This window comes from Hyla sarda, chromosome 5 (assembly GCF_029499605.1).
Source record: "Hyla sarda isolate aHylSar1 chromosome 5, aHylSar1.hap1, whole genome shotgun sequence".
NCBI lineage: Eukaryota > Metazoa > Chordata > Amphibia > Anura > Hylidae > Hyla > Hyla sarda.
The window spans coordinates 818222-890310 of record NC_079193.1 but is presented as its reverse complement, the minus strand read 5'-3'; positions in this window follow the sequence as shown (position 1 = coordinate 890310).

The following is a 72089-nucleotide window of genomic DNA, read 5'->3' as shown; positions in this document are numbered from 1 at the left end:
CATTCTTGCTCAAATGGTGAAAAGGTTCCTGGTGCGAAAAATCCTAAAGGGCCAATGCTGGCTTGTACTTCTCCTTCTTTAACCACAATGGGTTTACTGGTTTTATTGGTGGCTGATTATAGTAGTTATATTCTTGTATATAGGAGCAGTATTATAGTAGTTATATTCTTGTATATAGGAGCAGTATTATAGTAGTTATATTCTTGTATATAGGAGCAGTATTATAGTAGTTATATTCTTGTATATAGGAGCAGTATTATAGTAGTTATATTCTTGTATATAGGAGCAGTATTATAGTAGTTATATTCTTGTATATAGGAGCAGTATTATAGTAGTTATATTCTTGCATATAGGAGCAGTATTATAGTAGTTATATTCTTGTATATAGGGGGCAGTATTATAGTAGATATATTCTTGTATATAGGAGGCAGTATTATAGTAGTTATATTCTTGTATATAGGAGAAGTATTATAGTAGTTATATTCTTGTATATAGGAGCAGTATTATAATAGTTATATTCCTGTATATAGGAGGCAGTATTATAGTAGTTATATTCTTGTATATAGGGGGCAGTATTATAGTAGATATATTCTTGTATATAGGAGGCAGTATTATAGTAGTTATATTCTTGTATATAGGAGAAGTATTATAGTAGTTATAGTCTTGTATATAGGGCAGTATTATAGTAGTTATATTCTTGTATATAGGAGCAGTATTATAGTAGTTATATTCTTGTATATAGGAGCAGTATTATAGTAGTTATATTCTTGTATATAGGAACAGTATTATAGTAGTTATATTCTTGTATATAGGAGCAGTATTATAGTAGTTATATTCTTGTATATCGGAGCAGTATTATAGTAGTTATATTCTTGTATATAGAAGCAGTATTATATTAGTTATATTCTTGTATATAGGAGCAGTATTATAGTAGTTATATTCCTGTATATAGGAGGCAGTATTATAGTAGTTATATTCTTGTATATAGGAGGCAATTTTTATTGTGAAAACAAACAAAATTACAATTAACATAAATTCTTACAATGCAAAACAAAAATAACAAGCATTGTACACACAATGACTACTCAACTAGAGTATGTACAGAGTAATATTAAACTTAGAAAGTCCACATTTGCTGGAAAAGGAAAAACACAAAAAATTTAATAAAATAACATGACACCATCCGTGTTAAACCAAAGAGACATTCCTCCATAATTTCCCATTATTTTGGTTCCTCCGTATCTCTAATGATTTTACCCACTGGAGCTCAGACATTATCTGTCTTACTGCTGTGTTGTGATGGAATGGCTCGTTGTGTATGGACACTCTAGTTCTCATGTGCCAATGGTAATATTTAATGATTGTTATAATTATGTACATTGTCCCCCTGTCTACAGTCCTGTTACTGGATGGTACAGCATATATGATGTCAGGATACGTCAGGTTCTGCAGTAATGGGATGTTCAGCTTACCGGACACTTCTTCCCATGAAATGCTCCATGGTCTCCTCCTGCTGACAACCCAGAGGACAGTTCCTATCTGAGACACTTAGATATTTCAGGTTACCCCTGACAAAGAGCCTCCCATGGAGCGACAGCCAAGCTATGTCAAAGAATTTTGCGGGGAGTCGTTTCCCATTGAGGAACTTAAGACTTTCTTGTAAAGTGCTGGTCACACAGTCCCTCAAGGCAAGTGGAGAGCAGAAGAAAGCCCTACAAACCCTTACGTATAGATCCTTCCTTGGCTTACTCTCTATATAGGACTTCTCAATGCGCCATCTCTTCAGACATCTGAGCCCGTATTCCAGGTACGGGGGGAGGTAGTCACGCGTCCATCTCCCCCTCTTGAGACTGCCGCCTCGCACCCAAGACTCTGCAAAAGGCAATATCCAGTCCCTGATACTATTCGCCCACAGGGAGCTGTTGTTTGAGTCCATGCAACCAAAATTTACTTTTAGAAACATGGAGTCAAAGAACACCCTTGGATTCAGCATATCCAACCCACCCTCTCTCCTCTGTAGGTAGGTGACCCCTCTTTTTATCAGGTTCAACCTGTTCCCCCAGAACATTTGGAAGAACAGGCTAAAGAGCAGAGCAGAGAAAGATTCTGGCAAAGGAAAAACAGCAGAGACATACAAAAAGACGGGGACCAGGTAAGTCTTCAACATTTTAACCCTTTCTCTATAGGTCAGCCTCCAGTTCTTCCATCGCTGAACCTTTGCATTTCCGGCTTCCAACTTCTCTTCCCAATTTAGTTTGGCGTTATCGTCCCTCCCGAATTTGACCCCTAGGATTTTAATATAGGTGGAGGCTCTCACAAATTGGGGCAGATCAAAGTCTGGATCAGAATCAGATATCCAGAGAGCTTGACTCTTCTCAAGGTTGACCAGAGACCCTGAGGCCTCCGAGTAACTTCTGATGGCTGCAGACAACATCTCCACCTCACGAGGCTCAGATATCACTACAGTCACATCATCCGCGTAGGCAACAACACTCAGGGGTAGGCAGTGGGGGACCGGCACCCCCTGAAAACCACACTCCTGCAGTGACCTCAGAAACGGGTCTAAGGCAAATACATACAGCAGCGGGCTCAGTGGGCAACCTTGTCTCACCCCCGCCTCAACCCTGAACGTGTCACCCTGCCAACCATTGATCAGAGGAAAGCTCTCGGCCTCACAATACAAAGTCTTCAGCCAATCGATGAATTGTCCCGGAATACCGTACTTTGACAAAGTGGCCCATAGATACTCATGATCTACTCTGTCAAAGGCTTTAGCCTGGTCAAGACTCACAACATATCCCCCACACCTTAGGGCTTTACATCTCTCAAACATCTCCCTTATGGAGATCACTGCCCCAGAGATGTTCCGCCCTTTTACTGTGCCATACTGACAGCCTGCCAACAGTGCCGGGGACAGACAAACTAACCTAGAAAACAGGATTTTTGCCAGAATCTTCCTGTCGACATTCAAGAGGGCAATCGGCCTCCAGTTCTTGATGTCACTCGGCTCTTTACCTTTAGACAGCAGAATCAGCGAGGACACTCTCATGGATGGAGGCATCAGGTGACTTTCTAGACAATTTGTGTAAACATCCACGAGGATTGGGGCCAAGAGGTCTCTGAATGTCTTATAGAATTCTGCTGTTATCCCATCTGGACCTGGTGCCTTCTTCACATGTAACTTATCAATGGCCTCTTTGACCTCTGCCACCGTCAATTCTGCTGTCAAAGGAGAAAAGTCCAAATCATTAGTATCAGGGAGCGGAGTTGTCTCCAAGAATTGGGTCATCTTGTCTCTATCCAAAACCTTCCTCTGAAACAAGTCAGCATAGTACGATCTCACCACCCCCAGGATACCCTCCCGAGATTCCTGCAAAACACCCTGGGAGTCAGTGAGACCGGTGACAGATTTATTTGCCACCCGCTCCCGGCAATTCTCAAAGGGATCAGGAGACCCTAAGGACCCATAATCCCATTCAAGAACCAGGGAGGTATACCTGCTGTACTGATACTGCCTTATCTCAGATTTCAGCCGGTCTATCCTTTGTTGGTCCCCACCCGCCAAATATAGTGACTCCAATTCTTTGCGCAGCTTGAGATACTGGCCATACTTACTCTTCCCCTTTATAACTGACAGTCTCTTTAAGAGGGTTCTGATCTCATCCTTGACATCCTCCCACCAGGCGGCCATATCATCATAGAAGTCCACCCGCTCTAGCTGATTCTGTATAAGAGAGTGAACCTGTCTCTGCACAGAAGGATCTTCTAATAGGCTGGAATTCAGTCTCCACAACCCTCTACCTGTCTCAGGGCACCGTGTGACACCCAAACAAAAATATAAGGCCAGATGGTCAGAATAAGGGACGATCTTCTCATCTTTCTCACCAATCGTCTCTGTGGAACTAACCAGAGCTAAATCTATCCTACTGCTTCTTCCACCACAAAAACAGGTAAACTTTGCCTTCCGACCACCCTGCACAAACACATCTGACAACCCGGCCTGTAGAATGATGTTGTTTAAGACCTTGGAGTCTCGTGTCAGAGGTCTATTAGATGTTCTGTCACTAGATGTCCTGGAGGCATTAAAATCTCCAGCCAAGATGACGGGGACAGACGTGAAGAGATATGGCTTCACTTCATTATAAAGGTTAACCCTTTCAGTCACTGTCTGTGAACCATAGATATTAATAAGTCGGAGCCTTCTACCCCGAATAGTAACTTCCAGCATTAGGCACCTTCCCATCAATACCTCTGTCAGCCTATGTACAGTTACAACATTGGTGGTAAACAGGATAGAGACCCCGGCACTTGGTTCCACAGCCAGTGACCAAAAGGATGGACCAGACCGCCATTCACGCTCTGCTTCACGTAACAGTCCTTGAGTATTTAAACGTGTCTCCTGTAAGAAGAAGATGTCAGCATCAATAGACTTTAGATGGTCATATACGACGTGTCTGGTCCTCCTCACTCTGACACTGTTCACATTACTGGAGAACACTTTAAGGGTAAAGTCGGCCATCATAACAAAAGAAAGCAGAAGAAGCAGAGATGTCACCCCCATCATCACAGATCTGAGTCCGAGCCCTCCTGCTGACCACCTGTTTCCATGTCCGATTCGGACAGACGTTTATCCCGTGGGGGTCTCCTTTTTGTGGGGGGATCACCCTCTTGGACCTCATTAAATTCATCTACCACTCGCTTCAACTCCCTCTCCATCTCTTCCTCAGCGTCTGACTCTGACAACACACTGTACCTATTTGTGATGGTCATTACACCTGACCCGGGGTCTACTTTCTTTTTGGAGGGCTTTTGGACAGTGGTCCATCCCTCCTCAGGCTTACGGCTGGTTTTGTCTTTTTTCCGTCTCTTCTGCGGATTTATTGATGTTGGGGCAGAAGAAGACATGGCCACAACCTGCTCAGTGACCTCCCTGTTCCCCTCAGTGGCTCCTGGCTGGGACTGGTCGGGCACTGTGTCACCAATATTGTCACCCATATTGTCACCCCTAGTGTCACCTACAGTGTCACCCCTATTGTCACCCCTAGTGTTATGCTGAGGCTCGGGCTGTGTCACTGCTGACCCTGACACCGACGTCTCCTCCTCCAGGTCCTCTGCCCCCTCCAGCAGGTCCTCATCAGGGAAGTCCTTACAGATATTATGCCAGGCATCAGGACAGTCCCTGTGGGAGTGACCGGTCTTACCACAGAGGTTGCAGCGGATGTTCTGGCAGGTGGAGCTGACATGGCCGATCTCCCCACATAAATTACACTTCACCAGGGTGCAGACACTCGCGATATGACCGGTCTTCCCACACTTGAAGCATTTTCTGGGCTGACCTGCATAGAAACAAACCCCCTTTCTCCCGACCAATGAAGAAAGAATTGGGCAAATGTTGGGTTATGTTATTAATCTGCCGTAACTTTACCAGGACCTTCCACCCGCCCGTCCATATGCCGTCCTCATCCCTGGTCTTAGTCAGGTCTGACATTAGGTCACAGTGTCTCTTTAACCATACGACAATATCCTGGGGGGGGGGACAGACTCGTTCCAGAATATAATGGTGACGTTTGCTGTGTCTGGTCTGGAGATGGGGACAAAGCTGAACTTATTCCAGCCATCAGCATCTCTCACCCGGGTGACATGGGCCCAGAAGCGGTCCAGGTCAGACATGAGTTTGAAGCTGACGTCATAGCCCTGCCTGTCAGGAAGGTTTATCACTGCCAGGATGTTAGATGGCAGGAAGCCCATTTGGTGGCACAGAAGTTCACGGACCACAAACCTCCTGTCAGGCAGCTCCTCCTTGGCCCCTCTATGTCTGAACCTGACCACGTTCCTCCTCTTGAAAGCCTGACCTGTATAGTTTACATTGGACATAAATGGTGACCCACGACTCCAGGCATTACCAGAGGAGGCGCCACTACTTCTACCCTCCTGCTGTACTTGGGGGCGCTGTGGTGGCTGCTGACCAGCCGTACTAGGGGGGTCTGACACTTGTGTGACTAAAGGGGGGAAGTGTTGTGCATCAGACTGTACAGCCCCCTCCCCACCATCAACCTCTATACTCTGGGGGTCACAAGCCTCTGAAGGCTGAACTAATGGTGGACCTGACCCCAGAGATGACCCCAGATCCCACACAGACTGTGAAGCGCTCCCCTCTGCAGACACATTATCAGTAATATCACATACATTCATATCATTGCAGTCACTGGCAGTATGATCCTGCACTACAGAGCCCAGCAAGCCCTGCAGAGCCATGTCCTGTGAACTCTCTGCTGCACTGCTGCCTTCAGGTAAGAGTCCACAGTCCTGCTGCTCTCTACTGCCCCCAGGGGCTTGTGGTGACTGCACTACTGTTACAGAGTTACCTTCAGGTATGTGTCCATAGTCCTGCTTCACCGTGCTGACTGCTGGGACTTGTGGTACCTCTGGAGGAGTCTCTGCAGGTCTCTGATGTTGCTGGACGCTTGTTCCCCCTTGCTTGTACAAATCCCCTTTTTCAAAAGGGAAGCTGGCTGGTCTGAGGAGTGGTCTTGCACAGGACTGCTGGATGTCCTCTTGTCTTGCACAGGACTGCTGGATGTCCTCTTGTCTTGTACAGGACTGCTGGGTGTCCCCTGGTGAGGCTGAAGACTTGGGTGCAGCAGTAGATGTAGATGACTTTGGCGCTGGTCTTTCCTTATATCCCTCAAATCGCTGCTGATTCCTGAAGGTCTCAGCGACTGGTCCCATCTGGTCCAATACGTCCTCCATGTCCTGCACAGTGTCAGCGAGCTGCACAGCGAGGGAGCTCAGCTTCTTGTCATGTACAGCCTGGTTATTGGGGTTTGCTGCCTTTAGCTTGTATATACAGTCTATCTGTTTCTGCAGCTGTAACTTTGTCTTTTTTAAGGTCTCAAGTCTCTTTACCAGAGCTGGGATCTGCTCGGCCAAACACAGTTCAGGCGCCCGCTGAGTATTGGGGGGCCGCGCTGGTGGGGTACTCACAGGACTCTGCTTCTGAGGTGGGATCTGTCTCGGTGTTGCTGTGGTCACTGCTGCAGGGTCACAATCTCCAGACTGGGGACTGGGCCCCTGGTTCTTCTCAGTGACCGCACTTGTGGCCCCCTGAAGCCTTCCTGCTGTACTCCCTCTGGTCCCCTCTGGCGTGCTTGTAACTTTTGCGCTGCTCCCGCTCCCGTATCGTGTGCGGTCAGAACGTATCAGGACAGGCTGCTGCAGATTCTCCTGCATGGTCTGCTTCTCCAGGGATGTTCTCCTCTGTCTGACTGCAGGAGGGGTGGATTGTACCTGCAGCCATTACCTGACTTGATGATTCCTTCTTTAGTTCCACAGCTTTCTTCTCATCTGTGCTTCTTACTGCACCAGAACTGACAACATTCTGAACATTTCTCACATCCAGAGAAACTTTAGGATTTTCATCCATGGATTGTGGTGTCTGGGGATTAATTCCCAGAATAGGCCGAGAAGTCTGGGCCTTGCTTGGGGAGCTTCCCCACCCAGGGTGGCCCCTCCCTGGGCTTTCTCCAGACATCAGGAGAGCTACACAGACACAACCTCTCAGCTAGGAGGCAGTATTATAGTAGTTATATTCTTGTATATAGGAGCAGTATTATAGTAGTTATATTCTTGTATATAGGAGGCAGTATTATAGTAGTTATAGTCTTGTATATAGGAGCAGTATTATAGTAGTTATATTCTTGTATATAGGAGGCAGTATTATAGTAGTTATATATTCTTGTATACAGGAGCAGTATTATAGTAGTTATATTCTTGTATATAGGAGCAGTATTATAGTAGTTATATTCTTGTATATAGGAGCAGTATTATAGTAGATATATTCTTGTATATAGGAGCAGTATTATAGTAGTTATATTCTTGTATATAGGAGCAGTATTATAGTAGTTATATTCTTGTATATAGGAGCAGTATTATAGTAGTTATATTCTTGTATATAGGGAACAGTAGTATAGTAGTTATATTCTTGTATATAGGAGCAGTATTATAGTAGTTATATTCTTGTATATAGGAGCAGTATTATAGTAGTTATATTCTTGTATATAGGAGCAGTATTATAGTAGTTATATTCTTGTATATAGGAGCAGTATTATAGTGGTTATATTCTTGTATATAGGAGCAGTATTATAGTAGTTATATTCCTGTATATAGGGGGCAGTATTATAGTAGTTATATTCTTGTATATAGGGGCAGTATTACAGTAGTTATATTCTTGTATATAGGAGCAGTATTATAGTAGTTATATTCTTGTATATAGGAGGAAGTATTATAGTAGTTATATTCTTGTATACAGGAGCAGTATTATAGTAGTTATATTCTTGTATATAGGAGCAGTATTATAGTAGATATATTCTTGTCTATAGGAGCAGTATTATAGTAGTTATATTCTTGTATATAGGAGCAGTATTATAGTAGTTATATTCTTGTATATAGGAGCAGTATTAAAGTAGTTATATTCTTGTATATAGGAGCAGTATTATAGTAGTTATATTCTTGTATATAGGGAACAGTATTATAGTAGTTATATTCTTGTATATACGGGCAGTATTATAGTAGTTATATTCTTGTATATAGGAGCAGTATTATAGTAGTTATATTCTTGTATATAGGAGCAGTATTATGGTAGTTATATTCTTGTATCTAGGAGGCAGTATTATAGTAGTTATATTCTTGTATATAGGGGCAGTATTATAGTAGTTATATTCTTGTATATAGGAGGCAGTATTATAGTAGTTATATTCTTGTATATAGGAGCAGTATTATAGTAGTTATATTCTTGTATATAGGAGCAGTATTATAGTAGTTATATTCTTGTATATAGGAGGCAGTATTATAGTAGTTATATTCTTGTATATAGGAGCAGTATTATAGTAGTTATATTCTTGTATATAGGAGCAGTATTATAGTAGTTATATTCTTGTATATAAGAGCAGTATTATAGTAGTTATATTCTTGTATATAGGAGCAGTATTATAGTAGTTATATTCTTGTATATAGGAGCAGTATTATAGTAGTTATATTCTTGTATATAGGAGCAGTATTATGGTAGTTATATTCTTGTATCTAGGAGGCAGTATTATAGTAGTTATATTCTTGTATATAGGGGCAGTATTATAGTAGTTATATTCTTGTATATAGGAGGCAGTATTATAGTAGTTATATTCTTGTATATAGGAGCAGTATTATAGTAGTTATATTCTTGTATATAGGAGCAGTATTATAGTAGTTATATTCTTGTATATAGGAGCAGTATTATAGTAGTTATATTCTTGTATATAGGAGCAGTATTATAGTAGTTATATTCTTGTATATAGGAGCAGTATTATAGTAGTTATATTCTTGTATATAGGAGCTGTATTATAGTAGTTATATTCTTGTATATAGGAGCAGTATTATAGTAGTTATATTCTTGTATATAGGAGGCAGTATTATAGTAGTTATATTCTTGTATATAGGAGCAGTATTATAGTAGTTATATTCTTGTATATAGGGGGCAGTATTATAGTAGTTATATTCTTGTATATAGGAGCAGTATTATAGTAGTTATATTCTTGTATATAGGAGGAAGTATTATAGTAGTTATATTCTTGTATACAGGAGCAGTATTATAGTAGTTATATTCTTGTATATAGGGGGCAGTATTATAGTAGATATATTCTTGTATATAGGAGCAGTATTATAGTAGTTATATTCTTGTATATAGGAGCAGTATTATAGTAGTTATATTCTTGTATAAAGGAGCAGTATTATAGTAGTTATATTCTTGTATATAAGAGCAGTATTATAGTAGTTATATTCTTGTATATAGGAGCAGTATTATAGTAGTTATATTCTTGTATATAGGAGCAGTATTATAGTAGTTATATTCTTGTATATAGGAGCAGTATTAAAGTAGTTATATTCTTGTATATAGGAGCAGTATTATAGTAGTTATATTCTTGTATATAGGAGCAGTATTATAGTAGTTATATTCTTGTATATAGGAGCAGTATTATAGTAGTTATATTCTTGTATATAGGGAACAGTATTATAGTAGTTATATTCTTGTATATAGGGAACAGTATTATAGTAGTTATATTCTTGTATATAGGAGCAGTATTATAGTAGTTTTATTCTTGTATATAGGGAACAGTATTATAGTAGTTATATTCTTGTATATAGGAGCAGTATTATAGTAGTTATATTCTTGTATATAGGAGCAGTATTATAGTAGTTATATTCTTGTATATAGGAGCAGTATTATAGTAGTTATATTCTTGTATATAGGAGCACTATTATAGTAGTTATATTCTTGTATATAGGAGCAGTATTATAGTAGTTACATTCTTGTATATAGGAGGAAGTATTATAGTAGTTATATTCTTGTATACAGGAGCAGTATTATAGTAGTTATATTCTTGTATATAGGAGCAGTATTATAGTAGATATATTCTTGTATATAGGAGCGGTATTATAGTAGTTATATTCTTGTATATAGGAGCAGTATTATAGTAGTTATATTCTTGTATATAGGAGCAGTATTAAAGTAGTTATATTCTTGTATATAGGAGCAGTATTATAGTAGTTATATTCTTGTATATAGGGAACAGTATTATAGTAGTTATATTCTTGTATATAGGAGCAGTATTATAGTAGTTATATTCTTGTATATAGGAGCAGTATTATGGTAGTTATATTCTTGTATCTAGGAGGCAGTATTATAGTAGTTATATTCTTGTATATAGGGGCAGTATTATAGTAGTTATATTCTTGTATATAGGAGGCAGTATTATAGTAGTTATATTCTTGTATATAGGAGCAGTATTATAGTAGTTATATTCTTGTATATAGGAGCAGTATTATAGTAGTTATATTCTTGTATATAGGAGCAGTATTATAGTAGTTATATTCTTGTATATAGGAGCAGTATTATAGTAGTTATATTCTTGTATATAGGAGCAGTATTATAGTAGTTATATTCTTGTATATAGGAGCAGTATTATGGTAGTTATATTCTTGTATCTAGGAGGCAGTATTATAGTAGTTATATTCTTGTATATAGGGGCAGTATTATAGTAGTTATATTCTTGTATATAGGAGGCAGTATTATAGTAGTTATATTCTTGTATATAGGAGCAGTATTATAGTAGTTATATTCTTGTATATAGGAGCAGTATTATAGTAGTTATATTCTTGTATATAGGAGCAGTATTATAGTAGTTATATTCTTGTATATAGGAGCTGTATTATAGTAGTTATATTCTTGTATATAGGAGCAGTATTATAGTAGTTATATTCTTGTATATAGGAGGCAGTATTATAGTAGTTATATTCTTGTATATAGGAGCAGTATTATAGTAGTTATATTCTTGTATATAGGGGGCAGTATTATAGTAGTTATATTCTTGTATATAGGAGCAGTATTATAGTAGTTATATTGTTGTATATAGGAGCTGTATTATAGTAGTTGTCACGATTCGGCTGGCAGGAGGTGGATCCTCTGTGCCAGAGAGGGATTGGCGTGGACCGTGCTGGTGGACCGGTTCTAAGTCACTACTGGTTTTCACCAGAGCCCGCCGCAAAGCGGGATGGTCTTGCTGCGGCGGTAGTGACCAGGTCGTATCCACTAGCAACGGCTCAACCTCTCTGACTGCTGAAGATAGGCGCGGTACAAGGGAGTAGACAGAAGCAAGGTCGGACGTAGCAGAAGGTCGGGGCAGGCAGCAAGGATCGTAGTCAGGGGCAACGGCAGGAGGTCTGGAACACAGGCTAGGAACACACAAGGGAACGCTTTCACTAGGCACAAGGGCAACAAGATCCGGCGAGGGAGTGCAGGGGAAGGGAGGTATATATATGGAGTGCACAGGTGAACACACTAATTAGAACCACTGCGCCAATCAGCGGCGCAGTGGCCCTTTAAATCGCAGAGACCCGGCGCGCGCGCGCCCTAGGGAGCGGGGCCGCGCGCGCCGGGACAGGACCGACGGAGAGCGAGTCAGGTACGGGAGCCGGGGTGCGCATCGCGAGCGGGCGCCACCCGCATCGCGAATCGCATCCCGGCTGGAGGCGGTATCGCAGCGCACCCGGTCAGTGGATCTGACCGGGGCGCTGCAGTAACGAGAGTGTAGCGAGCGCTCCGGGGAGGAGCGGGGACCCGGAGCGCTCGGCGTAACAGTAGTTATATTCTTGTATATAGGAGCAGTATTATAGTAGTTATATTTTTGTATATAGGAGGCAGTATTATAGTAGTTATATTCTTGTATATAGGAGCAGTATTATAGTAGTTATATTCTTGTATATAGGGGGCAGTATTATAGTAGTTATATTCTTGTATATAGGAGCAGTATTATAGTAGTTATATTCTTGTATATAGGAGGAAGTATTATAGTAGTTATATTCTTGTATACAGGAGCAGTATTATAGTAGTTATATTCTTGTATATAGGAGGTAGTATTATAGTAGTTACATTCTTGTATATAGGAGCGGTATTATAGTAGTTATATTCTTGTATATAGGAGCAGTATTATAGTAGTTATATTCTTGTATATAGGGGGCAGTATTATAGTAGATATATTCTTGTATATAGGAGCAGTATTATAGTAGTTATATTCTTGTATATAGGAGCAGTATTATAGTAGTTATATTCTTGTATAAAGGAGCAGTATTATAGTAGTTATATTCTTGTATATAAGAGCAGTATTATAGTAGTTATATTCTTGTATATAGGAGCAGTATTATAGTAGTTATATTCTTGTATATAGGAGCAGTATTATAGTAGTTATATTCTTGTATATAGGAGCAGTATTAAAGTAGGTTTATTCTTGTATATAGGAGCAGTATTATAGTAGTTATATTCTTGTATATAGGAGCAGTATTATAGTAGTTATATTCTTGTATATAGGAGCAGTATTATAGTAGTTATATTCTTGTATATAGGGAACAGTATTATAGTAGTTATATTCTTGTATATAGGGAACAGTATTATAGTAGTTATATTCTTGTATATAGGAGCAGTATTATAGTAGTTTTATTCTTGTATATAGGGAACAGTATTATAGTAGTTATATTCTTGTATATAGGAGCAGTATTATAGTAGTTATATTCTTGTATATAGGAGCAGTATTATAGTAGTTATATTCTTGTATATAGGGGGCAGTATTATAGTAGTTATATTCTTGTATATAGCAGCAGTATTATAGTAGTTATATTCTTGTATATAGGAGCAGTATTATAGTAGTTATATTCTTGTATATAGGAGCAGTATTATAGTAGTTATATTCTTGTATATAGGAGCAGTATTATAGTAGTTATATTCTTGTATATAGGGGGCAGTATTATAGTAGTTATATTCTTGTATATAGGAGCAGTATTATAGTAGTTATATTCTTGTATATAGGAGCAGTATCATAGTAGTTATATTCTTGTATATAGGAGCTGTATTATAGTAGTTATATTCTTGTATATAGGAGCTGTATTATAGTAGTTATATTCTTGTATATAGGAGCAGTATTATAGTAGTTATATTCTTGTATATAGGAGCAGTATTATAGTAGTTATATTCTTGTATATAGGAGCAGTATTATAGTAGTTATATTCTTGTATATAGGGGGCAGTATTATAGTAGTTATATTCTTGTATATAGGAGCAGTATTATAGTAGTTATATTCTTGTATATAGGAGCAGTATTATAGTAGTTATATTCTTGTATATAGGAGCAGTATTATAGTAGTTATATTCTTGTATATAGGGGGCAGTATTATAGTAGTTATATTCTTGTATATAGGAGCAGTATTATAGTAGTTATATTCTTGTATATAGGAGCAGTATTATAGTAGTTATATTCTTGTATATAGGAGCAGTATTATAGTAGTTATATTCTTGTATATAGGAGCAGTATTATAGTAGTTATATTCTTGTATATAGGGGCAGTATTATAGTAGTTATATTCTTGTATATAAGTGCAGTATTATAGTAGTTATATTCTTGTATATAGGAACAGTATTATAGTAGTTATATTCTTGTATATAGGAGCAGTATTATAGTAGTTATATTCTTGTATATAGGAGCAGTATTATAGTAGTTATATTCTTGTATATAGGAGGCAATTTTTATTAGTAAAAAACAAACAAAAATGTTACAGTCTATTCGACCAAAAAAAAATAACAACAAAACAATAATCAAATATCAAATCATACACTTGTAATACAAAATAAACTTAATAATAACTTAGAAAGAGTCCATTGCTTCTAATGGAGAAAAAAATAATAATATATATATATATATATATATATATATATATATATGCCATAAAGGCAAATCAATCTATATATACACATTCCTCCATAATGAACGATTTTTTTCATCCTTCCTGACCTCCAAATATTTTATCCACCTCAGTTCTGTCAGGATCAGGTCTACTGCTCTCCTATCATGGAAGGGTTCACTGTACATGGAGACTCTGGTTCTGGTGTGCCAGTGATAATACTTTATGACAGATATGATGATGTATAAGGTCTCCTGGTCAATGCCACTCACAGTAGATGGTACACCATAAATGATTTCCGGGTATTTTAGGGTCTGTAGTCTCGGGATCTTTAACTTTCCGGATATAGTCTGCCATATGTGTCGCCCTCCCCAGCACTCAGATACAAAATGCGCCATTGTCTCCTCCTCCTGACACCCTAGGGGACACTGGCGATCAGACACACTTAGGTATCTTAAATTTCCCCTGACAAACAGTTTCCCGTGTAAGGATAGCCAGGCGATGTCATGGAGTTTTTTCGGTAGCCTCACACTATTCAGAAGCCGCAGGTTGACCTGTAACATGGCAGTCGTACAGTCCCTCAGAGCTGGCTGCAAACAGAAGAAGGACTTACACACCCTGACATAAAGGTCCTTACGGGACTTGCTCTCTATATAGGACTTCTCAATGCGCCATCTCTTCAGACATCTGAGCCCGTATTCCAGGTACGGGGGGAGGTAGTCACGCGTCCATCTCCCCCTCTTGAGACTGCCGCCTCGCACCCAAGACTCTGCAAAAGGCAATATCCAGTCCCTGATACTATTCGCCCACAGGGAGCTGTTGTTTGAGTTCAGGCAACCAAAATTTACTTTTAGAAACATGGAGTCAAAGAACACCCTTGGATTCAGCATATCCAACCCACCCTCTCTCCTCTGTAGGTAAGTGATCCCTCTTTTTATTGGGTTCAACCTGTTCCCCCAAAACATCTGGAAGAACAGGCTAAAGAACCGAGCGGAGAAAGATTCTGGCAAAGGAAAAACGACAGAGACATACAAGAAGACGGGGACCAGGTAAGTCTTCAACATTTTAACCCTTTCTCTATAGGTCAGCCTCCAGTTCTTCCATCGCTGAACCTTTGCATTTCCGATTTCCAACTTCTCTTCCCAATTTAGTTTGGCGTTATCGTCCCTTCCAAATTTGACCCCTAGGATTTTAATATAGGAGGAGGCTCTCACAAATTGGGGCAGATCAAAGTCTGGATCAGAATCAGATATCCAGAGAGCTTGACTCTTCTCAAGGTTGACCAGAGACCCTGAGGCCTCCGAGTAACTTCTGATGGCCGCAGACAACATCTCCACCTCACGAGGCTCAGTTATCACTATGGTCACATCATCCGCGTAGGCAACAACACTCAGGGGCAGGCAGTGGGGGACCGGCACCCCCTGAAAACCACACTCCTGCAGTGACCTCAGAAACGGGTCTAAGGCAAATACATACAGCAGCGGGCTCAGTGGGCAACCTTGTCTCACCCCCGCCTCAACCCTGAAGGTGTCACCCTGCCAACCATTGATCAGAGGAAAGCTCTCGGCCTCACAATACAAAGTCTTCAGCCAATCGATGAATTGTCCCGGAATACCGTACTTTGACAAAGTAGCCCATAGATACTCATGATCTACTCTGTCAAAGGCTTTAGCCTGGTCAAGACTCACAACATATCTCCCACACCTCAGGGCTTTACATCTCTCAAACATCTCCCTTATGGAGATCACTGCCCCAGAGATGTTCCGCCCTTTTACTGTGCCATACTGACAGCCTGCCAACAGTGCCGGGGACAGACAAACTAACCTAGAAAACAGGATTTTTGCCAGAATTTTCCTGTCGACATTCAAGAGGGCAATCGGCCTCCAGTTCTTGATGTCACTCGGCTCTTTACCTTTAGACAGCAGAATCAGCGAGGACACTCTCATGGATGGAGGCATCAGGTGACTTTCTAGACAATTTGTGTAAACATCCACGAGGATTGGAGCCAAGAGGTCTCTGAATGTCTTATAGAATTCTGCTGTTATCCCATCTGGACCTGGTGCCTTCTTCACATGTAACTTATCAATGGCCTCTTTGACCTCCGCCACCGTCAATTCTGCTGTCAAAGGAGAAAAGTACAAATCATTAGTATCAGGGAGCGGAGTCGCCTCCAAGAATTGGGTCATCTTGTCTCTATCCAAAACCTTCCTCTGAAACAAGTCAGCATGGTACGATCTCACCACCTCCAGGATACCCTCCCGAGATTCCTGCAAAACACCCTGGGAGTCAGTGAGACCGGTGACAGATTTATTTGCCACCCGCTCCCGGCAGTTCTCAAAGGGATCAGGAGACCCTAAAGACCCATAATCACGTTCAAGAACCAGGGAGGTATACCTGCTGTACTGATACTGTCTTATCTCAGATTTCAGCCGGTCTATCCTTTGTTGGTCCCCACCCGCCGAATATAGTGACTCCAATTCTTTGCGCAGCTTGAGATACTGGTCATACTTACTCTTCCCCTTTTTAAAGGACAGTCTCTTTAAAAGGGTTCTGATCTCATCCTTGACATCCTCCCACCAGGCGGCCATATCATCATAGAAGTCCACCCGCTCTAGCTGATTCTGTATAAGGGAATGAACACATTTCTGGACATAGTCATCCTCCAAAATACTGGAGTTTAGCTTCCATAATCCCCTACCAATATCTGGATGCTTAGCGGCTCCTAAACAGAAAACCAAGGCCATATGGTCTGAATATGGGACGACTTTCTCACACATCTCACTGACCATTTCTGCAGGACTCACAAACGCCATATCAATTCTACTGCTCCTGCCAGAACATGAGTACGTGAGTTTTGGCTTTCTACCACCCCATGTGAACACATCACTCAGACCAGCCTGTAAAATCATGTTATTCAGGACTCTGGAGTCCCTGGCCACCGCTCTACCTGAGGACCTGTCACCTGATGTTCTCGTGACATTGAAATCCCCGGCCATGACTACAGGAACAGACGTAAACATATACGGCTTGACCTCTTCAAACAAGTGGACTCTTTCTGCCACTGTCTGCGGGCCATAGATATTTATGAGCCGGAGCCTTCTACCATGGATAGTGATCTCCAGGATTAGACACCTTCCCATGATGACCTCTGTCATCCTATGTACAGTCACATCCATGGTGTTAAACAGTATGGCCACCCCGGCATAAGGTTCCACAGCCAGTGACCAGAAAGAAGGTCCAGATGTCCATTCCCTCTCAGCCTCACGTAAGTGTCCCAATGTAGTCAGGCGCGTCTCCTGCAAAAAGATGACATCTGCGTCCAGATATTGTAGATGCTCATAGACTATGTGTCGTGTCCTCCTCACTTTAATACTGTTTGCATTACTTGACACAAGTTTTAAAGTAAACCCAGTCATGATAATATAACACAAGGAAAAGAGCAGAGACCTGAACCCCATCATCATAAGTCAGAATCTGAGTCCCGCTGTCCACCTCCTGTCTCCATGTCTGACTCTACATTAGATTTTGCAGTCTGTTGTTTTCTTTTTATTGGGGGTTGGTCCCTCGTGTCACCGTCACAGTCGTCTTCTATTTTTTTAAATTCAATGTCTAAATCTCCATCAGATTCTGACAAAACCTCAAATCTGTTGGACACCACCATCACTATTAATTATTAATCTTTTTTTTTTACACTTTGGCCAGTACTATAGCCATTCTCGGGCCTACGGGAGGACGTGTCTTTTTTCCTTCTTTTTATTTGCTGGGTCTTATTCTCTTCAGATAAAGATGGAGACACAGAAGAGGATACCCCCGGCTGCTGCTGGTCCTGTGGCACAACCTCCATGTCCCCCTGTGCTCTCTCTGACTGCTGAGGTGTTGGTGCAGTGTTACCCAAGTCTGGCTGTACCTCCTGTCTTGTTATTATAGAACCAGTCATCAAAGCCTCCTCCTCTACAGCCTCTGCCCCCGCCACTAGGTCCTCATCAGGAAGCTCCCGGCAGATGTTGTGCCAGGCATTGGGACAGTCCCGGTGAGGGTGACCGATCTCACCGCATAGATTGCACCTGATGTTTTGGCAATTGCCACTTAGATGACCAGTCTCACCACACAAATTACATTTTATTACTGTACAGGCGTTTGCCAGATGTCCAGGTTTACCACATTTAAAACACTTTCTGGGCTGACCGGGGTAGAAGCAGACGCCCTTTTCCCTCCCAATGAAGAAGGAGTTGGGTAGGTGTTGTGTGATATTACCATGTTGGCGCAGCTTCACCAGGACCTTCCACCCTCCAGTCCAGATACCGTCATCATCTCTGTTCTTGGTGAGATCAGACACCAGGTCACAATGTCTGCGGAGCCACACCACAATGTCCTGGGGAGGAACAGATTCATTCCAGAAGATTATATTGATGATGACGGTATCTGGCTTGGATATGGGAATAAAACTAAATTTACTCCATCCATCCTTGTCTCTGAACCTGGGGAAGTTGGACCAGAACCTATCCAGATTAGACATGAGCTTAAAGCTGACATCATAGCCCTGTCTATCTGGTAGGTTTATTACAGCCAAGATGTCCGCTGGCACAAACCCCATCTGGTGGCACAGGAGCTCCCTCACCACAAACCTCCTATCCGGAAGGTCCTCCTTGGCACCTCTGTGCCGAAATCGCACAACATTCCTCCTTTTAAATGCCTGGCCAGTGTAATTGGCGCTGGAGGTGAATGATGGAGCACCACGGCTCCAGGCATTTCTGGGAGGAACCTGGCGGGTACCTGTGTCCTGTCTTACAGGGTTGGGGTCTACTCTAGGGGGCCCTGCTACAGCTGAAGTACTTGTGGGTAAAGGGGGGAAATCCTGCACAGTATTGTGTACAACACCAACTTCCCCATCCACCTCTATGTCATTATCAGATAATAATACACCCCACACAGATTGTGCACCCCCTCCAGCCACCGACCCCTCAGGAACATCACAGTCCGCACCACCAGTCCGTGCCCCAACATTATCACAGTCCGCACCCCCAGTCCGTGCCCCAACATTAGAGCTCTGCTCCATTACCCCATCACCTTCAAAATGTCCAATGTCCTGCTGACGAACTGGGACTTCTGGGACTTGTGGTGCCTCTGATGGTCTCTGCTCCTGCTCAGGCCCAGCTGCAGGTTCCTGTGGCTGTTGTTTCTCGCCATCTTGGAAAGAGAACCGTGCGGGCTGTATGAGGGGTCTTGTCCCTTGCTGGGGCTCATCCGGGGTGATGTCCGGTTCCACATCAGGTCTGGGCTCTGCATCAAAGTTCAGATGGTATTGGGAGAATCTTTCCTGGTTCCTATAAGACTCTGCCAGTGGTCCCATCTTTTCCAGGATACAGTCCATCTCCTTTACTATGTCAGCCAGCTCTATGCTGAGTGTGTACAGTCTCTTATCATGCAGAGCCTTATACTGGGGATTAGCGGTCTTCAGCATGTACACAGAGTCTATCTGCATCTGCAGCATACCCTTCAGGTGCTTCAGCTCCTCCATCCTCCTCACCAGTGCTGGGATCTCCTCCGCCAGCTGTAGCTCTGGTGCCTGGGTGGTCTCTTTGCCCTGTTGTTGGGGTCTGGGCACTCTCTTGGGCTCTTTGAATGTATCAGACCCATGAGCTGCTGTATCAGGGACTGGAGCAGGAACAACTTTACAAACACCAGCAGACTTTACCACAGCTTTTCCAGGAGTCACCTCCATAGACCCCTCACCAGTGTAATCTCCGGCCTGGGATCTTGTGCGGCCTGAGCGGGTCATGCTGGAGACCACCTCTTGTTGTTTCAGGTTCTCCTGTAAGGTCTGTCTCTCCAGAGATGTCCTCCTGTGTCTCTGTGCTGGAGAGTGGAGCTGCACACCTGCTGCCTGTGATCCCCTCACCTCCTGTGCACCAACATGTGATCCCCTCACCTCCTGTGCACCAACATGTGATCCCCTCACCTCCTGTGCACCAACATGTGATCCCCTCACCTCCTGTGCACCAACATGTGATCCCCTCACCTCCTGTGTACCAACATGTGATCCACTCACCTCCTGTGCACCAACATGTGATCCCCTCACCTCCTGTGCACCAACATGTGATCCCCTCACCTCCTGTGCACCTCCATGTGATCCCCTCACCTCCTGTGTACCAACATGTGATCCCCTCACCTCCTGTGTACCTCCATGTGATCCCCTCACCTCCTGTGCACCAACATGTGATCCCCTCACCTCCTGTGCACCTCCATGTGATCCCCTCACCTCCTGTGCACCAACATGTGATCCCCTCACCTCCTGTGCACCAACATGTGATCCCCTCACCTCCTGGGCACCAACATGTGATCCCCTCACCTCCTGTGCACCAACATGTGATCCCCTCACCTCCTGTGCACCAACATGTGATCCCCTCACCTCCTGTGCACCTCCATGTGATCCCCTCACCTCCTGTGTACCAACATGTGATCCCCTCACCTCCTGTGCACCTCCATGTGATCCCCTCACCTCCTGTGCACCAACATGTGATCCCCTCACCTCCTGTGCACCAACATGTGATCCACTCACCTCCTGTGCACCAACATGTGATCCCCTCACCTCCTGTGCACCAACATGTGATCCCCTCACCTCCTGTGCACCTCCATGTGATCCCCTCACCTCCTGTGCACCAACATGTGATCCCCTCACCTCCTGTGCACCAACATGGCCTTGAACTGCAGACCTGTGGTCTCTTACAGAGGCTTCTTTCTTGGAATCTTTAGATTGTTCCCCATACTGTGAGCCTTGACCGGCCGACTGTGAACCATCACTTGTCTCATACACACTTTCTTCTTCTTGTTTTACTTTACTCACATCCAAGTCTTTATCTTCTTTCTTTGCACTGGCAGTGCTTCCATACTGAGGACTTCTGTGTACAAAATCCACTTTAGGATTTCCATCCATATCAGAATGAGTGTTGGAGATTCCCTCCAGTGTAGGCCTAGAAGCCTGGGCCTTGCTTGGGGAGCTTCCCCGCCCAGGGTGGCCCCTCCCTGAGCTTGCTCCAGACATCAGGAGAACCACAGACACACAACCTCACAGCTAGGAGGCAGTATTATAGTAGTTATATTCTTGTATATAGGAGCGGTATTATAGTAGTTATAGTCTTGTACATAGGAGCAGTATTATAGTAGTTATATTCTTGTATATAAGAGCAGTATTATGGTAGTTATATTCTTGTATATAGGAGCAGTATTATAGTAGTTATATTCTTGTATAAAGGAGCAGTAGTATAGTAGTTATATTCTTGTATATAGGAGCAGTATTATAGTAGTTATATTCTTGTATATAGGAGCAGTATTATAGTAGTTATATTCTTGTATATAGGAGCAGTATTATAGTAGTTATATTCTTGTATATAGGAGCAGTATTATAGTAGTTATATTCTTGTATATAGGAGCAGTATTATAGTAGTTATATTCTTGTATATAGGAGCAGTATTATAGTAGTTATATTCTTGTATATAGGAGCAGTATTATAGTAGTTATATATTCTTGTATATAGGAGCAGTATTATAGTAGTTATATTCTTGTATATAGGAGTAGTATTATAGTAGTTATATTCTTGTATATAGGAGCAGTATTATAGTAGTTATATATTCTTGTATATAAGAGCAGTATTATAGTAGATATATTCTTGTATATAGGAGCAGTATTATAGTAGTTATATTCTTGTATATAGGAGCAGTATTATAGTAGATATATTCTTGTATATAGGAGCAGTATTATAGTAGTTATATTCTTGTATATAGGAGCAGTATTATAGTAGTTATATTCTTGTATATAGGAGCAGTGTTACGCCGAGCGCTCCGGGTCCCCGCTCCTCCCCGGAGCGCTCGCTTCACTCCCTCCGCTGCAGCGCTCCGGTCACGTCCTCTGACCCGGGGCGCTGCGATCCTGCTGCCAGCCGGGATGCGATTCGCGATGCGGGTAGCGCCCGCTCGCGATGCGCACCCCGGCTCCCCTACCTGACTCGCTACCCGTCTGTTCTGTCCCGGCGCGCGCGGCCCCGCTCCCTAGGGCGCGCGCGCGCCGGGTCTCTGCGATTTAAAGGGCCACTGCGCCGCTGATTGGCGCAGTGGTTCCAATTAGGGTTTTCACCTGTGCACTTCCCTATATTACCTCACTTCCCTTGCACTCCCTTGCCGGATCTTGTTGCCATTGTGCCAGTGAAAGCGTTCCTTGTGTGTTCCTTGCCTGTGTTTCCAGACCTTCTGCCGTTGCCCCTGACTACGATCCTTGCTGCCTGCCCCGACCTTCTGCTACGTCCGACCTTGCTTCTGCCTACTCCCTTGTACCGCGCCTATCTTCAGCAGCCAGAGAGGTGAGCCGTTGCTAGTGGATACGACCTGGTCACTACCGCCGCAGCAAGACCATCCCGCTTTGCGGCGGGCTCTGGTGAAAACCAGTAGTGGCTTAGAACCGGTCCACTAGCACGGTCCACGCCAATCCCTCTCTGGCACAGAGGGTCCACTACCTGCCAGCCGGCATCGTGACAAGCAGTATTATAGTAGTTATATTCTTGTATATAGGAGCAGTATTATAGTAGTTATATTCTTGTATATAGGAGCAGTATTATAGTAGTTATATTCTTGTATATAGGAGCAGTATTATAGTAGTTATATTCTTGTATATAGGAGCAGTATTATAGTAGTTATATTCTTGTATATAGGAGCAGTATTATAGTAGTTATATTCCTGTATATAGGAGGCAGTATTATAGTAGTTATATTCTTGTATATAGGAGCAGTATTATAGTAGTTATATTCTTGTATATAGGAGCAGTATTATAGTAGTTATATTCTTTTATATAGGAGCAGTATTATAGTAGTTATATTCTTGTATATAGGAGCAGTATTATAGTAGTTATATTCTTGTATATAGGAGCAGTATTATAGTAGTTATATTCTTGTATATAGGAGCAGTATTATAGTAGTTATATTCCTGTATATAGGAGCAGTATTATAGTAGTTATATTCTTGTATATAGGAGCAGTATTATAGTAGTTATATTCTTGTATATAGGAGCAGTATTATAGTAGTTATATTCTTTTATATAGGGGCGGTATTATAGTAGTTATATTCTTGTATATAGGGGGCAGTATTATAATAGTTATATTCTTGTATATAGGGGGGCAGTATTACAGTAGTTATATTCTTGTATATAGGAGCAGTATTATAGTAGTTATATACTTGTATATAGGAGCAGTATTATAGTAAATATATTCTTGTATATAGGAAAAAAATTTCTCCCTGTAGGACACAAATTTATGCCGAAACCTGAGCCCTAAAATATAAGCCCCCTGACTAGACTTCTTATTATCAGACCCCAGACCAGACCCCTAAATTTCCAGACTCAAGACCAGTTACTCACAACTGCAGACTCATTTATCTACAATGAACTGATTAAGAGTGCAGGGAGGAGAAAGAGAGGTCTGTGCAGCTGTAACTGTATGTCCACACAGTTCTCTTTATAATCATAGAGATGAGTGCAGAGAGGGGATAGAGAGGACTGTGCGGCTGTAACTGTATGACCACACAGTTCTCTCTATCATCATAGAGATGCGTGCAGGGATTGGATAGAGAGGACTGTGCAGCTGTAACTATATGACCACACAGTTCTCTCTCTGATCACAGAGATCAGTGTAGGGAGGGGATGGAGAGGACTGTGCAGCTGTAACTGTATGACCACACAGTTCTCTCTATGATCATAGAGATGAGTGCAGGAATTGGATAGAGAGGACTGTGCAGCTGTAACTGTACGACCACACAGTTCTCTCTACGATCATAGAGATGAGTGCAGGGAGGGGATAGAGAAGACTGTGCAGCTGTATCTGTATGACCACACAGTTCTCTCTATCATCATAGAGATGAGTGCAGGGAGGGGATAGAGAGGACTGTGCAGCTGTAACTGTATGGCCACACAGTTCTCTCTATCATCATAGAGATGCGTGCAGGGAGGGGATAGAGAGGACTGTGCAGCTGTAATTGTATGACCACACAGTTCTCTTTATGATCATAGTGATGAGTGCAGGGAGGGGATACAGAGGACTGTGCGGCTGTAACTATATGACCACACAGTTCTCTCTGTGATCATAGAGATGAGTGCAGGGATTGGATAGAGAGGACTTTGCAGCTGTAACTGTTTGTCCACACAGTTCTCTTTATGATCATAGAGATAATTGCAGGGAGGGGATAGAGAGGACTGTGCAGCTGTAACTATATGACCACACAGTTCTCTCTTTGATCATAGAGATAAGTGCAGGGAGGGGATAGAGAGGACTGTGCAGCTGTAACTGTATGACCACACAGTTCTCTCTTTGATGATAGAGATGAGTGCAGGGAGGGGATAGAGAGGACTGTGCAGCTGTAACTGTATGACCACACAGTTCTCTCTTTGATCATAGAGATGAGTGCAGGGAGGGGATAGAGAAGACTGTGCAGCTGTATCTTTCTGACCACACAGTTCTCTCTATCATCATAGAGATGAGTGCAGGGAGGGGATAGAGAGGACTGTGCAGCTGTAACTATATGACCACACAGTTCTCTCTATGATCATAGAGATGAGTGCAAGGAGGGGATAGAGAGGACTGTGCAGCTGTAACTATATGACCACACAGTCTTCTCTATGATCATAGAGATGAGTGCAGGGAGGGGATAGAGAGGACTGTGCAGCTGTAACTGTTTGTCCACACAGTTCTCTTTATGATCATAGAGATGAGTGCAGGGAGGGGATAGAGAAGACTGTGCAGCTGTATCTTTCTGACCACACAGTTCTCTCTATCATCATAGAGATGCGTGCTGGGATTGGATAGAGAGGACTGTGCAGCTGTAACTATATGACCACACAGTTCTCTCTATGATCATAGAGATCAGTGCAGGGAGGGGATAGAGAGGACTGTGCAGCTGTAACTGTATGACCACACAGTTCTCTTTATGATCATAGAGATGAGTGCAGGGAGGGGATAGAGAAGACTGTGCAGCTGTATCTATATGACCGCACAGTTCTCTCTATGATCATAGAGATGAGTGCAGGGAGGGGATAGAGAGGACTGTGCAGCTGTAACTGTATGACCACACAGTTCTCTCTATGATCATAGAGATGAGTGCAGGGAGGGGATAGAGAGGACTGTGCAGCTGTAATCATATGACCACACAGTTCTCTCTATGATCATAGAGATGAGTGCAGAGAGGGGATAGAGAGGACTGTGCAGCTGTATCTGTATGACCACACAGTTCTCTTTATATGATCATAGAGATGAGTGCAGGGAGGGGATAGAGAAGACTGTGCAGCTGTATCTATATGACCACACAGTTCTCTCTATATGATTATAGAGATGGGTGCAGGGAGGGAATAGAGAGGACTGTACAGCTGTAATTGTATGACCACACAGTTCTCTCTATATGATCATAGAGATGAGTGCAGGTAGGGGATAGAGAAGACTGTGCAGCTGTATCTATATGACCACACAGTTCTCTCTATATGATCATAGAGTTGAGTGCAGGGAGGGGATAGAGAAGACTGTGCAGCTGTATCTATATGACCACACAGTTCTCTCTATATGATCATAGAGATTAGTGCTGGGAGGGGATAGAGAGGACTGTGCAGCTGTAACTGTTTGTCCACACAGTTCTCTCTATGATCATAGAGATGAGTGCTGGGAGGGGATAGAGAAGACTGTGCAGCTGTAACTGTATATATATACTACATTATTATTGTGTGTTATCTGTGGTTTTACATAGGACTGCAGGTCACATCTATTACAATTACATTATCACATTCTCAGCACTGCTGCATCTATAGTTTGGGACCTTCGTTGCGTGCAGTCTTGTCGTGCCGCACATTCCCGCCTCTCCGCTGTCATATCGGGAAGCGCCTGGAACGTCTATTATGTCGACTCCCTCGACTATTTTTCCAGAGGAAACGCTCGGTCGTCCTCAAATCTTAATTGAAGCCTTCACCAAAACCACCATGAAAACAATGTGGCGGGTGCGATGGGTGTCCCTCTGGAAGCGCTGAGGCGGTGGGGCGGCGTGTAGTGCTAATGACATTGTTAGTGCAGACCCCGTACTTTGCAGGTCCTCCTTATAATAATGCCCCTCCCCCGGGGGTAAAGGTTCGGGGGGCTTCACAACTTAGCTCTTCAGATCGGTTTATCATCTGCGCCATCTGTTATAATGCGATTTTCTCAGCTCGGCCTTGCGCCGCAGACAGACTAAACACGATTGGTCCCTGATGGGCCCGGTGCTGGGTATTTATTTTCCTCTGCTTTATCCCGTGATGAATGTCTGCGGCTCAGGAATAATCCTGGAAAGTTCTTTGGTCTCGTAGCCGGAGGGCAGAGAGTGGATTCGATCACCCTGGCTGCGCCGGTGCCTCTCACGCTGCCAGCTGAGTGGAGCATTAATAGCGTTATAATGGTCTCCTCTTGCGTTACAGCTGCCTGCGGTTACTCTGCTGGTCAAGGTCTAGTGCTGGTGTTGGACCCTCTCAGCGCTCCCGGGAATTGTTACAACATGATAATAGCTTCCAGTCTCCTGGAACGCACGTACAATCCTCCAGTCACATCCAGAGCTGCACTCACAGTTCTGCTCACTGGGGTCTGGAAACAATTACTGATACTGACTACTGTGAGGAGGATAATAGGAGACGGAGAGGGTGTCTGTATAATGAACCTTGGGAAGAAAGATCCAGCTGCCTGACACTAGTGTAAAATATATAGAAAACTGAAGACTTCCGAGCTCACATCACCCAGACACTGCGAGCATAGCCTCACAAGGAGAAGACACCCTCTCAGACACTCTATAACATCTCAACTCGTTCAAACCCTTTCAGTACTTATCAGCTATATTCACATCACCTTCTTAGATACTGAACCACTCTACACCATCTCAGACTCTTCTCCCACTCTCTACACCATCTCAGACTCCTCTCACACTCTCTACACCATCTCAGACTCCTCTCACATTCTCTACACCATCTCAGACTCCTCTCACACTCTTTACACCATCTCAGACTCCTCTCACACACTCTACACCATCTCAGACTCTTCTTACACTTTCTGCACCATCTCAGACTCCTCTCACACTCTCTACACCATCTCAGACTCTTCTCACACTCTCTACACCATCTCAGACTCCTCTCACACTCTCTACACCATCTGAGACTCCTCTCACACACTCTACACCATCTCAGACTCCTCTCACACTCTCTACACCATCTGAGACTCCTCTCACACTCTCTACACCATCTCAGACTCCTCTCACACTCTCTACACCTTCTCAAACTCTTCTTACTCTTTCTACACAATCTCAGTCTCCTCTCACACTCTCTACACCTTCTCAGACTCTTCTTACACTTTCTGCACCATCTCAGACTCCTCTCACACTCTCTACACCATCTAAGACTCCTCTCACACTCTCTACACCATCTCAGACTCCTCTCACACTCTCTACACCATCTCAGACTCCTCTCACACTCTCTACACCATCTGAGACTCTTCTCACACTCTCTACACCATCTCAGACTCCTCTCACACTCTCTACACCATCTGAGACTCCTCTCACACACTCTACACCATCTCAGACTCCTCTCACACTCTCTACACCATCTGAGACTCCTCTCACACTCTCTACACCATCTCAGACTCCTCTCACACTCTCTACACCTTCTCAGACTCTTCTTACTCTTTCTACACAATCTCAGACTCCTCTCACACTCTCTACACCTTCTCAGACTCTTCTTACACTTTCTGCACCATCTCAGACTCCTCTCACACTCTCTACACCATCTCAGACTCCTTTCACAATCTCTACACAATCTCAGACTCCTCTCACACTCTCTACACCATCTCAGACTCCTCTCACACTCTCGACACCATCTCAGACTCCTCTCACACTCTCTACACCATCTCAGACTCCTCTCACACTCTCTACACCATCTCAGACTCCTCTCACACTCTCTACACCATCTCAGACTCCTCTCACACTCTCTACACCATCTCAGACTCCTTTCACACTCTCTACACCATCTCAGACTCCTCTCACACTCTCTACACCTTCTCAGACTCTTCTTACACTTTCTGCACCATCTCAGACTCCTCTCACACTCTCTAAACCATCTCAGACTCCTTTCACAATCTCTACACCATCTCAGACTCCTCTCACATTCTCTACACCATCTCAGACTCCTTTCACACTCTCTACACCATCTCAGACTCCTTTCACACTCTTTACACCATCTCAGACTCCTCTCACACTCTCTACACCATCTCAGACTCCTCTCACACTCTCTACACCATCTCAGACTCCTCTCACACTCTCTACACCATCTGGGACTCTTCTCACACTCTCTACACCATCTCAGACTCCTCTCACACTCTCTACACCATCTGAGACTCCTCTCACACACTCTACACCATCTCAGACTCCTCTCACACTCTCTACACCATCTGAGACTCCTCTCACACTCTCTACACCATCTCAGACTCCTCTCACACTCTCTACACCTTCTCAGACTCTTCTTACACTTTCTGCACCATCTCAGACTCCTCTCACACTCTCTACACCATCTCAGACTCCTTTCACAATCTCTACACAATCTCAGACTCCTCTCACACTCTCTACACCATCTCAGACTCCTCTCACACTCTCTACACCATCTCAGACTCCTCTCACACTCTCTACACCATCTCAGACTCCTCTCACACTCTCTACACCATCTCAGACTCCTCTCACACTCTCTACACCATCTCAGACTCCTCTCACACTCTCTACACCATCTCAGACTCCTTTCACACTCTCTACACCATCTCAGACTCCTCTCACACTCTCTACACCTTCTCAGACTCTTCTTACACTTTCTGCACCATCTCAGACTCCTCTCACACTCTCTACACCATCTCAGACTCCTTTCACAATCTCTACACCATCTCAGACTCCTCTCACATTCTCTACACCATCTCAGACTCCTTTCACACTCTCTACACCATCTCAGACTCCTTTCACACTCTTTACACCATCTCAGACTCCTCTCACACTCTCTACACCATCTCAGACTCCTCTCACACTCTCTACACCATCTCAGACTCCTCTCACACTCTCTATACATCTCAGATTATTTTCACACTCTCTAAACCTTCTTGGACTATTCTCATAATCTCTACACCATCTTACATTCTTCTCACAATCTCTACACCATCTAAGACTCTTCTCACACACTACATCATCTCAGACTCCTCTCATACTCTCTACACCATCTTAGACTCTTCTCACACTTTCTACACCATCTCAGTCTCTTCTCACACTCTAAACCATCTGAGACTCTTCTCACACTCTCAACACCATCTCAGACTCCTCACACACTCAACACACCATCTGAGACTCTTCTCCCACTCTACACCTTCTCAGACTCTTCTTACACTTTCTACACCATCTGAGACTCTTCTTACACTTTCTGCACCATCTCAGACTCCTCTCACTCTCTCTACACCATCTGAGACTCTTCTCACACTCTCTACACCATCTCAGACTCCTCTCACACTCTCTACACCATCTCAGACTCCTCTCACACTCTCTACACCATCTGAGACTCCTCTCACACACTCTACACCATCTCAGACTCCTCTCACACTCTCTACACCATCTGAGACTCCTCTCACACTCTCTACACCATCTCAGACTCCTCTCACACTCTCTACACCTTCTCAGACTCTTCTTACTCTTTCTACACAATCTCAGACTCCTCTCACACTCTCTACACCTTCTCAGACTCTTCTTACACTTTCTGCACCATCTCAGACTCCTCTCACACTCTCTACACCATCTCAGACTCCTTTCACAATCTCTACACAATCTCAGACTCCTCTCACACTCTCTACACCATCTCAGACTCCTCTCACACTCTCTACACCATCTCAGACTCCTCTCACACTCTCTACACCATCTCAGACTCCTCTCACACTCTCTACACCATCTCAGACTCCTCTCACACTCTCTACACCATCTCAGACTCCTCTCACACTCTCTACACCATCTCAGACTCCTCTCACACTCTCTACATCATCTCAGACTCCTCTCACACTCTCTATACCATCTCAGACTCCTCTCACACTCTCTACACCATCTCAGACTCCTCTCACACTCTCTACACCATCTCAGACTCCTCTCACACTCTCTACATCATCTCAGACTCCTCTCACACTCTCTACACCATCTCAGACACCTCTCACACTCTCTATACCATCTCAGACTCCTCTCACACTCTCTATACCATCTCAGACTCCTCTCACACTCTCTACACCATCTCAGACTCCTCTCACACTCTTTACACCATCTCAGATTAATTTCACACTCTCTAAACCTTCTTGGACTATTCTCATAATCTCTACACCATCTCAGACTCCTCTCACACTCTCTATACCATCTCAGACTCCTCTCACACTCTCTACACCATCTCAGACTCCTCTCACACTCTCTACACCATCTCAGACTCCTTTCACACTCTCTACACCATCTCAGACTCCTTTCACACTCTTTACACCATCTCAGACTCCTCTCACACTCTCTACACCATCTCAGACTCCTCTCACACTCTCTACACCATCTCAGACTCCTCTCACACTCTCTACACCATCTCAGACTCCTTTCACACTCTCTACACCATCTCAGACTCCTTTCACACTCTTTACACCATCTCAGACTCCTCTCACACTCTCTACACCATCTCAGACTCCTCTCACACTCTCTACACCATCTCAGACTCCTCTCACACTCTCTATACATCTCAGATTATTTTCACACTCTCTAAACCTTCTTGGACTATTCTCATAATCTCTACACCATCTTACATTCTTCTCACAATCTCTACACCATCTAAGACTCTTCTCACACTCTCAACACCATCTCAGACTCCTCACACACTCAACACACCATCTGAGACTTTTCTCCCACTCTACACCTTCTCAGACTCTTCTTACACTTTCTACACCATCTCAGACTCTTCTTACACTTTCTGCACCATCTCAGACTCCTCTCACACTTTCTACACCATCTGAGACTCTTCTCACACTCTCTACACCATCTCAGACTCCTCTCACACTCTCTACACCATCTGAGACTCCTCTCACACTCTCTACACCATCTGAGACTCCTCTCACACACTCTACACCATCTCAGACTCCTCTCACACTCTCTACACCATCTGAGACTCCTCTCACACTCTCTACACCATCTCAGACTCCTCTCACACTCTCTACACCTTCTCAGACTCTTCTTACTCTTTCTACACAATCTCAGACTCCTCTCACACTCTCTACACCTTCTCAGACTCTTCTTACACTTTCTGCACCATCTCAGACTCCTCTCACACTCTCTACACCATCTCAGACTCCTTTCACAATCTCTACACAATCTCAGACTCCTCTCACACTCTCTACACCATCTCAGACTCCTCTCACACTCTCTACACCATCTCAGACTCCTCTCACACTCTCTATACCATCTCAGACTCCTCTCACACTCTCTACACCATCTCAGACTCCTCTCACACTCTCTACACCATCTCAGACTCCTCTCACACTCTCTACATCATCTCAGACTCCTCTCACACTCTCTACACCATCTCAGACACCTCTCACACTCTCTATACCATCTCAGACTCCTCTCACACTCTCTATACCATCTCAGACTCCTCTCACACTCTCTACACCATCTCAGACTCCTCTCACACTCTTTACACCATCTCAGATTAATTTCACACTCTCTAAACCTTCTTGGACTATTCTCATAATCTCTACACCATCTCAGACTCCTCTCACACTCTCTATACCATCTCAGACTCCTCTCACACTCTCTACACCATCTCAGACTCCTCTCACACTCTCTACACCATCTCAGACTCCTTTCACACTCTCTACACCATCTCAGACTCCTTTCACACTCTTTACACCATCTCAGACTCCTCTCACACTCTCTACACCATCTCAGACTCCTCTCACACTCTCTACACCATCTCAGACTCCTCTCACACTCTCTACACCATCTCAGACTCCTTTCACACTCTCTACACCATCTCAGACTCCTTTCACACTCTTTACACCATCTCAGACTCCTCTCACACTCTCTACACCATCTCAGACTCCTCTCACACTCTCTACACCATCTCAGACTCCTCTCACACTCTCTATACATCTCAGATTATTTTCACACTCTCTAAACCTTCTTGGACTATTCTCATAATCTCTACACCATCTTACATTCTTCTCACAATCTCTACACCATCTAAGACTCTTCTCACACTCTCAACACCATCTCAGACTCCTCACACACTCAACACACCATCTGAGACTTTTCTCCCACTCTACACCTTCTCAGACTCTTCTTACACTTTCTACACCATCTCAGACTCTTCTTACACTTTCTGCACCATCTCAGACTCCTCTCACACTTTCTACACCATCTGAGACTCTTCTCACACTCTCTACACCATCTCAGACTCCTCTCACACTCTCTACACCATCTGAGACTCCTCTCACACACTCTACACCATCTCAGACTCCTCTCACACTCTCTACACCATCTGAGACTCCTCTCACACTCTCTACACCATCTCAGACTCCTCTCACACTCTCTACACCTTCTCAGACTCTTCTTACTCTTTCTACACAATCTCAGACTCCTCTCACACTCTCTACACCTTCTCAGACTCTTCTTACACTTTCTGCACCATCTCAGACTCCTCTCACACTCTCTACACCATCTCAGACTCCTTTCACAATCTCTACACAATCTCAGACTCCTCTCACACTCTCTACACCATCTCAGACTCCTCTCACACTCTCTACACCATCTCAGACTCCTCTCACACTCTCTACACCATCTCAGACTCCTCTCACACTCTCTACACCATCTCAGACTCCTCTCACACTCTCTACACCATCTCAGACTCCTCTCACACTCTCTACACCATCTCAGACTCCTCTCACACTCTCTACACCATCTCAGACTCCTCTCACACTCTCTACACCATCTCAGACTCCTCTCACACTCTCTACATCATCTCAGACTCCTCTCACACTCTCTATACCATCTCAGACTCCTCTCACACTCTCTACACCATCTCAGACTCCTCTCACACTCTCTACACCATCTCAGACTCCTCTCACACTCTCTACATCATCTCAGACTCCTCTCACACTCTCTACACCATCTCAGACACCTCTCACACTCTCTATACCATCTCAGACTCCTCTCACACTCTCTATACCAACTCAGACTCCTCTCACACTCTCTACACCATCTCAGACTCCTCTCACACTCTTTACACCATCTCAGATTAATTTCACACTCTCTAAACCTTCTTGGACTATTCTCATAATCTCTACACCATCTCAGACTCCTCTCACACTCTCTATACCATCTCAGACTCCTCTCACACTCTCTACACCATCTCAGACTCCTCTCACACTCTCTACACCATCTCAGACTCCTTTCACACTCTCTACACCATCTCAGACTCCTTTCACACTCTTTACACCATCTCAGACTCCTCTCACACTCTCTACACCATCTCAGACTCCTCTCACACTCTCTACACCATCTCAGACTCCTCTCACACTCTCTACACCATCTCAGACTCCTTTCACACTCTCTACACCATCTCAGACTCCTTTCACACTCTTTACACCATCTCAGACTCCTCTCACACTCTCTACACCATCTCAGACTCCTCTCACACTCTCTACACCATCTCAGACTCCTCTCACACTCTCTATACATCTCAGATTATTTTCACACTCTCTAAACCTTCTTGGACTATTCTCATAATCTCTACACCATCTTACATTCTTCTCACAATCTCTACACCATCTAAGACTCTTCTCACACTCTCAACACCATCTCAGACTCCTCACACACTCAACACACCATCTGAGACTTTTCTCCCACTCTACACCTTCTCAGACTCTTCTTACACTTTCTACACCATCTCAGACTCTTCTTACACTTTCTGCACCATCTCAGACTCCTCTCACACTCTCTACACCATCTGAGACTCTTCTCACACTCTCTACACCATCTCACACTCCTCTCACACTCTCTACACCATCTCAGACTCCTCTCACACTCTCTACACCATCTGAGACTCCTCTCACACACTCTACACCATCTCAGACTCCTCTCACACTCTCTACACCATCTGAGACTCCTCTCACACTCTCTACACCATCTCAGACTCCTCTCACACTCTCTACACCTTCTCAGACTCTTCTTACTCTTTCTACACAATCTCAGACTCCTCTCACACTCTCTACACCTTCTCAGACTCTTCTAACACTTTCTGCACCATCTCAGACTCCTCTCACACTCTCTACACCATCTCAGACTCCTTTCACAATCTCTACACAATCTCAGACTCCTCTCACACTCTCTACACCATCTCAGACTCCTCTCACACTCTCTACACCATCTCAGACTCCTCTCACACTCTCTACACCATCTCAGACTCCTCTCACACTCTCTACACCATCTCAGACTCCTCTCACACTCTCTACACCATCTCAGACTCCTCTCACACTCTCTACACCATCTCAGACTCCTCTCACACTCTCTACATCATCTCAGACTCCTCTCACACTCTCTATACCATCTCAGACTCCTTTCACAATCTCTACACAATCTCAGACTCCTCTCACACTCTCTACACCATCTCAGACTCCTCTCACACTCTCTACCTCATCTCAGACTCCTCTCAGACTCTCTACACCATCTCAGACACCTCTCACACTCTCTATACCATCTCAGACTCCTCTCACACTCTCTATACCATCTCAGACTCCTCTCACACTCTCTACACCATCTCAGACTCCTCTCACACTCTCTACACCATCTCAGATTAATTTCACACTCTCTAAACCTTCTTGGACTATTCTCATAATCTCTACACCATCTCAGACTCCTCTCACACTCTCTATACCATCTCAGACTCCTCTCACACTCTCTACACCATCTCAGACTCCTCTCACACTCTCTACACCATCTCACACTCCTTTCACACTCTCTACACCATCTCAGACTCCTTTCACACTCTTTACACCATCTCAGACTCCTCTCACACTCTCTACACCATCTCAGACTCCTCTCACACTCTCTACACCATCTCAGACTCCTCTCACACTCTCTACACCATCTCAGACTCCTTTCACACTCTCTACACCATCTCAGACTCCTTTCACACTCTTTACACCATCTCAGACTCCTCTCACACTCTCTACACCATCTCAGACTCCTCTCACACTCTCTACACCATCTCAGACTCCTCTCACACTCTCTATACATCTCAGATTATTTTCACACTCTCTAAACCTTCTTGGACTATTCTCATAATCTCTACACCATCTTACATTCTTCTCACAATCTCTACACCATCTAAGACTCTTCTCACACACTACATCATCTCAGACTCCTCTCATACTCTCTACACCATCTTAGACTCTTCTCACACTTTCTACACCATCTCAGTCTCTTCTCACACTCTAAACCATCTGAGACTCTTCTCACACTCTCAACACCATCTCAGACTCCTCACACACTCAACACACCATCTGAGACTCTTCTCTCACTCTACACCTTCTCAGACTCTTCTTACACTTTCTACACCATCTCAGACTCCTCTCACACTCTCTACACCATCTCAGACTCCTCTCACACTCTCTACACCATTTCAGACTCCTCTCACACTCTCTACACCATCTCAGACTCCTCTCACACTCTCTACACCATCTCAGACTCCTCTCACACTCTGTACACCATCTCAGACTCCTCTCACACTCTCTACACATCTCAGACTCCTCTCACACTCTCTACACCATCTCAGACTCCTCTCACACTCTCTACACCATCTCAGACTCCTCTCACACTCTCTACACCATCTCAGACTCCTTTCACACTCTCTACATGATCTCAGACTCCTCTGACACTCTCTACACCATCTCAGACTCCTCTCACACTCTCTACACCATCTCAGACTCCTTTCACACTCTCTACATAATCTCAGACTCCTCTGACACTCTCTACATCATCTCAGACTCCTCTCACACTCTCTACACCATCTCAGACTCCTCTCACACTCTATACACCATCTCAGACTCCTCTCACACTCTCTACATCATCTCAGACTCCTTTCACAATCTCTACAACATCTCAGACTCCTCTCACACTCTCTATACCATCTCAGACTCCTCTCACACTCTCTACATCATCTCAGACTCCTCTCACACTCTCTACACCATCTCAGACTCCTCTCACACTCTCTACATCATCTCAGACTCCTCTCACACTCTCTACATCATCTCAGACTCCTTTCACACTCTCTACATCATCTCAGACTCCTCTCACACTCTCTACACCATCTCAGACTCCTCTCACACTCTCTACATCATCTCAGACTCCTCTCACACTCTCTACACCATCTCAGACTCCTCTCACACTCTCTACACCATCTCAGACTCCTTTCACACTCTTTACACCATCTCAGACTCCTCTCACACTCTCTACCTCATCTCAGACTCCTCTCACACTCTCTACACCATCTCAGACACCTCTCACACTCTCTATACCATCTCAGACTCCTCTCACACTCTCTACATCACCTACATCTAACATTGTTATCCTGTTGTCTTGTGTCCTGTAACATGTACAGAGCAATGTTCCGCTAAGATCACGACTAATAGATCAACTGACATCTTGCTCTCGTATATTGACATGTGATCACAGCCCCGCCCCCTGTATGACATCACTGATATAATATAATGGTAATATCAAAACGTGATTACAGCCCCGCCCCCTGTATGACATCACTAATATAATAGTTGTATAAGGACATGTGATAACAGCCCCGCCCCCTGTATAACATCACTGATATAATATAATAGTAATATAATGACATGTGATCACAGCCCCGCCCCATGTATCACTGATATAATATAATAGTAATATAATGACATGTGATCACAGCCCCGCCCCCTGTAGGACATCACTGATATAATAGTAATATAACACATGTGATCACAGCCCCGCCCCCTGTATGACATCACTGATATAATATAATAGTAATATAATGACATGTGATCACAGCCCCGCCCCCTGTATGACATCACTGATATAATAGTAATATAACACATGTGATCACATCCTCGCCCCCTGTATGACATCACTGATATAATATAATGACATGTGATCACAGCCCCGCCTCCTGTATGACATCACTGATATAATATAATATAATGACATGTGATCACAGCCCCGCCCCCTGTATGACATCACTGATATAATATAATATTAATATAATGACATGTGATCACAGCCCCGCCCCCTGTATGACATCACTGATATAATATAATAGTAATATAATAACATGTGATCACAGCCCCGCCCCCTGTATGACATCACTGATATAATATAATAGTAATATAATGACATGTGATCACAGCCCCGCCCCCTGTATGACATCACTGATATAATATAATAGTAATATAATGACATGTGATCACAGCCCCGCCCCCTGTATGACATCACTGATATAATATAATATAATGACATGTGATCACAGCCCTGCCCCCTGTATGACATCACTGATATAATATAATAGTAATATAATGATATGTGATCACAGCCCCGCCTCCTGTATGACATCACTGATATAATATAATAGTAATATAATGATATGTGATCACAGCCCCGCCTCCTGTATGACATCACTGATATAATATAATAGTAATATAATGACATGTGATCACAGCCCCGCCCCCTGTATGACATCACTGATATAATATAATAGTAATATAATGACATGTGATCACAGCCCCGCCCCCTGTATGACATCACTGATATAATATAATAGTAATATAATAACATGTGATCACAGCCCCGCCCCCTGTATGACATCACTGATATAATATAATAGTAATATAATGACATGTGATCACAGCCCCGCCCCCTGTATGACATCACTGATATAATATAATAGTAATATAATGACATGTGATCACAGCCCCGCCCCCTGTATGACATCACTGATATAATATAATAGTAATATAATAACATGTGATCACAGCCCCGCCCCCTGTATGACATCACTGATATAATAGTAATATAATGACATGTGATCACAGCCCCGCCCCCTGTATGACATCACTGATATAATATAATAGTAATATAATGACATGTGATCACAGCCCCGCCCCCTGTATAACATCACTGATATAATATGATAGTAATATAATGACATGGGATCACAGCCCCGCCTCCTGTATGACATCACTGATTTAATATAATAGTAATATAATGACATGTGATCACAGCCCCGCCCCCTGTATATCCTCACTGATATAATATAATAGTAATATAATGACATGTGATCACAGCCCCGCCCCCTGTATAACATCACTGATATAATATAATAGTAATATAATGACATGTGATCACAGCCCCGCCCCCTGTATGACATCACTGATTTAATATAATAGTAATATAATGACATGTGATCACAGCCCCGCCCCCTGTATAACATCACTGATATAATATAATAGTAATATAATGACATGTGATCACAGCCCCGCACCCTGTATGACATCACTGATATAATATAATAGTAATATAATGACATGTGATCACAGCCCCGCTCCCTGTATGACATCACTGATATAATATAATAGTAATATAATGACATGTGATCACAGCCCCGCCCCCTGTATGACAACACTGATTTAATATAATAGTAATATAATGACATGTGATCACAGCCCCGCCCCCTGTATAACATCACTGATATAATATAATAGTAATATAATGACATGTGATCACAGCCCCGCCCCCTGTATGACATCACTGATATAATAAAATAGTAATATAATGACATGGGACCACAGCCCCGCCTCCTGTATGACATCACTGATATAATATAATAGTAATATAATGACATGTGATCACAGCCCCGCACCCTGTATGACATCACTGATATAATATAATAGTAATATAATGACATGTGATCACAGCCCCGCCCCTGTATGACATCACTGATATAATATAATAGTAATATAATGACATGTGATCACAGCCCCGCCCCCTGTATGACATCACTGATATAATATAATAGTAATATAATGATATGTGATCACAGCCCCTCCTCCTGTATGACATCACTGATATAATATAATAGTAATATCATGATATGTGATCACAGCCCCGCCTCCTGTATGACATCACTGATATAATATAATAGTAATATAATGACATGTGATCACAGCCCCGCCCCCTGTATGACATCACTGATTTAATATAATAGTAATATAATGACATGTGATCACAGCCCCGCCCCCTGTATAACATCACTGATATAATATAATAGTAATATAATGACATGTGATCACAGCCCCGCACCCTGTATGACATCACTGATATAATATAATAGTAATATAATGACATGTGATCACAGCCCCGCTCCCTGTATGACATCACTGATATAATATAATAGTAATATAATGACATGTGATCACAGCCCCGCCCCCTGTATGACAACACTGATTTAATATAATAGTAATATAATGACATGTGATCACAGCCCCGCCCCCTGTATAACATCACTGATATAATATAATAGTAATATAATGACATGTGATCACAGCCCCGCCCCCTGTATGACATCACTGATATAATAAAATAGTAATATAATGACATGGGACCACAGCCCCGCCTCCTGTATGACATCACTGATATAATATAATAGTAATATAATGACATGTGATCACAGCCCCGCACCCTGTATGACATCACTGATATAATATAATAGTAATATAATGACATGTGATCACAGCCCCGCCCCTGTATGACATCACTGATATAATATAATAGTAATATAATGACATGTGATCACAGCCCCGCCCCCTGTATGACATCACTGATATAATATAATAGTAATATAATGATATGTGATCACAGCCCCTCCTCCTGTATGACATCACTGATATAATATAATAGTAATATCATGATATGTGATCACAGCCCCGCCTCCTGTATGACATCACTGATATAATATAATAGTAATATAATGACATGTGATCACAGCCCCGCTCCCTGTATGACATCACTGATATAATATAATAGCAATATAATGACATGTGATCACAGCCCCGCCCCTGTATGACATCACTGATATAATATAATAGTAATATAATGACATGTGATCACAGCCCCGCCCCCTGTATGACATCACTGATATAATATAATAGTAATATAATGATATGTGATCACAGCCCCTCCTCCTGTATGACATCACTGATATAATATAATAGTAATATAATGATATGTGATCATAGCCCCGCCTCCTGTATGACATCACTGATATAATATAATATTAATATAATGACATGGGATCACAGCCCCGCCTCCTGTATGACATCACTGATATAATATAATAGTAATATAATGACATGTGATCACAGCCCCGCACCCTGTATGACATCACTGATATAATATAATAGTAATATAATGACATGTGATCACAGCCCCGCCCCTGTATGACATCACTGATATAATATAATAGTAATATAATGACATGTGATCACAGCCCCGCCCCCTGTATGACATCACTGATATAATATAATAGTAATATAATGATATGTGATCACAGCCCCTCCTCCTGTATGACATCACTGATATAATATAATAGTAATATAATGATATGTGATCACAGCCCCGCCTCCTGTATGACATCACTGATATAATATAATAGTAATATAATGACATGTGATCACAGCCCCGCTCCCTGTATGACATCACTGATATAATATAATAGTAATATAATGACATGTGATCACAGCCCCGCTCCCTGTATGACATCACTGATATAATATAATAGTAATATAATGACATGTGATCACAGCCCCGCTCCCTGTATGACATCACTGATATAATATAATAGTAATATAATGACATGTGATCACAGCCCCGCCCCTGTATGACATCACTGATATAATATAATAGTAATATAATGATATGTGATCACAGCCCCTCCTCCTGTATGACATCACTGATATAATATAATAGTAATATAATGATATGTGATCACAACCCCGCCTCCTGTATGATATCACTGATATAATATAATAGTAATATAATGACATGTGATCACAGCCCCGCACCCTGTATGACATCACTGATATAATATAATAGTAATATAATGACATGTGATCACAGCCCCGCCCCCTGTATAATATTACTGATATAATATAATAGTAATATAATGACATGTGATCACAGCCCCGCACCCTGTATGACATCACTGGTATAATATAATAGTAATATAATGACATGTGATCACAGCCCCGCTCCCTGTATGACATCACTGATATAATATAATAGTAATATAATGACATGTGATCACAGCCCCGCCCCCTGTATGACATCACTGATTTAATATAATAGTAATATAATGACATGTGATCACAGCCCTGCTCCCTGTATGACATCACTGATATAATATAATAGTAATATAATGACATGTGATCACAGCCCCGCTCCCTGTATGACATCACTGATATAATATAATAGTAATATAATGACATGTGATCACAGCCCCGCACCCTGTATGACATCACTGATATAATATAATAGTAATATAATGACATGTGATCACAGCCCCGCCCCCTGTAAGACATCACTGATATAATATAATAGTAATATAATGACATGTGATCACAGCCCCGCCCCCTGTATGACATCACTGATATAATATAATAGTAATATAATGACATGTGATCACAGCCCCGCCCCCTGTATGACATCAATGATTTAATATAATAGTAATATAATGACATTTGATCACAGCCCCGCCCCCTGTATAACATCACTGATATAATATAATAGTAATATAATGACATGTGATCACAGCCCCGTCCCCTGTATGACATCACTGATATAATATGATAGTAATATAATGACATGGGATCACAGCCCCGCCTCCTGTGTGACATCACTGATATAATATAATAGTAATATAATGACATGTGATCACAGCCCCGCCCCCTGTATGACATCACTGATATAATATAATAGTAATATAATGACATGTGATCACAGCCCCGCCCCCTGTATGACATCACTGATATAATATAATATAATGACATGTGATCACAGCCCTGCCCCCTGTATGACATCACTGATATAATATAATAGTAATATAATGATATGTGATCACAGCCCCGCCTCCTGTATGACATCACTGATATAATATAATAGTAATATAATGATATGTGATCACAGCCCCGCCTCCTGTATGACATCACTGATATAATATAATAGTAATATAATGACATGTGATCACAGCCCCGCCCCCTGTATGACATCACTGATATAATAGTAATATAATGACATGTGATCACAGCCCCGCCCCCTGTATGACATCACTGATATAATATAATAGTAATATAATGATATGTGATCACAGCCCCGCCTCCTGTATGACATCACTGATATAATATAATAGTAATATAATGATATGTGATCACAGCCCCGCCTCCTGTATGACATCACTGATATAATATAATAGTAATATAATGACATGTGATCACAGCCCCGCCTCCTGTATGACATCACTGATATAATAGTAATATAATGACATGTGATCACAGCCCCGCCTCCTGCATGACATCACTGATATAATATAATAGTAATATAATGACATGTGATCACAGCCCCGCCCCCTGTATGACATCACTGATATAATATAATAGTAATATAATGACATGTGATCACAGCCCCGCCCCCTGAATGACATCACTGATATAATATAATAGTAATATAATGACATGTGATCACAGCCCCGCCCCCTGTATGACATCACTGATATAATATAATAGTATTATAATGACATGTGATCACAGCCCCTCCTCCTGTATGACATCACTGATATAATGTAATAGTAATATAATGACATGTGATCACAGCCCCGCCCCCTGTATGACATCACTGATATAATATAATAGTAATATAATGACATGTGATCACAGCCCCGCTCCCTGTATGACATCACTGATATAATATAATAGTAATATAATGACATGTGATCACAGCCCCGCCCCCTGTATGACATCAATGATTTAATATAATAGTAATATAATGACATTTGATCACAGCCCCGCCCCCTGTATAACATCACTGATATAATATAATAGTAATATAATGACATGTGATCACAGCCCCGTCCCCTGTATGACATCACTGATATAATATAATAGTAATATAATGACATGGGTTCACAGCCCCGCCCCCTGTATAACATCACTGATATAATATGATAGTAATATAATGACATGGGATCACAGCCCCGCCTCCTGTATGACATCACTGATATAATATAATAGTAATATAATGACATGTGATCACAGCCCCGCACCCTGTATGACATCACTGATATAATATAATAGTAATATAATGACATGTGATCACAGCCCCGCCCCCTGTATGACATCACTGATATAATATAATAGTAATATAATGACATGTGATCACAGCCCCGCCCCCTGTATGACATCACTGATATAATATAATATAATGACATGTGATCACAGCCCTGCCCCCTGTATGACATCACTGATATAATATAATAGTAATATAATGATATGTGATCACAGCCCCGCCTCCTGTATGACATCACTGATATAATATAATAGTAATATAATGATATGTGATCACAGCCCCGCCTCCTGTATGACATCACTGATATAATATAATAGTAATATAATGACATGTGATCACAGCCCCGCCCCCTGTATGACATCACTGATATAATATAATAGTAATATAATGACATGTGATCACAGCCCCGCCCCCTGTATGACATCACTGATATAATATAATAGTAATATAATGATATGTGATCACAGCCCCGCACCCTGTATGACATCACTGATATAATATAATAGTAATATAATGAGATGTGATCACAGCCCCGCCCCCTGTATAATATCACTGATATAATATAATAGTAATATAATGACATGTGATCACAGCCCCGCACCCTGTATGACATCACTGGTATAATATAATAGTAATATAATGACATGTGATCACAGCCCCGCTCCCTGTATGACATCACTGATATAATATAATAGTAATATAATGACATGTGATCACAGCCCCGCCCCCTGTATGACATCACTGATTTAATATAATAGTAATATAATGACATGTGATCACAGCCCCGCTCCCTGTATGACATCACTGATATAATATAATAGTAATATAATGACATGTGATCACAGCCCCGCTCCCTGTATGACATCACTGATATAATATAATAGTAATATAATGACATGTGATCACAGCCCCGCACCCTGTATGACATCACTGATATAAAATAATAGTAATATAATGACATGTGATCACAGCCCCGCTCCCTGTAAGACATCACTGATATAATATAATAGTAATATAATGACATGTGATCACAGCCCCGCCCCCTGTATGACATCACTGATATAATATAATAGTAATATAATGACATGTGATCACAGCCCCGCCCCCTGTATTACATCACTGATATATTATAATAGTAATATAATGACATGTGATCACAGCCCCTCCTCCTGTATGACATCACTGATATAATGTAATAGTAATATAATGACATGTGATCACAGCCCCGCCTCCTGTATGACATCACTGATATAATATAATAGTAATATAATGACATGTGATCACAGCCCCGCACCCTGTATGACATCACTGATATAATATAATAGTAATATAATGACATGTGATCACAGCCCCGCTCCCTGTATGACATCACTGATATAATATAATAGTAATATAATGACATGTGATTACAGCCCCGCCCCCTGTATGACATCAATGATTTAATATAATAGTAATATAATGACATTTGATCACAGCCCCGCCCCCTGTATAACATCACTGATATAATATAATAGTAATATAATGACATGTGATCACAGCCCCGTCCCCTGTATGACATCACTGATATAATATAATAGTAATATAATGACATGGGTTCACAGCCCCGCCCCCTGTATAACATCACTGATATAATATGATAGTAATATAATGACATGGGATCACAGCCCCGCCTCCTGTATGACATCACTGATATAATATAATAGTAATATAATGACATGTGATCACAGCCCCGCCCCCTGTATGACATCACTGATATAATATAATAGTAATATAATGACATGTGATCACAGCCCCGCCCCCTGTATGACATCACTGATATAATATAATATAATGACATGATCACAGCCCCGCCCTCTGTATGATATCACTGATATAATATAATAGTAATATAATGACATGTGATCACAGCCCTGCCCCCTGTATGACATCACTGATATAATATAATAGTAATATAATGATATGTGATCACAGCCCCGCCTCCTGTATGACATCACTGATATAATATAATAGTAATATAATGATATGTGATCACAGCCCCGCCTCCTGTATGACATCACTGATATAATATAATAGTAATATAATGACATGTGATCACAGCCCCGCCCCCTGTATGACATCACTGATATAATATAATAGTAATATAATGACATGTGATCACAGCCCCGCCCCCTGTATGACATCACTGATATAATATAATAGTAATATAATGATATGTGATCACAGCCCCGCCTCCTGTATGACATCACTGATATAATATAATAGTAATATAATGATATGTGATCACAGCCCCGCCTCCTGTATGACATCACTGATATAATATAATAGTAATATAATGACATGTGATCACAGCCCCGCCTCCTGTATGACATCACTGATATAATAGTAATATAATGACATGTGATCACAGCCCCGCCTCCTGCATGACATCACTGATATAATATAATAGTAATATAATGACATGTGATCACAGCCCCGCCTCCTGTATGACATCACTGATATAATATAATAGTAATATAATGACATGTGATCACAGCCCCGCCTCCTGTATGACATCACTGATATAATAGTAATATAATGACATGTGATCACAGCCCCGCCTCCTGCATGACATCACTGATATAATATAATAGTAATATAATGACATGTGATCACAGCCCCGCCTCCTGTATGACATCACTGATATAATAGTAATATAATGACATGTGATCACAGCCCCGCCTCCTGTATGACATCACTGATATAATATAATAGTAATATAATGACATGTGATCACAGCCCCGCCTCCTGTATGACATCACTGATATAATAGTAATATAATGACATGTGATCACAGCCCCGCCTCCTGCATGACATCACTGATATAATATAATAGTAATATAATGACATGTGATCACAGCCCCGCCCCCTGAATGACATCACTGATATAATATAATAGTAATATAATGACATGTGATCACAGCCCCGCCCCCTGTATGACATCACTGATATAATATAATAGTAATATAATGACATGTGATCACAGCCCCTCCTCCTGTATGACATCACTGATATAATGTAATAGTAATATAATGACATGTGATCACAGCCCCGCCACCTGTATGACATCACTGATATAATATAATAGTAATATAATGACATGTGATCACAGCCCCGCTCCCTGTATGACATCACTGATATAATATAATAGTAATATAATGACATTTGATCACAGCCCCGCCCCCTGTATGACATCAATGATTTAATATAATAGTAATATAATGACATTTGATCACAGCCCCGCCCCCTGTATAACATCACTGATATAATATAATATTAATATAATGACATGTGATCACAGCCCCGTCCCCTGTATGACATCACTGATATAATATAATAGTAATATAATGACATGGGTTCACAGCCCCGCCCCCTGTATAATATCACTGATATAATATGATAGTAATATAATGACATGGGATCACAGCCCCGCCTCCTGTATGACATCACTGATATAATATAATAGTAATATAATGACATGTGATCACAGCCCCGCACCCTGTATGACATCACTGATATAATATAATAGTAATATAATGACATGTGATCACAGCCCCGCCCCCTGTATGACATCACTGATATAATATAATAGTAATATAATGACATGTGATCACAGCCCCGCCCCCTGTATGACATCACTGATATAATATAATATAATGACATGTGATCACAGCCCTGCCCCCTGTATGACATCACTGATATAATATAATAGTAATATAATGATATGTGATCACAGCCCCGCCTCCTGTATGACATCACTGATATAATATAATAGTAATATAATGATATGTGATCACAGCCCCGCCTCCTGTATGACATCACTGATATAATATAATAGTAATATAATGACATGTGATCACAGCCCCGCCCCCTGTATGACATCACTGATATAATATAATAGTAATATAATGACATGTGATCACAGCCCCGCCCCCTGTATGACATCACTGATATAATATAATAGTAATATAATGATATGTGATCACAGCCCCGCCTCCTGTATGACATCACTGATATAATATAATAGTAATATAATGATATGTGATCACAGCCCCGCCTCCTGTATGACATCACTGATATAATATAATAGTAATATAATGACATGTGATCACAGCCCCGCCTCCTGTATGACATCACTGATATAATAGTAATATAATGACATGTGATCACAGCCCCGCCTCCTGCATGACATCACTGATATAATATAATAGTAATATAATGACATGTGATCACAGCCCCGCCCCCTGTATGACATCACTGATATAATATAATAGTAATATAATAACATGTGATCACAGCCCCGCCCCCTGAATGACATCACTGATATAATATAATAGTAATATAATGACATGGGTTCACAGCCCCGCCCCCTGTATAACATCACTGATATAATATGATAGTAATCCCCTGTATAACATCACTGATATAATATAATAGTAATATAATGACATGTGATCACAGCCCCGCCCCCTGTATGACATCACTGATATAATATAATAGTAATATAATGACATGTGATCACAGCCCCGCCCCCTGTATGACATCACTGATATAATATAATAGTAATATAATGACATGTGATCACAGCCATGCCCCCTGTATGACATCACTGATATAATATAATAGTAATATAATGACATGTGATCACAGCCCCGCCCCCTGTATAACATCACTGATATAATATGATAGTAATATAATGACATGGGATCACAGCCCCGCCTCCTGTATGACATCACTGATATAATATAATAGTAATATAATGACATGTGATCACAGCCCCGCCCCCTGTATGACATCACTGATATAATATAATAGTAATATAATGACATGTGATCACAGCCCCGCCCCCTGTATGACATCACTGATATAATATAATGACATATGATCACAGCCCCGCCCCCTGTATGACATCACTGATATAATATAATAGTAATATAATGATATGTGATCACAGCCCCGCCTCCTGTATGACATCACTGATATAATATAATAGTAATATAATGACATGTGATCACAGCCCCGCCCCCTGTATGACATCACTGATATAATATAATAGTAATATAATGACATGTGATCACAGCCCCGCCTCCTGTATGACATCACTGATATAATATAATAGTAATATAATGACATGTGATCACAGCCCCGCCCCCTGTATGACATCACTGATATAATATAATAGTAATATAATGACATGTGATCACAGCCCCGCCCCCTGTATAACATCACTGATATAATATAATAGTAATATAATGACATGTGATCACAGCCCCGCTCCCTGTATGACATCACTGATATAATATAATAGTAATATAATGACATGTGATCACAGCCCCGCCCCCTGTATGACATCAATGATTTAATATAATAGTAATATAATGACATTTGATCACAGCCCCGCCCCCTGTATAACATCACTGATATAATATAATATTAATATAATGACATGTGATCACAGCCCCGTCCCCTGTATGACATCACTGATATAATATAATAGTAATATAATGACATGGGTTCACAGCCCCGCCCCCTGTATAATATCACTGATATAATATGATAGTAATATAATGACATGGGATCACAGCCCCGCCTCCTGTATGACATCACTGATATAATATAATAGTAATATAATGACATGTGATCACAGCCCCGCACCCTGTATGACATCACTGATATAATATAATAGTAATATAATGACATGTGATCACAGCCCCGCCCCCTGTATGACATCACTGATATAATATAATAGTAATATAATGACATGTGATCACAGCCCCGCCCCCTGTATGACATCACTGATATAATATAATATAATGACATGTGATCACAGCCCTGCCCCCTGTATGACATCACTGATATAATATAATAGTAATATAATGATATGTGATCACAGCCCCGCCTCCTGTATGACATCACTGATATAATATAATAGTAATATAATGATATGTGATCACAGCCCCGCCTCCTGTATGACATCACTGATATAATATAATAGTAATATAATGACATGTGATCACAGCCCCGCCCCCTGTATGACATCACTGATATAATATAATAGTAATATAATGACATGTGATCACAGCCCCGCCCCCTGTATGACATCACTGATATAATATAATAGTAATATAATGATATGTGATCACAGCCCCGCCTCCTGTATGACATCACTGATATAATATAATAGTAATATAATGATATGTGATCACAGCCCCGCCTCCTGTATGACATCACTGATATAATATAATAGTAATATAATGACATGTGATCACAGCCCCGCCTCCTGTATGACATCACTGATATAATAGTAATATAATGACATGTGATCACAGCCCCGCCTCCTGCATGACATCACTGATATAATATAATAGTAATATAATGACATGTGATCACAGCCCCGCCCCCTGTATGACATCACTGATATAATATAATAGTAATATAATAACATGTGATCACAGCCCCGCCCCCTGAATGACATCACTGATATAATATAATAGTAATATAATGACATGGGTTCACAGCCCCGCCCCCTGTATAACATCACTGATATAATATGATAGTAATCCCCTGTATAACATCACTGATATAATATAATAGTAATATAATGACATGTGATCACAGCCCCGCCCCCTGTATGACATCACTGATATAATATAATAGTAATATAATGACATGTGATCACAGCCCCGCCCCCTGTATGACATCACTGATATAATATAATAGTAATATAATGACATGTGATCACAGCCATGCCCCCTGTATGACATCACTGATATAATATAATAGTAATATAATGACATGTGATCACAGCCCCGCCCCCTGTATAACATCACTGATATAATATGATAGTAATATAATGACATGGGATCACAGCCCCGCCTCCTGTATGACATCACTGATATAATATAATAGTAATATAATGACATGTGATCACAGCCCCGCCCCCTGTATGACATCACTGATATAATATAATAGTAATATAATGACATGTGATCACAGCCCCGCCCCCTGTATGACATCACTGATATAATATAATGACATATGATCACAGCCCCGCCCCCTGTATGACATCACTGATATAATATAATAGTAATATAATGATATGTGATCACAGCCCCGCCTCCTGTATGACATCACTGATATAATATAATAGTAATATAATGACATGTGATCACAGCCCCGCCCCCTGTATGACATCACTGATATAATATAATAGTAATATAATGACATGTGATCACAGCCCCGCCTCCTGTATGACATCACTGATATAATATAATAGTAATATAATGACATGTGATCACAGCCCCGCCCCCTGTATGACATCACTGATATAATATAATATAATAACATGTGATCACAGCCCTGCCCCCTGTATGACATCACTGATATAATATAATAGTAATATAATGATATGTGATCACAGCCCCGCCTCCTGTATGACATCACTGATATAATATAATAGTAATATAATGATATGTGATCACAGCCCCGCCTCCTGTATGACATCACTGATATAATATAATAGTAATATAATGACATGTGATCACAGCCCCGCCCCCTGTATGACATCACTGATATAATATAATAGTAATATAATGACATGTGATCACAGCCCCGCCCCCTGTATGACATCACTGATATAATATAATAGTAATATAATGATATGTGATCACAGCCCCGCCTCCTGTATGACATCACTGATATAATATAATAGTAATATAATGATATGTGATCACAGCCCCGCCTCCTGTATGACATCACTGATATAATATAATAGTAATATAATGACATGTGATCACAGCCCCGCCTCCTGTATGACATCACTGATATAATAGTAATATAATGACATGTGATCACAGCCCCGCCTCCTGCATGACATCACTGATATAATATAATAGTAATATAATGACATGTGATCACAGCCCCGCCCCCTGTATGACATCACTGATATAATATAATAGTAATATAATAACATGTGATCACAGCCCCGCCCCCTGAATGACATCACTGATATAATATAATAGTAATATAATGACATGGGTTCACAGCCCCGCCCCCTGTATAACATCACTGATATAATATGATAGTAATCCCCTGTATAACATCACTGATATAATATAATAGTAATATAATGACATGTGATCACAGCCCCGCCCCCTGTATGACATCACTGATATAATATAATAGTAATATAATGACATGTGATCACAGCCCCGCCCCCTGTATGACATCACTGATATAATATAATAGTAATATAATGACATGTGATCACAGCCATGCCCCCTGTATGACATCACTGATATAATATAATAGTAATATAATGACATGTGATCACAGCCCCGCCCCCTGTATAACATCACTGATATAATATGATAGTAATATAATGACATGGGATCACAGCCCCGCCTCCTGTATGACATCACTGATATAATATAATAGTAATATAATGACATGTGATCACAGCCCCGCCCCCTGTATGACATCACTGATATAATATAATAGTAATATAATGACATGTGATCACAGCCCCGCCCCCTGTATGACATCACTGATATAATATAATGACATATGATCACAGCCCCGCCCCCTGTATGACATCACTGATATAATATAATAGTAATATAATGATATGTGATCACAGCCCCGCCTCCTGTATGACATCACTGATATAATATAATAGTAATATAATGACATGTGATCACAGCCCCGCCCCCTGTATGACATCACTGATATAATATAATAGTAATATAATGACATGTGATCACAGCCCCGCCTCCTGTATGACATCACTGATATAATATAATAGTAATATAATGACATGTGATCACAGCCCCGCCCCCTGTATGACATCACTGATATAATACAATAGTAATATAATGACATGTGATCACAGCCCCGCCCCCTGTATAACATCACTGATATAATATAATAGTAATATAATGACATGTGATCACAGCCCCGCCTCCTGTATGACATCACTGATATAATATATTAGTAATATTATCAGTGATCACAGTCGGGGTCTCAATAATTCTCGGCTTCAAATATAAATATTCCTTCCCCCCGATCCTGTACTTTCACCTCCTATAGCCTCAGGTTTAGCTGTTTAGGTTTATCTGCCCCCTACTGGAGGAAACAGATGGTCATAAATCTTTGAGGGGCGAGAAACTGCCTGTAAGGGGGAAAATAATCAGCGAACCTTGGATACAATGTGTCGTCTGTCCGGTCATCGCTACATTGTATCTCCTCCATATACTGACAATGATATCAATACCGAGGAGATAGACCCTCATATGTTATTACTGTAGAGCTCCTCTTCTTACCCCTTCTCTTCTCTACTTCTTACCCCTCCTCCTTTCCACTTCTTTCTCCTCCTCCTCTCCACTTCTTACCCCTCCTCCTCTCCTCTTCTTACCCCTCCTCTTCTCTACTTCTTACCCCTCCTCCTCTCCACTTCTCACCCCTCCTCCTCTCCACTTCTCACCCCTCCTCCTCACCACTTCTTAACCCTCCTCCTCTCCTCTTCTTACCCCTCCTCCTCACCACTTCTTACCCCTCCTCCTCACCACTTCTTACCCCTCCTCCTCTCCACTTCTTACCCCTCCTCCTCTCCACTTCTTACCCCTCCTCTTCACCACTTCTTACCCCCTCCTCCTCTCCACTTCTTACCCCTCCTCTTCACCACTTCTTACCCCCTCCTCCTCTCCACTTCTTACCCCTCCTCTTCTTCACTTCTTACCCCTCCTCCTCGCCACTTCTTACCCATCCTCCTCTCCACTTCTTACCCCTCCTCCTCTCCACTTCTTATCCCTCCTCTCCACTTCTTACCCCCTCCTCCACTCCACTTCTTACCCCTCCTCCTCCCCACTTCTTACCCCTCCTCCTCTTCTATTCATACCCTTCCTCTTCTCTTTGTACCTCTCCTCCTTTTCTTCTTAAACCTCCTCCTCCCTTTCTCTTCTTACCCCTCTTCCTCCCCTCTTCTGACCCCTCCTCCCCTCTTTTTACCACTCCTCCCCTCTTTTTGCCCCTCCTTCTCCTCTTCTTACCCCTCCTCCCCTCTTCTTACCCCTCCTCTCCTCTTTTTACCCCTCCTCCTCCTCTTCTTATCCCTCCTCCTGCCATCTTCATACCCCTCCTCCTCTCCTCTTCTTACCTGTCCTCCTATTCTCTTCTTACCCTTCCTCCTCCTCTTATTGCCCCTCCTCCTATCCTCTTCTTACCCCTCCTCCTGCCCTCATCTTCTTACCCCCCTACTCTCCTCTTCTTACACCCCTCCTGCCCTCTTCTTACCCCTCCTCCTGTCCTCTTCTTACCTCTCCTCCTCCTCTCCTCTTCTGTCCCCTCCTCCTCTCCTCTTCTTACCCCTCCTCCTCTCCTCTTTTTACCCCTCCTCCTTTCCTCTTCTTACCAGTCCTCCCCTCTTCTTCTTACCCCCCTACTCTCATCTTCTTACCCACCTCCTCCCCTCTTCTTACCCCTCATTCCCTCTTTTTGCCCCTCCTCCTCTTCTTACCCCTCCTCCTCTCATCTTCTTACCTGTCATCCTCTCCTCTTCTTACCCCTCCTCCCCGCCGTGTTTGTTCTCGGTATGTTTTGCACTCACACCCTCATCCTAGCGTCCTCTGGGGGAGGTTTTGGAGGAATGTATTAATTGGATTAAGAGAAGTGAATTAGGGATTTGTGTTGTACGAGGCGTCAGGTAATAGTGCAGGTGCACCGTGAGTCATGGAGGCGGCAGAGGAAATGGCCCCATCATCCGTCCTCACTCCCCAGAGGCCCCATAAACACTCAGGGAGGTGTCAGCAGCTACGAGGGTCTTCAGGGGGAGAAAAACATGTTTCTCCAAAATTAACAAAATCTTATAAAAAGGGGAGGATGACATAAACTTCCTGCTTATTTGTTAGCAGGAGAATGATGAGGGTAGTAGTGCTCCCAGGTGTCTGAGGAGATGATGATGGGGGTAGTAGTAGTGCTCCCAGGTGTCTGAGGAGGAGGATGGTGGGGGTAGTAGTGCTCCCGGGTGTCTGAGGAGGATGATTGGGGTAATAGATCTCTCGGGTGTCTGAGGATGATGATGGGGGTAGTAGTGCTCCTGGGTGTCTGAAGATGATGATGGGGGTAGTAGTGCTCCTGTGTGTCTGAGGAGGATGATGGGTAGTAGTGCTCCAGGGTGTCTGAGGATGATGATGGGGGTAATAGTGCTCCCGGGTGTCTGAGGATGATGATGGGGGTAGTAGTGCTTCTGGGTGTCTGAGGATGATGATGGGGGTAGTAGTGCTCCTGGGTGTCTGAAGATGTTGATGGGGGTAGTAGTGCTCCCAGGTGTCTGAGGATGATGATGATGGGGGTAGTAGTGCTCCCAGGTGTCTGATGATGATGATGGGGTAGTAGTGCTCCCATGTGTCTGAGGATGATGATAGGGGTAGTAGTGCTCCCGGGTGTCTAGGGACGACGATGGGGGTAGTAGAGCTCCCAGGTGTCTGAGGATGATGATGGGGTAGTAGTGCTCCCGGTTGTGTGAGGATGATGATGGGGGTAGTAGTGCTCCCAGGTGTCTGAGTAGATGATGATGGGGGTAGTAGTGCTCCTAGGTGCCTGAGGATGATGATGGAGGTAGTAGTGCTCCTGGATGTCTGAGGATCATGATGGGGGTAATAGTGCTCTCGGGTGTCTGAGGATGATGATGGGGGTAATAGTGCTCTCGGGTGTCTGAGGATGATGATGGGGGTATTAGTGCTCCCAGGTGTCTGAGGATGATGATGGGGTTAGTAGTGCTCCTGGGTGTCTGAGGATGATAATGGGGGTAGTAGAGCTCCCGGGTGTCTGAGGATGATGGTGGGGGTAGAGTGCTCCCGGGTGTCTAGGGAGGATGATGGGGGTAGTAGAGCTCCCGGGTGTCTGAGGATGATGATGGGGTAGTAGTGCTCCCAGGTGTCTGAGGAGATGATGATGGGGGTAGTAGTGCTCTCGGGTGTCTGAGAAAGATGACAGGGTTAGTAGTGCTCCTAGGTGTCTGAGGATGATGATGGAGGTAGTAGTGCTCCCGGATGTCTGAGGATCATGATGGGGGTAGTAGTGCTCTCGGGTGTCTGAGAAGGATGATGGGGTAATAGTACTCCCGGGTACCTGAGGATGATGATGGGGGTAGTAGTGCTCCCGGGTGTCTGAGGAGATTATGATGGGGGTAGTAGTGCTTCCGGGTATCTGAGGATGATGGGGGTAGTAGTGCTTCCAGGTGTCTGAGGATGATGATAGGGGTAGTAGAGCTCCCGGGTGTCTGAAGATGATGATGCGGTAATAGTGCTCCTGGGTGTCTGAGGATGATGATGCGGTAGTAGTGCTCCCGGGTGTCTGAGGATGATGGTGGGGGTAGAGTGCTCTTGGGTGTCTGAGAAGGATGATGGGGTAGTAGTGCTCCCGAGTACCTAAGGATGATGATTGGGATAGTAGTGCTCCCAGAAGCCTGAGGAGATGATGATGGGGGTAGTAGTGCTCCTGGGTGTCTGAGGAGATGATGATGGGGGTAGTAGTGACTCCGGGTGTCTGAGGAGGATGATGGGGTACTAGAGCTCACGGGTGTCTAAGGAGGATGACTGGGGTTGTAGTGGTGCCGGTTGTCCGAGGATGATGATGGGGGTAGTAGCGTTCCCGGGTGTCTAAGGATAATGATGGGGGTAGTAATAGTGCTCCCGGTTGTATGAGGAGGATGATGGGGTAGTAGCGTTCCCGGGTGTCTGAGGATAATGATGGGGGTAGTAGTAGTGCTCCTGGGTGTCGTAGGAGGATGATGGGGTAGTAACGTTCCCGGGTGTTTAAGGATAATGATGGGGGGTAGTAGTGCTCCCATTTGTCTGAGGATGATGATGGGGTAGTAGTGCTCTCTGGTTTCCAATGATGACGATGGGGTAGTAGTGCTCTCTGGTTTCCAATGATGACGATGGGGTAGTAGTGCTCCCAGTTGTCCGAGTAGGATGATGGGGTAGTAGTGCTCCCGGGTGTCTGAGGATGATGATAGGGGTAGTAGTGTCCCCGTGTGTCTGAGGATGATGATGGGGTAGTAGTGTTCCCAGGTGTCCTTGGAAGATGATTGGGGTAGTAGTGCTCCCAAGCCAGGTGTCTGAGGATGATGATGGGGTAGTAGTGTTCCCAGTTGTCTGAGGAGGATGATGGGGTAGTAGTGTTCCCGGTTTTCTAAGGATAATGATAGGGGTAGTAGTAGTGCTCCCGGGTGTCTGAGGAGAATGATGGGGTAGTAGTGCTCCCGGGTTATATCTCCCGGGTTAGATATCTCTATCTGTATGATGGTGACATAATATATTGTATATAATAATATAAAGATATCTCCTGTATGATGGTGACATAATATATTGTATATAATAATATAAAGATATCTCCTGTATGATGGGGACATAATATATTGTATATAATTTAATAATATAAAGATATCTCCTGTATGATGGTGACATAATATATTGTATATAATAATATAAAGATATCTCCTGTATGATGGGGACATAATATATTGTATATAATAATATAAAGATATATCCTGTATGATGGTGACATAATATATTGTATATAATAATATAAAGATATCTCCTGTATGATGGGGACATAATATATTGTATATAATATAATAATATAAAGATATCTCCTGTATGATGGGGACATAATATATTGTATATAATAATATAAAGATATCTCCTGTATGATGGGGACATAATATATTGTATATAATAATATAAAGATATATCCTGTATGATGGTGACATAATATATTGTATATAATAATATAAAGATATCTCCTGTATGATGGTGACATAATATATTGTATATAATAATATAAAGATATCTCCTGTATGATGGTGACATAATATATTGTATATAATATAATAATATAAAGATATCTCCTGTATCATGGTGACATAATATATTGTATATAATAATATAAAGATATCTCCTGTATGATGGTGACATAATATATTGTATATAATAATATAAAGATATCTCCTGTATGATGGTGACATAATATATTGTATAAAATATAATAATATAAAGATATCTCCTGTATGATGGGGACATAATATATTGTATATAATAATATAAAGATATCTCCTGTATGATGGGGACATAATATATTGTATATAATAATGTAAAGATATCTCCTGTATGATGGTGACATAATATATTGTATATAATAATGTAAAGATATCTCCTGTATGATGGTGACATAATATATTGTATATAATAATATAAAGATATCTCCTGTATGATGGTGACATAATATATTGTATATAATATAATAATATAAAGATATCTCCTGTATGATGGGGACATAATATATTGTATATAATATAATAATATAAAGATATCTCCTGTATGATGGTGACATAATATATTGTATATAATAATATAAAGATATCTCCTGTATGATGGGGACATAATATATTGTATATAATAATATAAAGATATCTCCTGTATGATGGGGACATAATATATTGTATATAATAATATAAAGATATCTCCTGTATGATGGGGACATAATATATTGTATATAATAATATAAAGATATCTCCTGTATGATGGGGACATAATATATTGTATATAATATAATAATATAAAGATATCTCCTGTATGATGGTGACATAATATATTGTATATAATATAATAATATAAAGATATCTCCTGTATGATGGTGACATAATATATTGTATATAATATAATAATATAAAGATATCTCCTGTATGATGGTGACATAATATATTGTATATAATAATCTAAAGATATCTCCTGTATGATGGTGACATAATATATTGTATATAATAATATATAGATCTCTCCTGTATGATGGTGACATAATATATTGTATATAATAATATAAAGATATCTCCTGTATGATGGTGACATAATATATTGTATATAATAATATAAAGATATTTCCTGTATGATGGGGACATAATATATTGTATATAATATAAAGATATCTCCTGTATGATGGTGACATAATATATTGTATATAATATAATATAAAGATATCTCCTGTATGATGGTGACATAATATATTGTATATAATAATATAAAGATATCTCCTGTATGATGGGGACATAATATATTGTATATAATAATATAAAGATCTCTCCTGTATGATGGTGACATAATATATTGTATATAATATAATAATATAAAGATATCTCCTGTATGATGGTGACATAATATATTGTATATAATAATATATAGATCTCTCCTGTATGATGGTGACATAATATATTGTATATAATAATATAAAGATATCTCCTGTATGATGGTGACATAATATATTGTATATAATATAATAATATAAAGATATCTCCTGTATGATGGTGACATAATATATTGTATATAATAATATAAAGATATCTCCTGTATGATGGGGACATAATATATTGTATATAATAATATAAAGATATCTCCTGTATGATGGTGACATAATATATTGTATATAATATAATAATATAAAGATATCTCCTGTATGATGGTGACATAATATATTGTATATAATTTAATAATATAAAGATATCTCCTGTATGATGGTGACATAATATATTGTATATAATAATATAAAGATATCTCCTGTATGATGGGGACATAATATATTGTATATAATAATATAAAGATCTCTCCTGTATGATGGTGACATAATATATTGTATATAATAATATAAAGATATCTCCTGTATGATGGAGACATAATATATTGTATATAATAATATAAAGATATCTCCTGTATGATGGTGACATAATATATTGTATATAATATAATAATATAAAGATATCTCCTGTATGATGGTGACATAATATATTGTATATAATATAATAATATAAAGATATCTCCTGTATGATGGGGACATAATATATTGTATATAATAATATAAAGATATCTCCTGTATGATGGGGACATAATATATTGTATATAATAATCTAAAGATATCTCCTGTATGATGGTGACATAATATATTGTATATAATAATATATAGATCTCTCCTGTATGATGGTGACATAATATATTGTATATAATAATATAAAGATATCTCCTGTATGATGGTGACATAATATATTGTATATAATATAATAATATAAAGATATCTCCTGTATGATGGTGACATAATATATTGTATATAATAATATAAAGATATCTCCTGTATGATGGGGACATAATATATTGTATATAATAATATAAAGATATCTCCTGTATGATGGTGACATAATATATTGTATATAATAATATAAAGATATCTCCTGTATGATGGTGACATAATATATTGTATATAATAATATAAAGATATTTCCTGTATGATGGGGACATAATATATTGTATATAATATAAAGATATCTCCTGTATGATGGTGACATAATATATTGTATATAATATAATATAAAGATATCTCCTGTATGATGGTGACATAATATATTGTATATAATAATATAAAGATATCTCCTGTATGATGGGGACATAATATATTGTATATAATAATATAAAAAAATCTCCTGTATGACGGTGACATAATATATTGTATATAATAATATAAAGATATCTCCTGTATGATGGTGACATAATATATTGTATATAATATAATAATATAAAGATATCTCCTGTATGATGGTGACATAATATATTGTATATAATAATATATAGATCTCTCCTGTATGATGGTGACATAATATATTGTATATAATAATATAAAGATATCTCCTGTATGATGGTGACATAATATATTGTATATAATATAATAATATAAAGATATCTCCTGTATGATGGTGACATAATATATTGTATATAATAATATAAAGATATCTCCTGTATGATGGGGACATAATATATTGTATATAATAATATAAAGATATCTCCTGTATGATGGGGACATAATATATTGTATATAATAATATAAAGATATCTCCTGTATGATGGTGACATAATATATTGTATATAATATAATAATATAAAGATATCTCCTGTATCATGGTGACATAATATATTGTATATAATAATATAAAGATATCTCCTGTATGATGGGGACATAATATATTGTATATAATAATATAAAGATCTCTCCTGTATGATGGTGACATAATATATTGTATATAATAATATAAAGATATCTCCTGTATGATGGGGACATAATATATTGTATATAATAATATAAAGATATCTCCTGTATGATGGTGACATAATATATTGTATATAATTTAATAATATAAAGATATCTCCTGTATGATGAGGACATAATATATTGTATATAATAATATAAAGATATCTCCTGTATGATGGTGACATAATATATTGTATATAATAATATAAAGATATCTCCTGTATGATGGGGACATAATATATTGTATATAATAATATAAAGATATCTCCTGTATGATGGGGACATAATATATTGTATATAATAATATAAAGATATTTCCTGTATGATGGTGACATAATATATTGTATATAATAATATAAAGATATTTCCTGTATGATGGGGACATAATATATTGTATATAATAATATAAAGATATCTCCTGTATGATGGGGACATAATATATTGTATATAATAATATAAAGATATCTCCTGTATGATGGTGACATAATATATTGTATATAATATAATAATATAAAGATATCTCCTGTATGATGGGGACATAATATATTGTATATAATAATATAAAGATATCTCCTGTATGATGGTGACATAATATATTGTATATAATATAATAATAATATAAAGATATCTCCTGTATGATGGGGACATAATATATTGTATATAATATAATAATATAATGATATCTCCTGTATGATGGTGACATAATATATTGTATATAATAATATAAAGATATCTCCTGTATGATGGTGACATAACATATTGTATATAATAATATAAAGATATCTCCTGTATGATGGGGACATAATATATTGTATATAATAATATATAGATATCTCCTGTATGATGGTGACATAATATATTGTATATAATATAATGATATCTCCTGTATGATGGTGACATAATATATTGTATATAATAATATAAAGATATCTCCTGTATGATGGTGACATAATATATTGTATATAATAATATAAAGATATCTCCTGTATGATGGGGACATAATATATTGTATATAATATAAAGATATCTCCTATATGATGGTGACATAATATATTGTATATAATAATATAAAGATATCTCCTGTATGATGGGGACATAATATATTGTATATAATATAAAGATATCTCCTGTATGATGGTGACATAATATATTGTATATAATAATATAAAGATATCTCCTGTATGATGGGGACATAATATATTGTATATAATAATATAAAGATATCTCCTGTATGATGGTGACATAATATATTGTATATAATATAATAATATAAAGATATCTCCTGTATGATGGTGACATAATATATTGTATATAATAATATATAGATCTCTCCTGTATGATGGTGACATAATATATTGTATATAATAATATAAAGATATCTCCTGTATGATGGTGACATAATATATTGTATATAATAATATAAAGATATCTCCTGTATGATGGTGACATAATATATTGTATATAATATAATAATATAAAGATATCTCCTGTATGATGGTGACATAATATATTGTATATAATAATATAAAGATCTCTCCTGTATGATGGAGACATAATATATTGTATATAATAATATAAAGATATCTCCTGTATGATGGAGACATAATATATTGTATATAATAATATAAAGATATCTCCTGTATGATGGTGACATAATATATTGTATATAATAATATAAAGATATCTCCTGTATGATGGGGACATAATATATTGTATATAATAATATAAAGATCTCTCCTGTATGATGGTGACATAATATATTGTATATAATAATATAAAGATATCTCCTGTATGATGGGGACATAATATATTGTATATAATAATATAAAGATATCTCCTGTATGATGGTGACATAATATATTGTATATAATATAATAATATAAAGATATCTCCTGTATGATGGTGACATAATATATTGTATATAATATAATAATATAAAGATATCTCCTGTATGATGGTGACATAATATATTGTATATAATTTAATAATATAAAGATATCTCCTGTATGATGGGGACATAATATATTGTATATAATAATATAAAGATATCTCCTGTATGATGGTGACATAATATATTGTATATAATAATATAAAGATATTTCCTGTATGATGGTGACATAATATATTGTATATAATAATATAAAGATATTTCCTGTATGATGGGGACATAATATATTGTATATAATATAAAGATATCTCCTGTATGATGGAGATATAATATATTGTATATAATAATATAAAGATATCTCCTGTATGATGGTGACATAATATATTGTATATAATATAATAATATAAAGATATCTCCTGTATGATGGGGACATAATATATTGTATATAATAATATAAAGATATCTCCTGTATGATGGGGACATAATATATTGTATATAATAATATAAAGATATCTCCTGTATGATGGTGACATAATATATTGTATATAATAATATAAAGATATCTCCTGTATGATGGTGACATAATATATTGTATATAATTTAATAATATAAAGATATCTCCTGTATGATGGGGACATAATATATTGTATATAATAATATAAAGATATCTCCTGTATGATGGGGACATAATATATTGTATATAATAATATAAAGATATCTCCTGTATGATGGTGACATAATATATTGTATATAATATAATAATAATATAAAGATATCTCCTGTATGATGGGGACATAATATATTGTATATAATATAATAATATAATGATATCTCCTGTATGATGGGGACATAATATATTGTATATAATATAATAATATAATGATATCTCCTGTATGATGGGGACATAATATATTGTATATAATATAATAATATAAAGATATCTCCTGTATGATGGTGACATAATATATTGTATATAATAATATAAAGATATCTCCTGTATGATGGGGACATAATATATTGTATATAATAATATAAAGATATCTCCTGTATGATGGGGACATAATATATTGTATATAATATAATAATATAAAGATATCTCCTGTATGATGGTGACATAATATATTGTATATAATATAATAATATAAAGATATCTCCTGTATGATGGTGACATAATATATTGTATATAATATAATAATATAAAGATATCTCCTGTATGATGGTGACATAATATATTGTATATAATAATCTAAAGATATCTCCTGTATGATGGTGACATAATATATTGTATATAATAATATATAGATCTCTCCTGTATGATGGTGACATAATATATTGTATATAATAATATAAAGATATCTCCTGTATGATGGTGACATAATATATTGTATATAATAATATAAAGATATTTCCTGTATGATGGGGACATAATATATTGTATATAATATAAAGATATCTCCTGTATGATGGTGACATAATATATTGTATATAATATAATATAAAGATATCTCCTGTATGATGGTGACATAATATATTGTATATAATAATATAAAGATATCTCCTGTATGATGGGGACATAATATATTGTATATAATAATATAAAGATCTCTCCTGTATGATGGTGACATAATATATTGTATATAATATAATAATATAAAGATATCTCCTGTATGATGGTGACATAATATATTGTATATAATAATATATAGATCTCTCCTGTATGATGGTGACATAATATATTGTATATAATAATATAAAGATATCTCCTGTATGATGGTGACATAATATATTGTATATAATATAATAATATAAAGATATCTCCTGTATGATGGTGACATAATATATTGTATATAATAATATAAAGATATCTCCTGTATGATGGGGACATAATATATTGTATATAATAATATAAAGATATCTCCTGTATGATGGTGACATAATATATTGTATATAATATAATAATATAAAGATATCTCCTGTATGATGGTGACATAATATATTGTATATAATTTAATAATATAAAGATATCTCCTGTATGATGGTGACATAATATATTGTATATAATAATATAAAGATATCTCCTGTATGATGGGGACATAATATATTGTATATAATAATATAAAGATCTCTCCTGTATGATGGTGACATAATATATTGTATATAATAATATAAAGATATCTCCTGTATGATGGAGACATAATATATTGTATATAATAATATAAAGATATCTCCTGTATGATGGTGACATAATATATTGTATATAATATAATAATATAAAGATATCTCCTGTATGATGGTGACATAATATATTGTATATAATATAATAATATAAAGATATCTCCTGTATGATGGGGACATAATATATTGTATATAATAATATAAAGATATCTCCTGTATGATGGGGACATAATATATTGTATATAATAATCTAAAGATATCTCCTGTATGATGGTGACATAATATATTGTATATAATAATATATAGATCTCTCCTGTATGATGGTGACATAATATATTGTATATAATAATATAAAGATATCTCCTGTATGATGGTGACATAATATATTGTATATAATATAATAATATAAAGATATCTCCTGTATGATGGTGACATAATATATTGTATATAATAATATAAAGATATCTCCTGTATGATGGGGACATAATATATTGTATATAATAATATAAAGATATCTCCTGTATGATGGTGACATAATATATTGTATATAATAATATAAAGATATCTCCTGTATGATGGTGACATAATATATTGTATATAATAATATAAAGATATTTCCTGTATGATGGGGACATAATATATTGTATATAATATAAAGATATCTCCTGTATGATGGTGACATAATATATTGTATATAATATAATATAAAGATATCTCCTGTATGATGGTGACATAATATATTGTATATAATAATATAAAGATATCTCCTGTATGATGGGGACATAATATATTGTATATAATAATATAAAAAAATCTCCTGTATGACGGTGACATAATATATTGTATATAATAATATAAAGATATCTCCTGTATGATGGTGACATAATATATTGTATATAATATAATAATATAAAGATATCTCCTGTATGATGGTGACATAATATATTGTATATAATAATATATAGATCTCTCCTGTATGATGGTGACATAATATATTGTATATAATAATATAAAGATATCTCCTGTATGATGGTGACATAATATATTGTATATAATATAATAATATAAAGATATCTCCTGTATGATGGTGACATAATATATTGTATATAATAATATAAAGATATCTCCTGTATGATGGGGACATAATATATTGTATATAATAATATAAAGATATCTCCTGTATGATGGGGACATAATATATTGTATATAATAATATAAAGATATCTCCTGTATGATGGTGACATAATATATTGTATATAATATAATAATATAAAGATATCTCCTGTATCATGGTGACATAATATATTGTATATAATAATATAAAGATATCTCCTGTATGATGGGGACATAATATATTGTATATAATAATATAAAGATCTCTCCTGTATGATGGTGACATAATATATTGTATATAATAATATAAAGATATCTCCTGTATGATGGGGACATAATATATTGTATATAATAATATAAAGATATCTCCTGTATGATGGTGACATAATATATTGTATATAATTTAATAATATAAAGATATCTCCTGTATGATGAGGACATAATATATTGTATATAATAATATAAAGATATCTCCTGTATGATGGTGACATAATATATTGTATATAATAATATAAAGATATCTCCTGTATGATGGGGACATAATATATTGTATATAATAATATAAAGATATCTCCTGTATGATGGGGACATAATATATTGTATATAATAATATAAAGATATTTCCTGTATGATGGTGACATAATATATTGTATATAATAATATAAAGATATTTCCTGTATGATGGGGACATAATATATTGTATATAATAATATAAAGATATCTCCTGTATGATGGGGACATAATATATTGTATATAATAATATAAAGATATCTCCTGTATGATGGTGACATAATATATTGTATATAATATAATAATATAAAGATATCTCCTGTATGATGGGGACATAATATATTGTATATAATAATATAAAGATATCTCCTGTATGATGGTGACATAATATATTGTATATAATATAATAATAATATAAAGATATCTCCTGTATGATGGGGACATAATATATTGTATATAATATAATAATATAATGATATCTCCTGTATGATGGTGACATAATATATTGTATATAATAATATAAAGATATCTCCTGTATGATGGTGACATAACATATTGTATATAATAATATAAAGATATCTCCTGTATGATGGGGACATAATATATTGTATATAATAATATATAGATATCTCCTGTATGATGGTGACATAATATATTGTATATAATATAATGATATCTCCTGTATGATGGTGACATAATATATTGTATATAATAATATAAAGATATCTCCTGTATGATGGTGACATAATATATTGTATATAATAATATAAAGATATCTCCTGTATGATGGGGACATAATATATTGTATATAATATAAAGATATCTCCTATATGATGGTGACATAATATATTGTATATAATAATATAAAGATATCTCCTGTATGATGGGGACATAATATATTGTATATAATATAAAGATATCTCCTGTATGATGGTGACATAATATATTGTATATAATAATATAAAGATATCTCCTGTATGATGGGGACATAATATATTGTATATAATAATATAAAGATATCTCCTGTATGATGGTGACATAATATATTGTATATAATATAATAATATAAAGATATCTCCTGTATGATGGTGACATAATATATTGTATATAATAATATATAGATCTCTCCTGTATGATGGTGACATAATATATTGTATATAATAATATAAAGATATCTCCTGTATGATGGTGACATAATATATTGTATATAATAATATAAAGATATCTCCTGTATGATGGTGACATAATATATTGTATATAATATAATAATATAAAGATATCTCCTGTATGATGGTGACATAATATATTGTATATAATAATATAAAGATCTCTCCTGTATGATGGAGACATAATATATTGTATATAATAATATAAAGATATCTCCTGTATGATGGAGACATAATATATTGTATATAATAATATAAAGATATCTCCTGTATGATGGTGACATAATATATTGTATATAATAATATAAAGATATCTCCTGTATGATGGGGACATAATATATTGTATATAATAATATAAAGATCTCTCCTGTATGATGGTGACATAATATATTGTATATAATAATATAAAGATATCTCCTGTATGATGGGGACATAATATATTGTATATAATAATATAAAGATATCTCCTGTATGATGGTGACATAATATATTGTATATAATATAATAATATAAAGATATCTCCTGTATGATGGTGACATAATATATTGTATATAATATAATAATATAAAGATATCTCCTGTATGATGGTGACATAATATATTGTATATAATTTAATAATATAAAGATATCTCCTGTATGATGGGGACATAATATATTGTATATAATAATATAAAGATATCTCCTGTATGATGGTGACATAATATATTGTATATAATAATATAAAGATATTTCCTGTATGATGGTGACATAATATATTGTATATAATAATATAAAGATATTTCCTGTATGATGGGGACATAATATATTGTATATAATATAAAGATATCTCCTGTATGATGGAGATATAATATATTGTATATAATAATATAAAGATATCTCCTGTATGATGGTGACATAATATATTGTATATAATATAATAATATAAAGATATCTCCTGTATGATGGGGACATAATATATTGTATATAATAATATAAAGATATCTCCTGTATGATGGGGACATAATATATTGTATATAATAATATAAAGATATCTCCTGTATGATGGTGACATAATATATTGTATATAATAATATAAAGATATCTCCTGTATGATGGTGACATAATATATTGTATATAATTTAATAATATAAAGATATCTCCTGTATGATGGGGACATAATATATTGTATATAATAATATAAAGATATCTCCTGTATGATGGGGACATAATATATTGTATATAATAATATAAAGATATCTCCTGTATGATGGTGACATAATATATTGTATATAATATAATAATAATATAAAGATATCTCCTGTATGATGGGGACATAATATATTGTATATAATATAATAATATAATGATATCTCCTGTATGATGGGGACATAATATATTGTATATAATATAATAATATAATGATATCTCCTGTATGATGGGGACATAATATATTGTATATAATATAATAATATAAAGATATCTCCTGTATGATGGTGACATAATATATTGTATATAATAATATAAAGATATCTCCTGTATGATGGGGACATAATATATTGTATATAATATAATAATATAAAGATATCTCCTGTATGATGGAGATATAATATATTGTATATAATAATATAAAGATATCTCCTGTATGATGGTGACATAACATATTGTATATAATAATATAAAGATATCTCCTGTATGATGGGGACATAATATATTGTATATAATAATATATAGATATCTCCTGTATGATGGTGACATAATATATTGTATATAATATAATGATATCTCCTGTATGATGGTGACATAATATATTGTATATAATAATATAAAGATATTTCCTGTATGATGGTGACATAATATATTGTATATAATAATATAAAGATATTTCCTGTATGATGGGGACATAATATATTGTATATAATAATATAAAGATATCTCCTGTATGATGGGGACATAATATATTGTATATAATAATATAAAGATATCTCCTGTATGATGGTGACATAATATATTGTATATAATATAATAATATAAAGATATCTCCTGTATGATGGGGACATAATATATTGTATATAATAATATAAAGATATCTCCTGTATGATGGTGACATAATATATTGTATATAATTTAATAATATAAAGATATCTCCTGTATGATGGGGACATAATATATTGTATATAATAATATAAAGATATCTCCTGTATGATGGGGACATAATATATTGTATATAATAATATAAAGATATCTCCTGTATGATGGTGACATAATATATTGTATATAATATAATAATAATATAAAGATATCTCCTGTATGATGGGGACATAATATATTGTATATAATATAATAATATAATGATATCTCCTGTATGATGGTGACATAATATATTGTATATAATAATATAAAGATATCTCCTGTATGATGGTGACATAACATATTGTATATAATAATATAAAGATATCTCCTGTATGATGGGGACATAATATATTGTATATAATATAATAATATAAAGATATCTCCTGTATGATGGTGACATAATATATTGTATATAATAATATAAAGATATCTCCTGTATGATGGGGACATAATATATTGTATATAATAATATATAGATATCTCCTGTATGATGGTGACATAATATATTGTATATAATATAATGATATCTCCTGTATGATGGTGACATAATATATTGTATATAATAATATAAAGATATCTCCTGTATGATGGTGACATAATATATTGTATATAATAATATAAAGATATCTCCTGTATGATGGGGACATAATATATTGTATATAATATAAAGATATCTCCTATATGATGGTGACATAATATATTGTATATAATAATATAAAGATATCTCCTGTATGATGGGGACATAATATATTGTATATAATATAAAGATATCTCCTGTATGATGGTGACATAATATATTGTACATAATAATATAAAGATATCTCCTGTATGATGGGGACATAATATATTGTATATAATAATATAAAGATATCTCCTGTATGATGGTGACATAATATATTGTATATAATATAATAATATAAAGATATCTCCTGTATGATGGTGACATAATATATTGTATATAATAATATATAGATCTCTCCTGTATGATGGTGACATAATATATTGTATATAATAATATAAAGATATCTCCTGTATGATGGGGACATAATATATTGTATATAATAATATAAAGATATCTCCTGTATGATGGTGACATAATATATTGTATATAATAATATAATGATATCTCCTGTATGATGGTGACATAATATATTGTATATAATAATATAAAGATATCTCCTGTATGATGGGGACATAATATATTGTATATAATAATATAAAGATCTCTCCTGTATGATGGTGACATAATATATTGTATATAATAATATAAAGATATCTCCTGTATGATGGAGACATAATATATTGTATATAATAATATAAAGATATCTCCTGTATGATGGTGACATAATATATTGTATATAATAATATAAAGATATCTCCTGTATGATGGTGACATAATATATTGTATATAATATAATAATATAAAGATATCTCCTGTATGATGGTGACATAATATATTGTATATAATAATATAAAGATATCTCCTGTATGATGGGGACATAATATATTGTATATAATAATATAAAGATCTCTCCTGTATGATGGTGACATAATATATTGTATATAATAATATAAAGATATCTCCTGTATGATGGGGACATAATATATTGTATATAATAATATAAAGATATCTCCTGTATGATGGTGACATAATATATTGTATATAATATAATAATATAAAGATATCTCCTGTATGATGGTGACATAATATATTGTATATAATATAATAATATAAAGATATCTCCTGTATGATGGTGACATAATATATTGTATATAATTTAATAATATAAAGATATCTCCTGTATGATGGGGACATAATATATTGTATATAATAATATAAAGATATCTCCTGTATGATGGTGACATAATATATTGTATATAATAATATAAAGATATTTCCTGTATGATGGTGACATAATATATTGTATATAATAATATAAAGATATTTCCTGTATGATGGGGACATAATATATTGTATATAATATAAAGATATCTCCTGTATGATGGAGATATAATATATTGTATATAATAATATAAAGATATCTCCTGTATGATGGTGACATAATATATTGTATATAATATAATAATATAAAGATATCTCCTGTATGATGGGGACATAATATATTGTATATAATAATATAAAGATATCTCCTGTATGATGGTGACATAATATATTGTATATAATTTAATAATATAAAGATATCTCCTGTATGA